This window comes from Lygodium microphyllum, chromosome 30 (genome assembly GCF_053477565.2).
Source record: "Lygodium microphyllum isolate KBCC chromosome 30, Lygodium_microphyllum_v1.1.10, whole genome shotgun sequence".
Lineage (NCBI taxonomy): Eukaryota > Viridiplantae > Streptophyta > Polypodiopsida > Schizaeales > Lygodiaceae > Lygodium > Lygodium microphyllum.
In genome coordinates, this window is record NC_141164.1 from 95,083,392 (window position 1) to 95,155,480 (window position 72,089).

Genomic DNA, 72,089 nt, shown 5'->3' on the forward strand with positions numbered 1-72,089 from the left:
CAAATTCCCAAAATACTCCATCTCATCCACAACCGTGTTCGGATCCGTTGCTCGTCGCCGGCTCTCTTGCTCAAACCTTGCCATGACACCACAGTCCATTGTGGAGCGCATTTTCTCAATACGCTCCACCCGAAAATGCCGTCCGCGCGACCACGCTGCACTATATATTTTGTACTGCACATTGAAACACTCAAATTAGATGTAGCAAGCAAATTTAGATACGACACATTCTAAACCCCTCATTACCTTTGGACTACATCCCCTCGAGAACTCCCACTCCTCCATTGAGACCTCTGTCCCTTCGCTGGATGCTGCGGTCAAGGCTCCATGCAACCATCATGTTGACATAAACCGCGGCATCTCCTCCATGCCTTCGGGATATCGAATCGGTCGGTGACGCGTATTGTGTCGGAATTCAGCTCGCGCTTCCTCTCGATCTTGCCTTGCAATCTGGTACTTGGCGAGCCACGTCTCCATGGAGGCATGGTGCAACATGCAAAAGCGATTCACCTTCTCTTCCATTGAGGCATCCATTCTTTTTTCTACCCCATTTCCAACCACCAATCTCCAGTCAGCCTGTCATCGTCCTTCAGTGTCCATAGCATTTCATTGTCTGGTTCCACCGTTGGTAGCCATTGTGAGATATGCACTAACGCCTCTGACACCAACCAACCTTCCGCCATGCTACCTTCCAGACGAGCTCGTTGTCGCACAAAGCCTTTCAGGGTTTTCATGAAGCGCTCCAGGAAGAACATCCATCGCGTATGGACAGGTCCAGCAATCTCCAGTTCATCCACAAGATGCACAAGAAGGTGAACTTGTATCGTGAACATGCTAGTGGGCAGGTATTTCTCAAAGAGACAGACCGTCTCAACTGCTCCCCGCCTTGCGGATTCAATAGAGGACGTCTTAATCTCTTTTTGTGAGATCCATTGCACCAAAGTCGACAGCTTGTAAATGGCCCCGCGAATTTCTGGAGTTAGGCATCCCGCGATCGCGATCGGTAGGACAAACTGCCACAAATGGTCACTTTTCAAATTTCAAAATGTCCACGCTAATTAAAATCCATTCTGTTCACAAACCTGACATATCTTATGCCAATCATGGGATTTTAGCCCAGAAATCTGGTCATCTTTAGAAAATGCGGATCTGAGAGAACGCATCATACCCGTCGGAGTGCGGATAGACTTGATTACTTGCTTCACAATGCGCTCTTCTTTGGTAGACAAAACCCAGGGAGCGCGAGGAAGCTGCACTCCCCCTTCAGCACTCGATTGTGGCCAAAGCGCCTCCATCTTACCTACCTCCTTTAAATCCATTCGTGACCCTGTAGTGTCTCTCTTTCCTGTGATGTGGTCCCATAGCAAGCTACCCACATTTTTGAAAATATGCATGGGATCCAACAAGTGGTTGACCTGTAAGTGGGTCCAATATGGCAACTCGTAGAAAACTGAGAACCGTCGCATTCCATTAGGATGTGAATTCGGGTTTACCATTTTCAGCTCGTACCAGCTTACAACGTTCATACGTGCTGGAGGTCGTCCAAGAAAACCTTCCCTGAGTTCATGATCCTCCGGCAAGAAAGCGGCGTGTCCTTGATATACCATCTTCTTCATGGTTCGTGACCTTCGGGAGTCTAACTGTGGCCCACACAATGGACATGCATGATAACCTGAGGTAACGAGACCTGCAAGGCGATCCACGACCTAGTGAATACTTGATTGAATGAAATAAAATATAGATATTACCGGTGAGAACAAAGGTCTGCTCACTTGAGCACTCTCCCAATCCCGGAAAGTCATGCATCGTCCACATGAGAATAGCTCGAATGTTGGCTGACCGCCGACCATCGCGCCTGCTCATATCTTGCACCGTGACCCCCTCCTCCCACAAAATCTTAAGCTCATCGACTAATGGATGAAGATACATGTCCATACTTTTTACTTTGTAGCGGCCCGGGACGAGCAAGCTAAGGATGAGATGTCCTTTCTTCGTAGAAAGCCATGGAGGAATGTTGTAGTTGACAAGCACTATAGGCCATACACTGTAAGAAGTCGAGCGCAGACCGAATGGGTTCACACCATCCATGGCGAGACCGAGCCGAAGATTCCTTGGCTCTCGCGCAAAGCCTGGGAAGGTAGAGTCAATGTGGCTCCATGCACGCGAATCTGCTGATACTCGTTGCACTCCATCCGTGGACCTATTCTGCACATGCCACATTGTCAAGCTTGCCATGGCAGACGTGCGAAACATGTGGTTTATGCGGGGGATGAGCGGAAAGTGTCTGAGGACTTTTTGAGGGATGGTCTGCCCTTGCAAGTCCTGTCGATACCTGTGAGCACCACACTTTGGACATGTCTCCATAGTCTCGTATTCATCTCGAAACAATATGCAGTCATTGATACATGCATGGATGTTATTGTAGTCCATGCCAAGCTTTCGTAAAACATGCCGTGCATCATCACGAGACTCAGGCATGGTGTTTGCAGGTGGCAATATATGATATTTCAATAACTTGAAAAAATCATAAAACACCTTGAAAAATCCATCCATGTTTGCAATAATACAGTTTTAAAAAAAAACAATGAAGTCTGTGTGCAAGGTACCTGAATAACTCAGTCACACTCGTATCGCTCCAACCGTATTTTGCCTGCACACTTAAGAGTACAAGCAATGTCTTCAACCGAGATACTCGGCACCCATCATATAATGGTATGGATGCTTCCTCTCTAAGCGGGTCAGATGTCTCAACATCCATGGGAATCAATGCATCGATCATTGCCTCCATCTCAGGCTCCAAGATTGTAGGCAAGTCGGGAAGGTTGTCTGTCTCCTCTGGCATTGATGGTATAGATGGGCCTTGCGAGTGGTCGATTGGCTCCTGCAATCCATCCATCGCACATCCATGAACTCTTCTAATTGGCCACAAAGGGTGCACTCCCCCTTGGGTCGAGACATCACCCCCCTGGATACAAAATTTGCCAACAAGACCCAATCTTATTGTGTATGGTTTTCAATTAGCTTGAGAGTACAATTCATGAAAAATGTTAACTTCAAATTACCGTTTGCTGAAAGTCTGCAATCGCCTGATCAATGATCTCAGATTGAAACTCGCCAAATCGTCGTACGTGTTCTATAGACAATCGGCGTTTTCGTCTAATTGCCAACTTGCATTGAGAGCAAGGACATGGGACACGCTGATTAAGATACGACTCACGGTCTTGAACAATAGGACCTTCTTCGTTTGCCATCTTATCTACATTACAGCAAACGAGGCTTAAATGGATAGCTTTATGGAGATGTACGTCAAGTTGCAAGTTGACTATAAACCTTGCATTGTATATAGTAGTCGAGAGATTTTCCGATGTTATATCTCGGCCTTGTATCATGCTCAACAATTTTTTTGTCCCGGTAGATAATTTTTTGTTATATCTCGGCTTTGAGTATAAGTAATCCATTTTAAAAAATCTATGAAATTTTATAACTATAGTAATAAAATTTATTTCAATCAATTCTACTCATAGTCATAAGACCTGAGAGAAATTATCCTATACTCAATTTAAGGGTTTCTTCTTCTATAACAATAATTTTGGGTTCATTTTGATGAAGTACGTGGCCGTATGCAAAGCACATTGCATACCATTATCAATACGTATATTATCTTAAATTTCCTTCCCTTCCCTCTCCCTCTCCCTCTCCCTCTCTTCCTCTATTTCTCTCACCCTCTCCCTCTCCCTCTCGTTCTCTTTCTCTCCCTCTCTCATTTTCTCCCTCCCCCTCCCTCTCCCTCCCCCTCCCTCTTTCTCCCTCTCCCTCTCCCTCGCTCCCTCTCCCTCCCCCTCCCTCTTTCTCTCCCTCTCTCATTTCCTTCCCCTCCCCCTTCCTCTCCCTCTCCCTCTCCCTCTCCCTCTCCCTCTCTTTCTCTTTTTCTCCCTCTCCCTCTCTATCTCTCTTTCTCTCTCATTTCCTAAACAAGCAAAAAATAAAGTGATTTAAACATCTTCCAAGCAAAAGGGAGAGGGAGAGATACAATGCACTCTCCCTCTCTTTCTCTTTCTATCCCTCTCTCATTTCCTTCCCCTTCCTCTCCCTCTGACTCTCTTTCTCTCTCATTTCCTCTCCTAAACAAGCAAAAAATAAAGTGATTCAAACATTAAACAAGTAAAAGGGAGAGGGAGGGAGAGAGAGAATGCACTCTCCCTCCTTCTCTCTCTCTTTCTCTTTCTCTCCCTCTCCTATTTCCTCCCCCTCCCTCTCCCTCTCCCTCTATTTCTCTTTCTCTTTCTTTCCCTCTCCCTCTCCCTCTCCCTCTCCCTCTTTCTCTCTTATTCTCTCGTTTCCTCTCCTAAACAAGCAAAGAAGAAAGTAATTTAAACATTAAACAAGCAAAAGGGAGAGAGAGAGAGAGAGAATGCACTCTCCCTCTCTTTCTCTCCCTCTCCCTCTCTTTCTCTCCCTCTCTCTCCCTCTCCCTCTCCTTCTCTTTCATTTCCTCTCCTAAACAAACAAAAGAGAACGATTTAAACCTTCAACAAGTAAAAGAAAGAGAGAGGGAGACTCACCAATGAGATATGGTGAGCGTGGGCGGCTTCTCTTTGCAACGAGGGCTCCTCCTCTCCTTCGCGAACAACGACGGTGGCGGTGGCGGCGGCGGCAGCAAGTCTCTTCCTCCTCTTCTCTCACAAAGCCTTGGCTCTCTCCCTCGCTCTCGCTCTCAAAAGGTGAAGAAAAGAAAATGAAAACGGCGCTCTGGTTTCGGCCGCGCTTTTTTTCCCTGCGGCGTCGCTATTTGCGACGCAAATAGCGACCCATATAGCGACGCCAATTGCGACGCCTATAGCGACGCCGATATCCGCCGTCGCTAATCGGCGTCGCTATTGGCCCATTCCCTTGTAGTGTATAGAGAAGAGAGGGAAAGTAGGTTGCTCAAATTTTGGGTCAAACTGATTTCGTGAGAGGAAAAAAAAATCGAAATTGAAAATTCTCCAAAAAAAGGGGGGAGATACGAGGTGAAAGAAACTCAAATTTTGTGTATTATTCATTCTTCCTTTTTTTAATCCCCCACTACCCCTTTTTTTAATAGAAAACCCAAGATTTGGAGAGAGAAGATTCACCCTCCATGGATGCCAACATCTAGCCTTCCTATTGAACAATCCAAAAGGCCCACATCTTAAACTATATTATTTTAGGGGCCCATTTGTGAGTTCATTTTTTTCCTAATGAATCTGTTGCTTCCATTGTTGGCTCTGAAAGGGGATAAAATACCAAGACACTTGGTCAAAATTTTCCTAGATCACTCATTCTTCTCCCAGTTTGGAGTGCCGTTTTTGCCTGTAAACTGCAATCATGTGTCATGTGATTCAATCCTTCTTTTTGCATAAAATCCCCCCAAAATGGTTGAAAGCCACTTGCCTTTTTTTGCATATCATCCTATTCTAGAAGTTGTCTACAACTTTTGGATGTTTACAAAATAATATCAAAATATAAAATAGGCTAAACTTGTCCAAAAATCTAGTATTTTTGAACCATCCACACTATGGACACTGACACTAATGACTACTATGGCATTGACTCTCTATATCAATAAGAAAGCCAAATGACGATGCACTCTAGATTTTTTTCACACTGTATCTGTGTAGCTGCATGACATCCACCCCCTCTTAACCTCACATCCTTCGGCATGTGCCAAAGTCTTATGGATATGTAGTGTCAGAAGAAGTATCCTCTGCCATGTCAATGTCTTCATCTTCTACCTCTTCTCCTTCCATATTTACATGTTCATCTGAGCATCCAACTCCTTCAACTCATGTGCTGAAGACTCCCTACGTTTAAAGAGCTTGATACGTTTTCCAGCATTGGAATCCTTAGATTTGTCCCATCCATCTCATTTAATGCATAGATAGCATTTTCAAAAACAAACCTTACCACATATGGACCAAACCACCACTTTGCCATCTTCCAACTGGCACTATGTTGATTTTTCCAAGCTGCTATCATAAACTAGCACCTAGTCCCCTTCCTATATAGCTTGTGGTCAAAGTCTATGTCGTTTGTCAACCCCTTCTTGTTCTTGATCCTTGCAGTCTTTAGCTTTTTCATGGCTGTCTCAATGTCTTCAGGCCTTCTTTCTAACTGTCTAAGGTGTAGGACCAGCAACTCTTCTCTATTCAAACCCTCTTCCCATGGTAGAACACTACAAGTAGCAATAGTCTTCTCAATAGGGATGATTGGCTGTTGTCCATACATTAATTTAGCAGTTATATACCCTGTAACTGCACTATGAGTGGTCCTATCAGCCCATAAAGCAAAGGGTAACATTCTTGGCCACTCTTTCATCCTGCCCTTGCATGGCTCTACTAAGGCCTTAATGATAGGCTGATGACCTCTTTCACTTTTGCTTTGCCATTTGCTTCAAGATTGTAGGCTAAAGTTAAAGCCAGCTTGATACCCAATCGTGAAAAGAAGTCACAAGCCTCATCGCATCCAATTCTCCTTTATCGGCAACCACTTTAACAACACAACCATACTTGCAAAAAACTTATTCCAATAAGAACTTGCAAACTGCTTGATTAGTCTTTGTACTAAGAGCTCGACCTTCCACTCGATTTGTCAAGTCTTCTCATGCAAGCACAAGATATCTCATATTCCATAAACCTGTAGGCATGGTAACCAAATCAATTACCCATTTATAATGCATAAACAATGGATAGGTCGGATGCAACCCATCTCTATGCTTTACCATGGAATACATCTGATAGTCACTGCATGATTCCACATAATGCTCCGCATCTTTATACATGTTCTACCACCAATACTTCTCTTTGATCTTGGCAAATGTGCCCCAAACTCCTCTATGTCCAATCCATAAAATTTCATGAAACTCTTGCATCACCTGTTGTTGAGAAGCCCTATCTCCTAATACATGTACTAGAGTTCCTCTCTTTTTCTTTGCATGCTTCCATAAATATTAGTCTTTCAAAAAAACCCATAAGCTTTTCTTTTAATCCTTTTGAATTCAACTTCAGATCACTCAACCTTATTTGTTATGAGGCTGAGATATTGGTCTATTTTTAGCCAATCATCCTCATACAACTGTTTCAAAAATTGTGTTCTCATTGAAGCATAACACTGATGATGCTTTATCTCTACTGCCCATCTCTTCTTCATGGCTATAAGTTCTTTTCTTATTACTGAAATCCCTGTTACAATAGTTCTACCTACATAACAACAGCTATATACTCATCCCCTGCTGTTATAAAGTCATTTTCAGCACCTATCACATCATTATCTTCATCTTCCATCAGCTCCTCTTCATCTTCAAACCTTGCTCATGAAAGCATGTCAGCCAACAGGGTTTTCTCTACCTGCAATATGCTAAAAATCAGGGTTAAGTGACTTTATATACGCAATCCACCATCACATGGCAATATCAAGAGTTGAGCAATTTACTATCATGCCCAATAGAGGTAGACAATCAGTCTCTACCACTACATGAGCTCCCATAAAATACTCCCTATCACACTTAAGGGCTATCACTACACCCCAAAGCTCTCTTTTGACTTGAGAATACCGCCATTGTCATTCATTGAGGACCTTTGCTACAAAATGAATGGCATACATATTCCCATCAGCATCATTGTGACCCACCGCCCAACCAATGCCAATTGGGCTTGTATCCACACTGAGAATAATAGGCTGCCCATTCTCATAATTTGCTCTCTTTAGTGTTGGGGACTGAAATCAATAAGCTATTTAACTTCTGAAATGCCTTCATATGATGTTTATACCACCAAAACTTTTTCCCTTTTCTCAAGAACTGATATAAACTTTTAGCCACATGAGCAAAATGCGGAATCCATGTCAAGTAAAAGACACATGCACCCAAAAATCTTCTTACCTTGGATACATTCGAACATGTTTGCTATGTCCTGCTTATGGCATCAATCTTTACCGGTGAGGGCTTTATTCCATATGGTCCTCATATGTGCCCAATAACTAATACTTCATCCACTCCAAAAATCGACTTTTCTCCTGACATAGTCAAATGCACTTCTTCAAGATGGCTCAAAATCCTGTCACAATCAACAATATGATCAGCCACAAACATTCTATATCCCTTCTCATTCAGCTCTTCATTCTTCTCATGGATATCACACCTTTTTATCAACACATTATCAAGAAAGTGTAAGGTCAAATGAGGGATACATTCCCACAAAACTTTATACATCATATGCGCCATTGAATTGGTTGCTCCATGTGGAAGTGTACACATCCTAACCAATCCAAGCAGTGTCTTCATGGTAGTCATATCCCGACTTTCTAATGCAAGTTGGAACTGATCATATCCTGAATATAAATCTCCCATAGAGTAAATTGTCTTGCTTGCAAATGCTTTTGCAAATTCATCCACTATCGGGCCTGATCCAACATTGCTTATGGTGACCTTATTAACTGGTTGTAAATCCTATATAAACCTCAAAGAACCATTCTTCTTTGGAACAATAAATCAATGATTCAAATACGGAGCTCAAAAGGGCTCCAAAATATGCATCCGGATCTTCTCGTTCAAAAGCTGCGATAGCTTAGGCAAATGTGCTCGAGGTACTGGATTATGATTTAAATTCCATGGCACATGAGGTATTGTAAAGATCACCATAGGTGCAACTATGGTCGGATCAACACATCCAATTTCATATGGCTGAAACGCAAAGGTTTTCCCATGCCTTGCCAACATTTGCAAGAAATAAGATCTTTTTGCAGACAAAAGAAATCTTGTGTCACCAATTTTCAACTTTTGTAAAGTTTCAGCTGTAAATGTATATCCTACTCCATGTGGATCCCGCAAACTAGGCTGTTGAGACACTTTTTTAGCCAACCCATCACTTTCAGGTGGTAAAGGCAAAGCCACAGGCTTAACCTTCTTTGCAACTATTTTGTACTTTTTATCCACCCTTGCTTCAGCCCTGTTTTGCAACCGATATTGCAGCCCATAACATTCATGCTCAAGAAACTCTTGAATGACTTCATACATCTCTAAAGTGTCAACATAAATAACCTCTTTTTTTGCCATGTTTTTAGCATTAATTACTATAGAAATTTTAGCCATTATATCAACATGAACCAGCCCTAAAAACAACCCTGAAATACCTTCATTTGTAGCCATCAAATCTTATGTCTTTAATTCTTTTTCAGCCCATCCTACATATTTCTTTTCAACCCTGCACATGGTTGAAATATTCTTAAAATTGCCAAGACTATATGCTATCCATTCTTGCAATCCAAACACAAGCACAAATTTCCCCTTTCTTGGAGGCATAATTATCTTCCTAGAGGCACTGCCATAACCTCCACTTACAGCAATGCTATCTAAAAACCCTTAAACTCTCATGCATTCAATGGCATGGGATTATCCCGTAGCCTATCCCGATTTCAGGGATGATTCACAAAAACAGTGAGAAATTGTACCACATTTGTATTGTCTTTACTCCGAACCTGAGCATATGAAGAACCATCATCCAAGGCTTTTGTTTCCAACCTTGATTCCAAAATATAGGGCTGCCCCAAAATCACCAACTACATGAATCCTGCATAAAAAAATGATATTCATCCATGTTGGAAGAGAGGGAGAGAGACAGAGTGGAGCAGAAGATGAGCCTCAGCTCATTGTTGTTCTTCTTCCATTATTCTTCCATCATACTCACTGAAAGAAACTTACACACATAGGTATGACTAACCAAGAATAACTATGGTTAAGTCACTGTCTACATCGACTTATTGAATGTCACACATGTGTACAGTTGTATCCAACTAATGTCGGCGGTCACACACATAAAGATAGAATGATTGAAGAGTAGTGGGAGCTTGATATTTTAACACTCCCCCTCAAGCTCAAACCATCTGATAAACTCCAAGTAGCTATCTGAAGTATAAAAATTTTTCTTTACCAAGAAACTTGGTAAATATATCTGCTACTACCTGGTCTTCAATCTTCACATGAATCAATTCAATCTATCCTATAAGAACCATTTCTCAAATGAAATAGTAGTGAACCTCAATATGTTTGGACCTAGCATGGTAGAAAGGATATAGCCAACATAACACTATTGAGGTTATCACAATGCAATCTCTCTCTGCTTTCCAACTATATTCCCAATTCTTTCAATAGTTTCATCAACCAAACTGCTTTGCAAGCCGCTACGACAACTCCTTTGTACTCAGCTTCTGTACTAGACAATGCAACAGTAGGCTGTTTCTTACTCTACCAAACTGATCATACTGTTGTCCAATCCAAATGCATAACCACTGGTTGACCTCCTTTCATCGGCACAACCAGCCCAATCAGCATCAATAAATCTTGTCAAGTCAAGGGATTTTCCATATGCATAAAACAACCCATAATTTGTAGTACCCTTTACATATCTCATGATCCTCTTGACTGCATCTAAATGTGGTTTATGAGGCTTCTGCATGAAGTGACTAATCATCCCCACTGAATAACATAAGTAAGGATGAGTAATAGTCAAGTATATCAAGATGCCTACCATCTATCGATACATGGTCACATTCTCAATGTCATTCCCAACGTCAATCTACAGCTTGACATTCTGATCAAGAGGTGTCTCCATAGGCTTGCATTCAGCCATACCATACTTTTGTAACATGTCATGAGCATACTGCTTCTGTAGTAGCCATATACCTTGAGGCGTAGAGACTACCTCAATCCCAAGAAAATACTTTAGTTCACCAAGGTCTTTGAATCTGAATTCAGCTTGTAGACATGATTTAATTTCAGCAATGCCCTCTTCATCATCTCCAGTGATGATAAGATCATCTACATAAACCACTAGAAACACATATCCATGATCTGTCTTCTTCATGAATAGACTGTGATCTGCATCACCCAATTTAAATCCATGTTACTATAAATAACTGTTGATCCGAGCATTCCATGCTCTAGGTGCCTCTGTTTCAGTCCATATAAAGCCTTTTTCAACTTACATACATGTGTAGGAAAGTCCGGATGAACATAGCCTTCCGGTTGCTCCATATATACTTCCTCAACCAAATCACCATTCAAGAAAGCATTCTTGACATCCATTTTCCATAATTTTCAGCCTTTGCATGCTGCCAAAGCAATGATAGTTCTGACTATTGCCATTTTAGCCACCGGATTGAAAATCTCCTCACGGTCATGGCCATACTACTACGCATACCCTTTTGCAACCAGCCTGGCCTTATAGCCTTCTAACGAACCATCTGACTTGCACTTAACCTTGTACAACCATTTGCAACCAATGGGGACTTTGCCTTCAAGCAGCTCAACCAATTCCTATGTCTCATTTTTAGCCAGGGCTACATACTCCTCATCCATGGCAGCACACCAGTTATCATCTGTAATTGCATCATCAAACTTTGTAGGTTCTTTGTAACCTTTCACACTAGCCGTATATGCATAATGGCGGGCTGAATAACCAGTGTATGTAAACTTGTTAATTGGTTTTCTGACTCTCTCAGATCTCTGTAACTGTGGCTCACTCTGAGCTTGCCTCTCATATGAGGAGGTACATAACGACTCTGCCTTGCTCTAGGTGTCGTAACATACGGAATGCCCAACTCATTATCCAAATTGTTTTTGTTAGATGACTCATAACCTGTTGTAAAACTGGACCTGTCACATCCTCAAGCATCTTTTCTTTTCCCTTATCCAATCTCCCCCTCCATGTCAGTGGACGTAGGAGTACAACTCCGCAAGTGTCATGACCAAGGAATTACTGTAGGTGACCTATCACCTGTAGGACCACTCATAGATGTACTCACTATAGGTGTATTTTCAGCATTACTAGTACTGGTTGATCCATCAGTAGCCATTGCAACAGGATTACCATACCACGATGCCAGCTCATAAAAAACATCTCTGCTAATCAATATCTCATGTGTAGACGATACATAACACTTGTAAGCTTTTCGATCTTGTACATAACTAAGGAACATAGTCTTGATAGCTTTAGGATCCAATTTCTTCCTCTTTTCATCAGGAACATGCACATATGCAATGCTACCAAATACTTTCAAGTGTGAAATGTCAAGCTTATGACCATACGACCTCTCATATGGAGTTACATCATGAATCCTTGCTATAGGGGTTCTATTCAGCACATAGACAACAACCACTATTGCTTCAGCCTAATAACCATTAGTTAAACTCTTCGCATTCAGTATAGCTCTTGCCGATTCCATCAGTACCTTGTTTTTCCTTTCTACTACACCATTTTGTTGCAGTGTATACCTACAAGTTAATTGTCTTTTGATTCCATATTTAGCAAGGTACATGTCAAAGTAATTAGAGACATAACTGCCACCTCCATCAGATCTAAGACATGAAATTTTGCAACTCAACTCATTTTCAGCATGCTTCTTGAAATCCTTGAATGCATCAAACACATCATCCTTATGTTTTAGTATGTAAAGTCAGGTGTACCTACTGAAATCATCAATGAAGGATACACAGTAACAAGCACCACCAAAAGAAGCATTATGAGATGAACCCCATACATCTAAATGTACCAACTGCAAGAGTTGTGAGCTATTCCATACATGTCTCATAAATGAAAATTGTGTTTTCTTTCCAAACTGACATGCATCGCATACAAGTCCAAACATGACAGTGGTGCTGTACGTAAACATGACGGTCATGTGTATTAAAAGTAGCCATGTGTAAACATGGCTGCTTTTAATTCTGGAATTGACGCACCAAGAGTAAACATTCTACCATCTCTTTAGCCTCTAGCAATCAATTTGCAGCCATTACCATATTCTTCAACAAAGTATCCATCTCTATTGAATCTCACCTATGGATTTTGTTCTGCCATTTGTCCAACTGACAAAAGATTCTTGATCATTATAGGCACATGTAGTACATCATGCAGGCTCCTTTATGCTGTATAATGTGATGGGTGTCATCCCTAGTACAAACATGTCCATGCGAACCTGCAACCATCTCATCAAACCATTCTTCATGGGGTGTCATATGATTTGAAGCCCCTACATCAATGTATTATCTCTCATCTCTATTATTATGCCTAGATGCATTCTTAGACACATGCTGCATGGCAAACAACCTGTCACCTTGATCATCAAGAACTCCGCTAGATGAAGCATAATTTCCATGCTATCTACCCTTGGCTTTCATATCAACCTACTTCTTACGACAATCTTTGAGTATATGCCCATATCTACCATGATAATGATAGTCCTTGTGCCTATTGGACTGATCATTTGATTGCAAGGATCCTCCTCTGCCACTAGGGAATCTCCCCCTGCCTCAAAAATTGCTGGCCCTATATATTCGTGCGATGCCAGGCATTCTACTGTTGCTGTCCACAAGCATTTCGAGTGTCTTGACCTTGAAAAGAGCCAAGGCCTTTGTCACCTCTACCACGCTGGCTAGAGTAAAGAACAATGCCTCTGCTTTGAGACGTACTAGAACCTATATTCATCCCAAGCTTAACTTCCTCATGCAGTAGAAAGCAATCAGCTCATCCCAATCAGGGGATCTAGCTCTCATAGAAATAGACGTATCAAATGCTTTATACTCTTTTCCAAGTCCATTCAATGTCACTACAATCATATCATCCTCAGAAACTAAAGATCCAATGGTGGCAAGCTGATCTGCTATGTTCTTAATATGTGTAGTGTAGGCCTTAATACTTCTGCCATTCCTAGACATGTTAATGAAGTGTTGCCTTAGCTAAATCTTTCTTGTATGTGTTACATTTTCATAAGTCTTCATGAGTATGCCCCTTGCATCCTTTGGGGAACTACATCCCAGTAATCTGTATAACCATAGCATTTGATATACATAAGGAAAACCAATGTAACACCTTGCATGCTCTCTCAGTCCATAGCTTATGATCCCTTTTCTAATGTAACACCCTGCATGCTCTCTCAGTCCATAGCTTATGATCCCTTTTCTAATCATTTGTTGGATTCCTTTCATGCATTTCAAGTTCAGCCTCATCACCTATACATAAGTCCCAATAACCTCTGCCACAACAAAAAAATTCTTCATACGAAACTTCCATAAAGTAAAATTTTTGTTGTCCAGCTTTTCTCCCACAATTTGAGTGATATTATCAGTGCCTTGAGCATTTGCCATAGTTGCAGCTTAGGTATTCAATGATGTATACAATCTGTAAGTATCAGACTCCTTTTCCTATAGCTCAGGACTAGTTTCTTGTAATTCAGGACAGTTTCATGCAATTCAAGACAGTTTTTCTGTAATTCAAGACAATTTCCTACAGATCAGGATAGTTTCCTACAATTCAAAATAGTTTTCCTGTAGTTCAAGAGCAATTTTCCTATAGTTCAGGAACACTTTTCCTGCAGTTCATGAACAGTTTTTTGCACCAAAGAACCAGGGTATTTTAGCCCTTTACAACCTAAAAAATATCCATAAGCATGTGGAATAACCCGTAGGTATTTTAGTCAATACATAGAGTCTGCAAGCAATGTATCTCTGTCTCATGTATTCTTATTGCAGTGAAGAGGATATGCAGTCTAAAACCTGCAATTTGACATTCGGGCGCCTTCTTGACATTCAGAAAATCAACTCCTTTGAAATCTTGATGAGTGATAAATGATGATATTTTCTTCAAGAGTGTAGAGAGGCAATGTCATATACTGCATTTACTGTAAATGACCTGTCAAGTAGATATCAAGGCATTTGTTTCATCTCCAAATTTCAATCCTCAGTTGTATCCAATGCTCTCTTTAGTCTTCCAAGCATTCAACATACATATGTCAACTCATACAAATGACATGAGCTCCAAAATGGCATGTAATGCTTCAGTAAGAGACAATGCTTGTTGCCTACATTTAGTAACAGTTTCCAGCCATTAAAAAATTCCAAATCTGAATATTTTTCAGTATAAAATTCCAAATCCAATGAATGACATCAAGTCCATATGACTTCCCAACATATACCTATGCTTTAATGTTAATCCTGAACAAGTTTGAGAGCTCCAAGCTCATATTAGAGGTGCATACATGCTGTAGGTTGTTTGTATACAACAGACCACTATTATTTCAGATCTATAATCAGTTCTTCAAGCTCCCAGATGAGCTCTCAGTCAAGCTCTTAGTCAATCACTGTTGTTTATTGCAATTAAATAGGCAGTCTATACAGCTGTGTGAGTGCTGAATATCTCAAAATCTGTGAGGAATTTGAAAAAAGTTTTTATGCAAAGTTGTAGACCACGTTGAAACGGTCAAGGTGAGTGGGCCGTTTCTCTAAAAACCATTTCTGTAGCAAGATATAGCTTCTACAAAAAACAGGCTACAGGCATAGTCTTCTTTGTTGATGTTTTCTTCAAATATGATGTCTAGATATCAAATGGCCATTGCCAAGCCTTCAGGCTTCAGGTGTTCAAGCTTTGATACGATGTTGGAAGAGAGGGAGAGAGACAAAGTGGAGTAGAAGATGAGCCTCAACTCATTTTATTGTCCTTCTTCCATTATTCTTCCATCATACTCACTGAAAGAGACTTACACACATAGGTATGACTAACCAAGACTAACTATGGGGTTAATTCACTGAGTGTACCGACTTTTTGAATGTCACACACGTGTACAATTGTATCCAGCTAATGTCGGTCACACACATAAAGACAGTCTGACTAAAGAGTAGTGGAAGCTTGATATTCTAACAATCCCTAATATCTCCAATAGTCACAGGTACATTCGGACAAGCCACATAAAGATCCCCTAATGAATTGCTTGTTTCCCACATGTGCCATCCTGGATCTACATCAATTAGCTAACCTCCATTCTCATACATGCTGTGTGCCATAACATTAATTTTAGAACTATGATCCAAGAGAGCTATGCAAGGCGTCTCCCTTTCTCCCACTTTAACAATTGTCTTTGCTATAGCACGAGCCCAATGCATTCGTGAATAATGACTGCTTAGAATAAATGAGCATTTTCTTCTTCTTGTACTTGTAGATGGACATTCCCATTATACATAGCCTTCTCTCTATGCTTACTACTGCCCATAAGACCAATTTTAGCTACAAACTTGTTGTCTATACTCCCATTTAACCCATTTTCAACATTAGCCTGCTCCAAATCAACATTACATGCATCATCATATTCCCTTTGAATTTGTTTCTCTATGTCTTTGTCAACTTGCATCAATGTTTGCAAAACTTCACCATCAAACTGCCTTTTCATTTTAGCATATAAATGATTGTATCATGAAATTTACGCGTCGCGATTCCAAGAGCTTCGCTAAGTGTGAATTCCACTCTACTACAAATTATGTAATCTTCCAATACCTTTTTAAGGTTTGTGGTAGTCTCAAGATCCGATTGTAACCTGTAAATCGGGATGCTTGCGCCTTTTCTTCCCTTCTTGTTTCTTCTCTTGAGACGCATCCTCTATAACATGCTCAAGTATGGATTTTTCAGCCTTTTTCTGCTGCTCCATTTTACTTTGTGTTATGTGTTTAGATGGGCTTGAAGAGGAAGGACCAACATTGTCCTCATCTCTTCTTCTCTTTTCTTCCATAAGAGCTTCTTGATTATGAACCTTAGGCAAATAAGCATAGGCTGAAAATGAATCCACTAGTGTACTCCATCCTGTTCTCCCTCATATACTCTGACTTACATCAGTCAATTCAGACTTTGTTGTTTTTTCTTTTTCCATGCAATCTAATGCATGCATCCAAACACGAGATTTTGCTTCAGTCGTGTCTCCTTTATGAGCTTATTTGGTCCTTTCAATTCTGAACCCATATGTGGCTGCATCTATGGCAACAAATGTTGTCCTTGCTACAATGTCTTCCAACCTCTCCTACATGCCACCATTTCCAAATTTTGGCTCTATTGTAAGACTAGTTTCTATTGCATGTATTTTGCCATCTTTCCAAAAGACTAAGGGTCTCACTTTTCATTCTATAAACTATCACACCAAATGCATCACCTCTTGTATCTTTCTTTATATGGTCTTTGGAAACAGACCCTTCTCTTCTACCTTAACATCCAAATTTTCAACCTTTGCATAGATTTCTGTCAAATTTAGCCTCAAATCATGCATGCATCTAATTAATTTAACAATAGCATCACCTTTAAGAGCCGGGGGACCAACAGGTATAGTCCGTTGTTCTACCATAGCCACAGGTGCCTTGGCTACAATTTCAGCCCCCTTCTGAGCACTGACAGGTGTAGTGCATGTATCCCATCTTAATTTCATCTGATCTCTCTTTACCAATATATGCAATGCCTCTGTTACATTAGCCCAAACTGATTTCAATCATGTTTTAGAAGAGGCATCTTCTAAATAATTACTCAGATTCTCCTAAAGACATGATCTGTAGCCTTTAGAAACAAATTAATTTTCTAGCTCTCCAATGATTACTGCTCATCGACGTCCAATACTGCACATACGGACTTTCAAATCCACAAAGCAAAGCTGTAGCAACCAACCCTTGATTAGGATTTTCAATCCAATCTATAAATGTTTTTTAGTTACCAATCTTGCATCTTCCAAGAAAAACTCTTCTCTCAAAGATTTCTTAAAAGCTACCCAATCAACGTCTCTTCTATATAACTCATCAATCCGATCATGCAATGCATGTATGGCCAAACGGGATAAATGTTGACTCCATGCATACTTATGGTACCCCATGAAACAACATCTTTTCTTTATACAACCGGATAGAGGCCAAAATATTTTGACCCTTAAACTACTTCAATTCCCATTCCACTGCTTGCAATGCATTCATAGCTAAGGAATAAATTCTTTCTGCTTCCTGCCGAGTTTGCATCTGCTGTTGTAACAACAATTTTTGTTGTTGTTGATGATGCAACAAAGCAATCATCTATTGTAAATCATCACCACCACTTGAACATGCAGAATCCCCCATCTTTACACACCTGCTCCCAACTTTCACATCGAGACCACCACTGTCGGAGCATTTGGGGTGTCGAAAGTCTACCACAAGGGTAAGAGATAGTAGGGTGAAGCGAGATTCAAGGAGAGCAATTGATGGAAGAGAAGGGGTTCAAAGAAATAGAAGATGTAGAAGAACACTCATAGAGGTGAAGCCTATTAATTTATTTTTGCATCCTGAGAAGATAAATCCCTTGTAGACCAAAAATGTGCATCAAATAGTAGCTTCTTCTCTGCTACTCATCAGACCACCAATCTGCTACTTTCGTTGGCTCCGAAAAGGGAGTAAAATACCAGGACACCTGATTAGAAGTCTCCCAGATCACTCCTTCTTCTCCTAGTTCTTCAAAGTGCTGTTTGCTGCGTGTAAACAACGATTGCGTGATTTCACCAATCCTTCTTTTTGCATAAAATCCCCCAAAGTGGCTAAAAGCCACTTGCTTTTTTTTACATGTCATCCTATTCTAGAAGTTATCCAACTTTTTGATATTTTCAATAAATAATATCAAAATATCAAAAATAGGCTAAACTTGTCCAAAAATCTAGTATTTTTGAACCATCCACGCTACGGACACTAACACTAATGACTAATATGGCATTGACTCTCTATATCAATAAGAAAACAGAATGACGATGCACTCTAGAGTTTTTCACACTGTGTCCCTATTTTTAATTCTATGTGTGTGTGTGTGTGTGTGTGTGTGCGTATGTGTGCTATTTTTAGATTTTGTGAGTTGGTCTCTCTCATGATTACTAAATAGATCAATATGTAGCGTGAATTTTCAGAAAGTAGTAGTGAGTCTCAAATAAGTGGTGCATAGGTCTAAGCATTCTAAAGTTCAAGAATGGAACATGGTAGACCCTCTTCAAGAGATCATGGTATGGGATATGTTAGTGGTAACCAACAAAATAGATAATAGAGGCAAGGAGAGCTCTAGAGGAAAAGGTGGATATTAGAATAGAGGTTTTAGTAATGCTGGTATTTTTTGTCATTATTATTGAAGAATGGACCATATTGCAATCTAGTGTTATAATAAGAAGGATGATCTTCATGGTAATAAATTGCAGTGTGAAAATTATGCATTGTCTTTAAGATAGAATGATGATAGAAGAGTGTCTCTTTGTCATGCAACATATGAAAATGTTGTTATGGTATGTTGATTCAGGTGCACCTAATCGTATGATTAGCCATGCTAAATGGTTTAGAGAGATGTAGGATTTATAGTTTGGGTTATGTAAAGGTAGGTAATGATTTGTGGTGTTTCCCGATTTCACACATTGAAAAATATCATTTGTCCTTGCTTGATGGTCAAACAAAATATTTGTTAGACATATTACATGTGCTATCTATCATAAAGAATTTGGTGTCTATTGGTCAGATTGTAGAGCAAGGGCTACACATTAGATTAGTCAAAGGGTAGAGCAAGGTCTAGAAGTTAGATTTAGCATGAAAATTTGTTATGTGGAGGACTTTGAAAAGTTCAAGTTAGTTATAAGAGGAAGTTGAATTGGACATATGTTTACCTTGGATAATACTGTAATTCTTGCCATAAATGTTACATATATGCTAAAGGCAAAGGTGTAGCTGCAAACATTGAAATTTGATACAAACATGCTAATCATGCAAATATGCAAAGGCTAAAATTAGTGCAATCCAAAAAGTTTGTTACAAGTTTGAGAGGAGATTTTAAAGACCAAAATCGGTGTAATTTTATGGCATCGAGAGCGGTTTTTGAATATTTAAAGCCCAAAAATGAAGATCCAAGACTCTGGTGCATTTCAAAGGCAAAAGTATAACTAAGTGAAAAGTCAATGTTGTGGGAAGCATATAAATGGATGGACTTGTGTATCACACTAAAACAATGTAGTTGCAGTTAAAAAATATGACAAAACACCTTAATTGATGTGATTTTGATTCATACACTCTGCAACTCCATTTTAGGGTGGATTATGAGGGGCAGTGAGCTCCCTCTTTATCCGCTTTGCTGTCACAAAATGCCTCAAAGGATTTGGACACATACTCCCCACCGTTGTTAGAGTGAAGACATTTAAGTGTTTTATCAGTCTGGTTCTCAACCAATGCCAAGAATTTTTGAAACTTGTCAAGCACTTCGTCCTAAAAAAGTCAAGCACTTCGTCCTTACTATGAATAGGGTAAACCCATACCTTCCGTGTAGCATCATTGACAAATGTAACAAAGTATTTCTTTCCTCTTAGAGATAACCTTGGCATATGGCATACATCGGAATGTACTAACTCTAGAGGTAAAGATTTCAATGAAAGAGACGTTTTATGAGATTTCTATGCATGCTTGCCATAAACACAATGATCACAATGCTCAAAATTAGCATAACGAAGAGAAGGCAAGTAACTCAAATGAGAAAGTCCTTTCATTCTTGTTTGACTCATCTATCCCAATCAGCCATGCCACAAGGAAACACTTGGCTGCTCGGTCATGGGGACAATATGGTCATGCACACTAGATAGACGAAGTGGATACAAAGTATCACTCTTGCAACCCTTGGCAATAACCCTAGATCCCTTATAGATCTTCCATTTTCCATCACCAAAGGTGGTATGAAAACCATCATCATCTAGCTAACTAGTACTAATCAAGCTCTTCTTGAGCTGCGGTACATGCCTTACATTCTGAAGAGTGAAGATAGATCCATGTTGAAACTGCAGTTGCATATTGCCAATGCCTGCAATGTCACATGGATAATTGTCCCCAAGATGGACAACACCATGTCGACCTCCTGTATGGTATGTAAACCACTCATGGTGAGGGGTGACATGAAAAGAGGCACCTGAATCCAAAATCCAAGTGTGCATGTCATCATTCGTATTGGCTATCAAAGCATGTGCACTGAAACATGAAGAGACAAAGAGTACATCATTCCCATGGTCGCTCTCATTGTTGACTACATTCACCTCTTCGATCTTTACACTTCTCTTCTTAGCATGTTGACTCTCTTTCTTCTCTTCCTTACTATCATCTCTCTTCCTTTCCTTTCTCTTTCTTCCATTTATAGCAATCACGTTGAAGTGACCCTTCTTGCCACAATGATGGCATTCAACATTCTTACCACATGATTTACTGCATCCCTTGCTATCATATTTACCTTTTTGATGTGATCTGCCTCTAGTATGCAAAGCACTGGAAGCTTATTGGATGCATTGTTCTACTGATTCATTTCTTCCATGAGTAGAGCACTCTCTACATTAGCATACAAAATAATAGCATTCGAATTGCTCATAGCAATCCTGAAGGTATCCCAGCTCTTTGGCAGAGTGCAAAGAAAGAACATTGCTTTGAACTCATCATCAGTATTGAACTTCAAAGCAGAAAGCTGGCTAAAAATGGAGTTAAACTCACTAAGGTGAGTAGACATTGCTATACCCTCTTTCATACTCAAATCCATGAGTTTGTTTAGCCAATAAACTTTGCTTGCAACACTCTTTTGGGCATAGAATTCTTCTAGTCGCTTCTAAATGTCATAAGCAGAATCCAACCGTTCAATGTTAAATAATAAGGCATAAAAATTTGATAGCTCAATGGTCAAGCATGCAAGCTCCTTCAGTTCATCCCAACCATCTTGCTCTACATCAGCTAGTTTTGTTCCCTTTACTTTAATCGGATTTTCTTGCTTCTTTTGCAACAAGATATTATAGCACTGCTTTTTCCAAACTGCAAAGTTGTGTGCTCCTTCAAGCTTCTTGATATGCATAAGATGATTGTCACTAATGCTAGCCATGATTCACAACCAAATAACTGTATGATAGTAAATGATAGCTAATGCCGAGCAATGAAAGCTCCAAAATCCACTCAATAGTATGTTAGGAATATCCCCAAGTATGTATAGTAAGAACATACATCAGTTCATTGCCCAAAATGCCTCAAAAGCATTCAATGACAGTAAACATACCAATTTTCTGAAAAAAAACAGAGTGTAGTCCTGAAGTTCCTGACAATATAGGTAGGTGTCTCGCAATTCAGGAGTGTAGTCCAGAAATTCCTGAAAGTGGCTATCTTGCAATTCAAGAGTGCCATCCTAAAATTCTTGATAATACAGGTGGCTGTCCTACAATTCAGGAGTGCAGTCCTGAAATTCCTAACAATATAGGTGGCTGTCTTGCAATTCAAAAAACTATCCTAAATGTACAATAGTAGAAGTATAAGTAAAGTTGATCCAAAAATGAGCTCTAATCACTGCTCAAATGCATTTCAGAATCAAATCCAAGCATGTGACATCAACCATAAGCATGAATACATGGTATAGATGCCCGAGAATAAGTCTAGAAGTAAGACATAATGCATACACATTCAAAATGTCATTCAACCCTACTATTCCAGTAGCCAAATCTCCATCAAAATTGAGTGAAATCTCAATCAAAATTATCCCAAATTAATTCAATACATATGCATACATTCCCTGACATATAGGCATCATTCGGGGATAATCAGTCATCAAATGACCATCACATGTACCTGAAAAGATCAATGACAAGGTGCTCCCCTATTTATGACAGTCCTAGGACTATTCAAATAGTCCATGACTGAGCTAAATCAGCTCCAAGTTCAATGCCAACCATAAATATCAGTGCCCAAACCCAAAGTCAAGTGTCAGGAGGCTTCAACAAGCCATAACCAAGTGCCAGATAAAGTAAATGAGCTGGGGCTACTGTAAATGACTGGGATAGGCCTGTTATTTTTTATACAGTAAAGAGGAGCTCAAGACCAAAACCTCAAGTCATGTGCAAGATTCAATATGTGTCATAGACCATTGCCATGGTCCAAGGTGCTCTAGACATCAAGCATGATGATCATCTTGTGAAAGAGCTGCTGCCCATTCAAGTTGTGAACCTGGAGCAAATCATGATGCTAGTACAACAACATGTGGTTGAGAAAAACAGGGTGGGGAGGCCTTAATCCAAGTGCCAATGATGGCATACACTAGCCCCAAACAAGCCTACAAAGGCTTAAGCCAAGGGAAAGTAGAAACAAGCTCTAACCAAGTGAAGCTATGGCTACCTCTTCTTGAAACCTTGTTGCCTTGCCTATAGACTTCACAGTGCACTCTTCTTCAACTTCAAGCTCTTGAACCTAAAGAAATGCCAAGCTCCTGGTTGCTGCCTGAACCAAGCTATGATACTAGTTTGTTGACTTAGCTACAATGGAGCTTCTGTGTAGAGATGCAGGTTGAGAGAGAGAGAGAGAAGAGATAGAGACACACGATTTGTGTTACTGAAGAGAGTACCTCAATAATTATTTTAGATAGGTATATGTACTATGTATAGCCTGGACCTTATGGGCGGACACGGACACTGCCCTTTATCCCAACAATATAATCTTCTGTAGACTCTTTCCTTGTTAGCACCCTATTTCTTCACATCTTTTTGTATTCTCAACAAGCATAAATTGTAACACTTTTGTAAAGTCTATTCACATTGCCTCTTACACCATCAATTAACTAACTATAATCCAATAAGCCGTAGAGGCAACCAAAAGCTTCAAATGACTTTGGAACGGGTCATAAAATTTCATGGTGTCGGAGGGGTTTTAGTCGAAAGGTCGTATCCATCAGGCATCAGAGATAGAATGAAGTAGAGATAGGAGACGAAAGAGAAGAAAAAGGATAGACAAGAGATAAACACAACAAAGACAAAGCACAATGAATCAAATCAATATGTATTGATAGAACCTAAAATCCCTTATCTGGCACCACTCAAACACAATCTCCAAGCATTATATCTCTTGGAGCTCCCTCATAGAATAAAAATGTGTATCAAACAACAGATTTCTCTCTACTGCTCGGAACCCAAATCTGATGCCTCCATTGGCTCCGAAAGGGGGGCAAAACTCTGAGACATATGTTCCAAAATCTTCCAGTTCACTCCTTCTTCTTCTTTCACTTCAAAGTGCTATTTGCTACTTGTCAACTGCAATCGCGACACGTGTGATTTCACCCATCTTTCTTTTTCATGAAAAATCCAAAACTGATTGAAAAAGTACCTTGCTTTTTGCATGCCACCCTAATCTAGAAGTTTCCCTAGTTTTTTAGGATATTTACAATAAATAATATCCAAAATATCAAAATAGGATAAAATTATCCAAAAATTTACTATTTTTGAACCATCAATGCCAGTGACACTAGCATTAATGACTCAGATGACATTGACTCTCTAGATCAATAAGAAAGTTAGATGATGATGCAATCCAAAGTTTTTCACATTGTGTCCGCGTAGCGGCATGACAATGGGAGTTGTTATAGCTCTGGTCTACCCTTAAAAAATAGTAGACTTGGATTTTAAAGATGATTTACATGTGTTCATGAATGAGGATCATATTTGAAAGATTGTTTTTATGGCCTTGAAGAGACATAGAGAGACTGATCAATAAGAAAGTCGAATGATGATGCACTCTAAAGTTTTTCACATTGTGTCCGCGTAGCAGCATGACAACGGGAGTTGTTATAGCTCTGGTCTACCCCTAAAAAATAGTAGACTTGGATTTTAAAGATGATTTACATGTGTTCATGAATGAGGATCATATTTGAAAGTCTGTTTTTATGCCTTGAAGAGACATAGAGAGACTGTACATGCTGCCATTAACAAGGAAGTGGTTGCTAAAGCTACAGCCCCAACCTAAAGCTAAGGTGCAACCTAAAGAAACTATAGAGCTTGCACAACCCAATGATATGATAGTTGCATGTAAACCCAAAGTTTTGGTCATCCCACATAACGATGGATGATAAGGGGATGACTAGGCGAAGATCTTGTAAAACTCTACAAAGTGAAGGTATTGTATCCTAGGCTAAATGAGAGTTGTCTTCTCTATGAAGAGATAGATCTTGTACCACTCTATAGAGTAATGATATTATATATAGATTTTATGAAATAAAGTATTGTTTTCCAAAGTGTTTGTTATGTACTAAAGGTTGTGTTAATGAGTCTTATTTAGTGGGATAATAAAAGGAAGATGCTTTTATATGCTCCAATAGTGTGATAGTATACTTTGCTAATTAGATAACTTTAAAAAATCTCGTTGAGAAAAGTGGGAGGCTTGAGTCTCGATGATTGATTGCCTATGGATGGGTGGACCTAATATGTTGAGTAGCTTTATTAACACTAGATAAAGTCGTTTTGTATGTGGCCCTCCACTATCGATAGGATAGTTATCAAGATTAACATCATTCTAAAGGGATGAAGCTAAGATTTTGCATTTATGGTTATATGGATTGAGTTGCGTTCTCCCTTGTCTCTCACTCTCTCTAAATCAAGTGTGGTGTTAGCCCTATCTTGCATTTGATTGTTTACAAAGTAATCTTTCTTAAGCAGGTGTTAGACTATTGCTAAGGGGTGACTTATCCATGCTTCTCAAGTAGAACTAGGATTCCCATGCTCAACTAAGTCCAACATTTCTCAAAGGGGGATTGGGTGGTGATTTGCATGGATATAGATTTTGGTCAACTACCAGAGGAACCCTCTAGGTTTATTGTAGGAGGAACCTCATAATTGGTGAAGGTCGTGCCAATGACAAACCAAATCATGTATCTTGTGTATTGGGAGAAAATGTGTGGTTGATAATTGTGGATATTTTTTAATTTTCCATGATGATTTACACACATGAGATACAAGTGAATGTTATTTTGACTATTTCCAATAGAATCTACGCAAGGTAAGCTCAATTATGTTAAATTTCTCTTTACTTCATATTTCCTTGTCCCATTCATCACTAGGGTTAGGGTTTTCTATCTACTCTCTTTCTCTTTACCTCTCATGAGTATTTTGGTCTCTACTCCTATTCTTTGGTGGTGGAGATGGGGGTACATATTATGATGGTAAGATTTCTTGTAAGGACACTTTTAGACTAATGGCCACAACATGGGTCAACACACTACCATAGTTGACAACATGCTATTTTTTATTTTTGTGTAGTTAAGCTTCATTGATGGATCCTTTAAGTGAAATCTTTGGGCTATTGTTAGGGATTTGGTAATGAATTCTAACCAAAGGACATTTAGGCCTTGCTCTGACTGGATTCCCTAATATGATGTCCTTTTACAATCATTTTGAGACTCTAGTGGGGATGGTCATAGTTTTATTGTAGGTAAATAGATGATCAGGGATAGCCTTCAAAAGGAATCCTTTATTGTTTACCACTCACTCATTCCATCTTTGTGAGACATGGGGTGTTCTTTTGCCATGTTATGCTTCCTTGTTCCTGTTTTGACCCCTATGTCTCCTCCACTAATATGTTTTAAACCTTCCATCTCACTCTTGAATTCGTTGGCCAACAAACTTTGAGTACGTGAACTAAGAGCTGATTTTAAAGCTAAACTTCAAGTGCAGAGTGACTTGAGAGCCTATAAAAGAGGTGGGGTTTGGTGAAAAATGAAATAGTCATGGATCAAGGAGTTTTGATGAATCAGCGATAGATCATATTTCGAAGTGTAATGGCATGTAGATTGGGTGATTTGGATGTATCGGTTGGAAAATAGTATCACCGGCTTCGCTTTCTTGAAATATGAGACATACGGAGTAAGCAACTCTTATTTAATTTTTATAATGAATCGTTAGCGCGTATAATGGAAAGATGATTGCAAATGGTTGTAATATGTTTGTTGATGTCTACAACTTCAAAAAATTCATTCATTTTCTTTTACATCTATTGAAAATAAAACTGCAAAATCTGAAGAAACTTGACAAAACATAGGACTTGCTACTCATATGGCACAATTCGGGGGGTTGGTGGTGCCACCAATCCCTCTAATTGCACCATATGGGCAAGCCCTATTTTTTGTGATTTTTAAACATTTTAAAACTTATTTTCCATCTTAAAATATTCAAAAAATGACAAGTGAGGTGAAAAATGTTGAAAATATTTTTAATTTCCTTTTCAAAGTATCTTAAGAATAATAAGGCATGTAATTTTTTGGGCTATTTTTTCTACTTATCATTATATAATTTGGATATAAAAGAGACTATATTTTTGAATAGGTATTGTATTAGCATGTCTTTACTATACAAATTCTATCTTCTTTAGGAGCTTCGAAAATATATAAGAGGTGTTGAATAGTTATATCTTTTTGGGTTGATGTATTCTTTTTGCCATTTATTTGCTAAGCATTTGATTAGCTCACAAAATTATTTTTATTTTAAAGATATTATCTTTTTGAAGAGTTAAAGAATATCATTTATGTTTGCTAAATAATATATTCTTTCATTTGGAGCTATACAAAAATTTTGAAGATATATTGAATAATTATATCTATTATCATGGATTTCTTATAAGAATTTGACTACTAATGACTTATTTATTCAACTCCATGATGTAGGCTACCCTCTCCAAGAAAAAATCCATGATTTTGACAAAGATAAATCATTTAATTCCATGACAGGAATTTAATACAGCAAGCTATATTCTGCAGGAAAATCCATCTTCTTCAGCCTTTCTCCCATATAAACCATGAAGAAACCATGAGAACAAAGTATCATTGAGTTTTGTATGCAGGATGCCTTGCTGCAAATGACTTTCTCTTAGTATAAGACCACCCGAGTCATATGGAATACCGAGATAATAACCATCAAGAGAAGTAGGATTGTCATGAACCATAAATGTCAAACCACCCGGGTCAAAAGGAAAGAGAGAATCATCTCCATCATGACTACCCGGATCATAGGGAAAAGATATCTCATCATCATCATAAGGCATGTCTTCATTGATACTCTCATCAAAAGTATATGCATCCCAAACATTTTTCTCATGTACATCTCCATATGCATTCCAATCAACATCTTCTTCTATTGGCTGTAGCATACCAAAATTGTCAATGGGCTGATAGAACCCATCATGTGTTTCCTCAATATCTTCATGTGATGCCTCAATATCTTCATGACATATATGATCAACATAATCCTCTTCAACATCATCATGAAATATGTATAAACCTTGAGTTTGCTCTTCTTGTTGTACACTAATGTACTCTTGATCAACTTTGTCATATGTATCCTCTTGCTCTTCATCTTCATCTTCATCTTCATCTTCATCTTCAGCTTTGTCTTCAACTTCATCTTCATCTTCATTTTCATTTTCATCTTCATCTTTATCTTCAACTTTATTTTCAACTTTGTCTTCAACTTCAACTCCATAAAACTCTTGTTGTTGAACTTGGTAATCCCCTTTTTCATATTCACTTGAATCCTCCAAAACAATGGTTGTAGCAAAATGTTTGTTTCTGCAGTAGTTGTCATGACTAGGAGTCCATCGTTCTTTACATTTATAGCATATGAATTGCCGACACATTTCCTTCAACTCTTGGTGAGGTATAAGCCTTCGTTGAATGCCATAGGGAGTAGGAAATTCTAGGACAACCGATACTTTAACATGCTTTGCCCTGCATGCCTTTATGTGACCACAAATATCCTTCTCACCGCATTTATAACAAAACCCTTTTGAAGTGATATCCTCAAACATGCGACTTGACACATAGGTGCCATGTACATTGTTGAATGAGAAAGGATGGATGGGTTCTTCTTCTTCAAAATGATTATCCATAACGTATGCTGGCTGACCTTGGTACTCTGCATAGTGTATTCCATAGGCATCATTTGCTCCCATATTTTCCTCATTTACATAAGGTTGATGCTGCCCATCAGTCTCATGAAAATAACCATGATTATGATCATATGAATGCTGCCCCATATGGTAATTCCATGCATACTCTTGCTGACCATAAGGAGAATACCTATGAGATCTATCATCATAAGAACAATGCCCTTCATGCACTTGATGTCTATAGGAATGCTGATGATTAGGTTGTTGCCTTTGATTGAGCATAGGTCTCACATTTACATGTCTGTACCCCCTATTATACATGCTGTCCATAGTGACCTACTAGTACAAAATCAGCTCTATCTTGAAAAATATAAGTCCAAATAAGGTGTATGATATCTTGACTTGAAGCTTAAGATGTATAGTATCAAGTGGAAATCCTGGTTTGAATTTAGGAGTAGCAATACCCCTCTCTATTTAAGAATTTCCAGAACTGTCCACAGTGAACTGCCGGTACTAAATAAGCTCTAGCTTGAGAAATATGTGTCCAAATGAAGCGTTTGATAGCTCCACTCGAAGCTTGTGATGTCTAGTATCAATTCCAATTGTTACTTTGTCATTAGAATGATGCTACTAATTTCTATGGCAACTTTCCCAAATCTGTCTGTTTGGACTGCACCCTGTTTGGCACTGTAATGACCCTATTTTGCCTCATAATCATTACCTTTCATCTAGGGAAAGTTGTAAGGCACTTAAGATCAGTAAGAACACTAATTAGACATGCACAAACCCTGCAAATACATCCTTGATACATCCAAGAATTACTCTACAAATAGCCCAACTGATCCTTACTACATACTCTCAACCACTTGATCAAGAAAAAACCGTAAGCATTGAGAACTCCAATAGCTTGCTTCAAGATTGAGCTAACCAAGAAACAAACTCCAATATAGCTTGAGTTGGTTGCAAGCTTCAAAGTACCCAATGAATTGAATCATACCAATTAGATTCAATAGTAAGAAGATACCCAATTACTTGAGCTTGCTTGACGAACTCCTCAAAGCCAATCTTGTAGTAAAATGCTAAAGAGACATTTATCTTTGCAAAATTTTTGTGATTTCTTGAACCAAAATAGTAGTATATCCCAGCATCATACTCTACTCAATAATGCTCCAATGGTTCTCCATGAACCATAGCTTGTTGAAGAAGAACCAAATGGCACAAGACTTTGTTGAATCTTCAAGAGAAGTGTTGATGAGCCTTCCAAGAAATGGTCTAATACCTTCAATGTCAATGAAGACCCTTCAAATATTGGTGACTCTTTCAACACATCTGTTTCCTACTTGCATTTCACTATCAAACTGGCAAATTCTCTCAAGGACTAGAGGCTTTCCCCAAGAAGGCTTCACACAACTTCTTTCCCACAAGACCTTCATCCAAGACAAAGCTCTCTCGGTGAGTCAAATACAACTTGCTAAGCACTCAGTTGCATTTGAAATTGTTGATGGACTGGACAGTTGATGCCTTTGCAGAGTTAAGCCTAAATGGTGGATTCAGATATAGCACATTAACAATTGATGGATGGCAGTGCAGCTTCCTGCAAGGATGTAGATGTTGCTTTATGTGTTGAGTAACAAGGTGTATGAAAACTTATGGTAGCAGCTATGGATGAAAAAGTTACTGAACTCAATTCTGCAGTTCCCAGTAGTCCAGATCAAGATTATACCGCAAGAGAGATGGATATGTCTAAAGATACACTGACTAGGCAAGTAATACAAGTGCGTGAAACTGGCTGGGGCATAAGTGGAACTGGTCTTGTACTGAACAATAAAGCTTTTGGACCTGCAATGGAGATTAGTTCATCTAGTGCTTGCCTGGCTATATCACTGGGCTTGTATGGTGCTGAAGGTGTTAATATTGATGGCTCTGGAATGAATCCTCTTGCGGGTTACCCAAGTTCTATTGATTTTTTTTTCTCTAGAGGAGAAAGAACACTTAAAGTCATTTGCATGGCATTCAGTAAGTCAAAGGCAGAGAAACTTTCCTCCCAAACAGCCCAACACCATCAAGTAGATCCCCTTGAGACTCCTAAAGAAGATCCTACACAGATGCCAGTACGGGTTGCACGGCCACCAGGGGAGGGTAGAGGCAAGAACCAATTGCTGCCATGCTACTGGCCTCAAATTACTGATCAGGAGCTTCAACAAATTACAGGAGGAGACTCAAACTGTACTATCACTCCATTGTCTGAGAAAATGTTGAGTGCAAGTGATGCAGGTCGAATAGGATGACTTGTTCTTCCTAAAGCATGTGCAGAAGCTTATTTTCCTCCGATTTCCCAACCTTCTATGTAGTCATTCTTTGGCAAGAATGGATTATCAGTGTTGCTGCCTCGGATGAAGGTGTCTGCTTCATGGAATCGCAAACAATACTAGAAGGAGGCTTTTTGTTTCAGGTCCGATGAGGTGCCTGTTGTTAGACAAGACTGAAGCAATGCAAACCACGCAGTACCACAGCAAAGCAGCTCGCAAGACCATGACAATCAACATTAAGGCAGCAACTCATAGCCTTCTGCAAGAGAACCAGATAGGATGAGAGATTCATCTCGTTGCTGAGGAAGCTCGACTGAGAAAGAGCATGTCGGCAAAAGCACAGGGCCAAAAATTGCAAAGGACTTGCGGCAATGCCATAGGTTGATCATGCCGTTGATCAACATCAAGTCCATGCACTGGTCCGGCGCCAAAATGAACGTCCAGCGGAAGATCCTCCCATCTTGGTCGAATATGCGTGCAAGGATTGAAAGACTTGTCTTCTTCTTCTTCAACCAAAAACCATCACTGTGAGATAGACTCTGTGTGTGTGTGAGAGAGAGAGCGAGAGACCCAGCAGCACCAGATCACTCCTGCCACAGCCGATGAGACACCCCAAGGGGCTACCACCTTACACCCCACCCCTCCTATTACAGATCCCAACCTTGAGAGTGGCAGGGAAAGCCCCCGTAGCAAGGCGAAATCTATCCTTGGGAAGATTAAGGATAAGTCCAAGAAGCTCAAGACGAAGATCAAGAAGCCTAAGTCACCTGGTGAAGCCGGTGAAGATGATGCCAGCAGTAGCCCCACCGGACCCAGTACAGTTTCGCCTTATGCTAGAGGAGCAGCTGGCTTTGACATGTACCAAGTTCCATTTGATGGCGGTCCTGGTTCCTTCCAGACATTTGATGATGACCGTCACTTGTTTGGAAATCTCTTGAATGACTGCTTACAGCTCTATGGGAGCTATCTAGCCTCAATTTTTGTATCATACGTGAGTATGTTCTTGAGCGCCATGGCAGCAGCACACACACTCTGAGATGCGCAAGAAAAAACGAGATGAACTAGCCATAAGGCTACTCCTCATGAAGCTCATGCTGAAGAGAGGCAAGATTTGAAGTCCTTGGATAGTGTAGAAGCCATAGATTGAAGATATGAGCAAGGATCCACCATGAAAGCTTGAGGGAAGCTTGAAGGAAAGAGGAAAGAGAAGCTTGTTCCAAAAAGTAATCAAGGTTTAACTCCTATAATCCCTGTTTAGACTCCAGTTAGGGCCAATCTCCCTCCAAAATGACCTATGAATTGACCACGAGCTATTATTTTCACCATAGAACCTCAAAGAACCTCAAAAATAGTGACAACTTGATGTAGATAGCCATGGCTAGTCACAGTTTAAACTATAACTAAGCCTGTGACCAAATCTTGTCCTCCCAGTTACCCTGTAACAAGTCTGTGACTAAAATTCACCATGAAAATGACCCTTCCCATGGATCAAAATCTATGCTCTGATACCAATGAAATGATACTTTGCCATATCCAAGAAAATACAAGAAAGCTAACAAGAAATGCTTCCAAGAAATACTAGAAACAAACCATAGCTTTCCATTCATATTCAATGTGAATAAGAAATACAAATGTTGAAGCCATGGTTGCTTGTTGAGAATACTATGATGATGGCTGCTACAAGGCACACACCCTTTGCAATGGTGGGGAAGGAAGAAACCTTCTAGCTCCAAGAAGTGGAGTTTCAAGAAATGAATTAAAAAGATGTGTTACATTGGCACTCTCTTGCCTTTTATACTCTAGCCTAAAATAGACTAAGTGGTTCCCACATTTGGCCATATTCCACTATTTATAGCTAACCCTAATTAATGTGTCTTGCTCCTAAGCCTAGGTTAAATTTGCTTGACATCAAGGGTTTCATGGGCAATAAGGCCCTCATAATCTACGTGACAAGATCATACTCACTAAGTACAATGGGCAATCTCCCTCACCATCCGACTTGGAGGAATACATGTACAAGTTGGAGTCCTATTTTAATATCTACCCCCACACTGATGATTAGAAAATAATATTTGCTTCTCTCCTCTTGGAAGTATTTTCCCACACATGGTGGTGCTGTATCAATAAAGAGAATCATTAGGTCATCGACTGGGAAGATTTTAAAATGCATATGGTCCAAGTATTTGTGTCCCCTGTGGAAAAAGAGCGGTTGGCAAGATAGTGGTACACTCTTGATCAACCTAACCTCATTGTACGTGAGTACAAAAATTAGTTTATGAACTTGACCATGTATGTGGAGAGCATTAGCAATGATGCTAAATTTCACAAGTAAGTGGTAGCACTCACACTTTTGTCAATAAATCAGCCATTGAATGGTTGAAATGCATCCCTATGGAATTACACCACCCCTTGAAAGTCCAAGTAGCAAATGGAGAAGAAGAAATCAGCACATGTGTATGTCCCGTAGTCCCCTTATGCTTGGTAGAAAATTATGTGGCATTGCTTGATCTAATTGCCCTAGATATGGCCCCCATTGATGTTGTCTTGGGTTGTGATTGACTAAAACAATCGAGAAAATTTGCTATGGGCTTCTCTCAGCTATGCATAGAGTTTATGATACATGGACAGTACATCCGCCTAAAGGGAGTTCAAGATTATGCTGATTGTCAGCTCATTACAGCAAAGAAACTCAAAATGGAGTTTAAGAAATGCTCACAAATCTTTGTCTTGCAATTGAATATGGACAATTCAGATTAGCAAACCTTCGCAGTATCCAATGATTTAGCCTTGCAAGCCCTAATTGAGGACTATAGTGATCTATTTCAAATACCTATAGCCCTTCCCCCTAAGAGGCAAGTGGACCATCCACTTGATTTAGAGCCCCATTCCAAGCCAGTATACAAGCCACCTTACAAACTCTCCATATGTGAACATGAAGAGGTTGCAAAGCAAGTGAAGGAACTATTGGAGATGGATTTCATTGAATTGAGTTCTTCCCCTTATGCATCTCCTATTTTATTAGTCAAGAAGAAAGATGGATCTTTCTGCATGTGCATCGACTACAAAGACTTGAACAGAATCACGGTGAAGAACTGTTATCCCATCCCACAGATTGATGACTTGCTAGATGAGTTGAAAGGGGCATGCTTTTTCACTAAGATTGACATATGCTGGCTACCATCAGATTCGTATGAGGGAGGGAGATGAGATCAAAACGACCTTTACGATTGATCGTGGGCTTTATCATTTTCTAGTGATGCCTTTTGGATTGACTAATGTCTCTCCCATATTTCAAAGCCTCATGAACAAAATCCTTAAACCCTTTCTATTCAAGTTTGTGCTTTTTTACTTTGATGACATCCTCATTTATAGCAAGTCACCAAAGGAGCACTTGGCACATGCTAGAAGGGTGCTTGACATATTGAGAGAGCATTGACTTTTTGCCAAGGAGAGCAAATGTACCTTCATGCAGACATCTATGGAGTATTTGGGACACATTATGAGCAAAAATGGCATATAGGCTGACCCGAAGAATGTACAATGTGTTAGGGACTAGCCCACTCCATCCACTGCCACTTCATTGCATGGCTTCCTTGGTCTCTCTTCATTCTATAGACACTTCAATAAACACTATGCTACCATTGCAAAGCCTTTGACTGATCAATTAAAAAAGGAGTCATTCTTTTGGGATGCAAGTGCTGATCATAGCTTCAAGCAATTAAAGAACGTGCTTACTTCCGCTCCCATCCTTGTTTTCCCTGACTTCTCTAAGTTGTTTACCATTCATTGTGATGCCAATGGTAGGGGTATTGATGCAGTATTGTTGCAAGAGCATGGTGTGATTCCATTTGAGAGCCACAAGCTTGATAAGAAGGAGATGCAAATGAATATATATGACTAGCATATATTGGCCATCCTCCATGCTATCAAGAAATAGCACCACTAGTTGTATAGCAGCCACTTAAAAGTGAAAAGTAACCACAATGTCCTCCAGTACTTCTTGAATCAATCCACTTTGACTCCTAAGCAAAGGCGATGGGTGGCAACATTACAAAACTATGACTTTGACATTTCTCACACTCAAGGAAAAAATAATATCGTGGATGATTCACTCTCTCAGATGTGGGCATGCAGAGTATCCTCTATTTCAAAGTTGCATAATGATTGGATTGAAGAGCTTCAAGAAGCTTACTTGTTAGATGATCACTTCAGCCACATCTTCCAGAAATTACAGCATGGGGTTACGACTGAAAACTCCCAATATCAGCTCAAGCATGGCCTTATTTGGTCCCATGGCAAGATTGTCATCCCACACACTTCCCCCTTCACGTAGAAGATCATGGAAGAGATGCATTCTTGCTCCATTTCTGGTCACTTGGGTGTTTTCAAAACATATGATAGGATTGCCAAGAGCTTTCATTGGAAAGGCTTATGGAGGGATTTCAAGGACTTTGTGACCAAATGTGTTCCATGCCAATAGAACAAGGAAAATACACTCAGGCCCGCTGGCCTCTTGTAGCCCCTCTCTATTCCTGAAGGGAAATGGACTCATATCCCAATGGACTTCATCATTGGCCTCCCCGTGACCAAGAAAGGTGGAACAATATCTATGTGGAAGTTGATCACCTCACCAAAGCTGCCCACTTTATCCCCACTAAGACCCAATACACTGCCTCTCATGTGGCCACTCAGTTTATGGAATATGTCTTCAGATTGCATGGCTTACCACAAGTCATAGTACATGATTGGGATGCTAAGTTTATGAGCAACTTTTGGCACACAGTTTTTACATCCATGGGTACCAAGCTTGCCCGATCCACTGCATACCACCCTCAAACTAATGGCTAGACTGAAAGACTGAACAAATGGCTTGAGACATATTTGAGGCACTTTTTCCATGATGTACAACACAATTGGGATACAGTTGGCATAGGTGGCTCCACTTGGATGAGTTTGCCTATAATAACTCCACCCACTCTAGCATTGGATTTTCCCCTTTTGAGACCCTATATGGGTATAAGGTTCCCCTCCCTATAGTCTTATTTAATGATAAGATAAACCCTCAGAGTCAGGCTAAGTTGGATTGCATGCAAGGCCTACTTGAGCAATGCAAAGTGAATCTTCAAAAGGTACAAACACACATGAAACTCTATGCTTATGAGAAAAGAATGCATTTGGAATTCCAAGAAGGGGAATTGGTCCACTTGAAAGTGCCTAAGTCCCACTATTCCACTCTCAAAGAGTGTAGCAGTAACACGCTAGCCCACCACTTCTATGGCCCTACCAAATCCCGAAGAGACTTAATGACTTCGCCTATTGATTAGAACTTTCCCTACCTCCAAAATCCACAATGTGTTTCATGTCAGCCAGCTGAAACCCTTCATGGGCACCTCAATGGACTATGTGGAAGAACTTCCCCCCATAGAGATGAAGAAGGTATCACTCAGTATCTCCCTGAGGCAATCATTGGGCAACGAGATAAGCACTTAAGGTCTTGATCCATTAAGAAATACCTCATCAAATGGCAAGGCCTACCCCTGGAAGAAACCTCTTGGCGCCTAGCCACCATTGTCAAAGAATTTTCCCACCTCCAAGAGGCCCAATGGACTAAAGAATGGCCAGTTATGCCCTCGTTTGACAACCCTCTGCCTGCAGACTGCACACTATTTTAGAATAGATTTGTAGTTACCCAAATCTTAGGCACGTGCATCCTACCTAGGCTGAAATTACTCGTCATAAGCTCCATTTCAACATGTAGAGCACACCATTTGGAGCCAAAAGTTATGGCAATTTTACCTTAGCAGGCCAGTCATGGTCAATATATTGTCCCTAGTCTTTACCCACCAATTTTCATTGTAATATGGCTTAGAGTAGTACTCTATACCCCTCCCTACACCCACCCATCACTCCCCTCCGGTTCTCTTTATTTTTTAGGGAAAACCCTTTAGGATGGGGATGGATTATAACAAGCGGGATACATAGAAACTAGGGGTTAGACACCCAGTCACATTGACTAGGGTATATAAGGCATAAGAGTCCCAGATTAGGGTAACCAATTATTATCAAGAACATACTCTTCACCTTCATCTTTCGCTTCCATGGCTTCCTCCTTGCTTCTCTCCTCTTTTCTTTCTTTCTCTTTGCTCTTCTAGTCTTCTTTTCTCTTCTTCTTGTTCTCTTTTTCTCTCTTCAGCTCTTCTCTTCTCTCCTCTCAGCTTCATTCATTATAGAAGTATATTTACTTTGTATGATGTATACCATGTTTTGGCTTTGACTAAAAGCCTGTTGTCTATTGGACAATTGGATGATGCAATTTACGTTGTATGCTTTGGGGATTCCTCATGGATGATTACTAGTGGGAATCTTTTCATGGCATGAGGTAGCAATTCTAGTACTCTTTATCCCTTACTTATATGTGAGTCGATAAACCATGTTTTGTCTATGGCTGTAGTATCACATGTATTGCTATAGCATCATTACCTTGGGAAATGTCATTAAAGAGAATGAAAATACTTACCTGTTCATGATATCTACTACCCCTTGATTATAATTTTTTTTATTCTTGTGATTATTGTCTTTATGACAAACATGTAGTTTCCATAAGAAGTCTGATATTACATACATTGGTGAGCCTCTCGCTCTTGTTCATGTTGATATTTGTAGATCTATGCCTTGCAAGTCATTAGGTGACATGAAGTATTTTATTACTTTCATTGATGATTACTCACATAAGGTATGGGAATACCTTATAAAGTAGAAGTTAGAAGTATTAGCTACATTTTAACATTGGCTTGATTTTGTTGAGAACCAATCTAGGTATGGGTTGAAATGCCCATGATCTAACAATAGGGGTGAGTATGCATCTAAAGCCTTTGAGAAATTTTGTGATGAAAGTAATATTAAGCGTAAGTTTATTGCTCCATATACCCCACCCCAAAAATGGTATAGCTAAGCACATGAATAGGATGATCCAAGAATAAGTACATAGAATGCTTAGCCAAGCAGGCCTACCATAACACTTTTGGAATTGAGATAGTTACTATTGTTGTACATTTGATTAATCGATTTTCATGCACTGCTCTTGACTCTATTGGGTTGCAAAGGAGGTAATATGCTCATTTGTGTATCTTTAGTTGTGAGGCTTTTTGCCATGTTCCTAAGCACAATTGTAATAAACTAGATTCTAAGTTTGTGAAATGCATCTTTTTTAGTTATGAAGATGCAAGTGAGATAGGCTATCTCTTATAATAGGATCCACATGCTCAAAAGGTCATTCATAGCCATGATGCTATTTTCCATGAGGAGAAAATGCATAAGCAACCTAAGCATTTTGTTGAGGTACACATGGTGATATTTTAGGAGGACCCTCTTGTTATGGTATAGCTAGCTAGATAGCATGTAGCAACTGATACTCTAGTGGCCCAATACCATGATTCTAGACAAGATGTATAGGCCCCACAATCTATTTTGAGGCAATCTACTAGAGATAAATGTTAGCCCGATCTATTTGCACCCTCCATGGATCATGTTACAGTGACATATACTGGTGAGTCTTTTACCTATGATGAGGCCATGTGTAGGGGTGATAGCCACTTTTAGGAGAGGGTCATGAATTAGAGTATGACTCAATGTAGAAAAATCATACGTGGGGCTTGATTCCTTTGCCTAGTGAAAAGTATGCTTTGTTATGGAAGTGGATGTACAAGTTGAAGAGAATCCATACATGGCCCAAGCTAGCCTATAAGGCCGGATTGATTACTAAGGGTTTTAAGCAGGAGCATGGTATTGACTTTGATAAAGTCTTGTCTCTTGTATCAAGATGTCTATACAATGATTTTATCATTACTTGCATAGCTAGAGCTAGGGACCTATATCACATGGATGTCAAGATGAATTTTTTACATGGGGACTTGTATGATGAGATTTATATATAGCAGCCTAAGGGCTTTGAGAAAAAAGACAAGGAACACCTAGTGTGTAAGTTAAAAAATTGCCTACAGTCCTAAGCAAGCACCTAGGGAATGGTACCATAAGTTTGATGCTTTTATGCATTCACAAGGATATACCCAAAATAATATGTATTTGTGTTTATACACGAAGAAGGCCCATGATTGCAACCTTATTATTTTGGTACTCTATATGGATGATATGTTGATTGCTAGGAGTACTCATGATAAGCTAGATACCCAAAAAGTCAGCTCAAGAAGAGCCTTGAGATGAACAACATGGGATAGGTCTTGCATATTCTTGGGATGCACATCATGCACAATTGCTCTAAGGGGCTCCTTTACTTGTCACAGAAGGATTACATTCAAAAGACCCTTGAGTGGTTTCATATGTAGGACATTAAACCGATTGGCTATCCTTTACCTTGTCATGTGAAGGTTAGTTAGATTGATTGTTCACAGTATAATGAGAAAAAGGACAAGATGGCCAAGATCCCTTATGCATTTGCAATAGGAAATTTGATGTACACCATAATTGCCACTTGTCCTAATATAGCATTTGCAATCGATGGTATACTATATGGCTACACCTGGCACGTGGCATTGGGACACCATGAAGGGTATCATTGGGCACCTTAAAGGCACTGAAAATATGTGCATATATGATGGTGGCTAGGATATACAAGTTCTAGGATGATATGCTGACTCTATTTAAACAAAACATGCACTTAGTGGGAAATCAACCTCTAGCTATGTCTTTACCTTTGTTGTGGAGATATTATTTCTTGGAATATAGGATGTAGAAATGCATATCCCTATCTAATACATAGGTAGAGTACGTTGTAGCCATTGAGACTTGCAAGAAGACTCTTTGGTTAGGCGAGACCTTGGTATTATTCAAGTGTTCTCTACATTACATTTAGATTCCATGAGTGTTATTCAATTGGCCAAGAATCTGGTCTTCTATGTGAAGGCAAAGCACATTGAGCTGCATTATAACTTTATCAAAGAGGTCATTGAGGGAAAATCCATTGAGCTTGTCAAGATCTCAACTAATCAAAATCCTACAAATCTACTCATTGAAAGTCTCTCAGTAGAGTGTTTTATCTTTCTTAGGAAGTTGATGAAAGTTCGATGAGATGACATCTTTTCTCATATTGTTGTACTTTATGTATATTTTTACTTTGTCACTTTTTCTTATTCTCTCCTCACTAGGGACACATTAACTTTTAAGTGGGAGGTTATTGGGGATAAAGGTACATGTGGCTATGCCACCTATGTATTCACTACAGTGACATTACCTACACACCTATTGTACACTATAGGTGTGGTGGCACCCTTCAAACACTATCACTTCATTCTTATTCTTTTAGAGATATTTGAATAAGGAAAGGCTAGTCACACATCATGACTATAGGAGTTCTCACATCTCAAGTCTCTCTCTCTTACTCTCTTCTCCATCTGCCATAGCTCATAGCTCTGGTGCTTCCACTTACTTGTGCTTTGACTCGAGCTTCTCCCTTCATACCTAGAAGTCACACAAGGATCTCTCCCTTTCTCTCTATCTTATCTCAATCATTCTCTCTCCCCCCTCTCTCTCTCTCTCTCTCTCTCTCTCTCTTTTCGTAAATCTCTCTCTCTCTCTCTCTCTCTCAATATTTCATCTTTCCTTAGGGGTTTCACTATACAATCCTCCATATCATGTGCATTCAAGGCCTATTTATAAATACCCTTATCTGTGAATTTTTCTTGAATAAAAGATGAAATTTTCTATTCAATCTATAAATAATGTCTTCATATGACACCCTTCTCTATGTCAAAATTGTATAAAAGTAGTATTAAAAATTTTCTTATTTTGAACTTGTGTGATAGGTACATATGTTCATGAGTGACCCCTTGAGCCTCTTTCTCTCTTTATATTTTTCTCTCTCAATCTCACAGTATGTCTCTATTCCTATTAATTTTTATCTTTCTCTCACACTCTCTATCTATCACACATACTCTCTCTATCTCTCTCTTCTTCTCAATCCCCCTCTATCTCTTTTTTCTCCTCTCTCTCTCTCTCTATATATATCCTCTTCTTCTACCTCTCTCTTTCTTCTCTTCTTCTTCTTCCCTATCTCTTCTTATCTCCTCTTCTTCCTTCCCTTCTTCTCCTCATCTTATTTCCTTCTCCTCCTCATCTTCTTTGCTTCTCCTCCTCCTCTTTTTTCCCTCTTTCTCTCCCTCTCCCACTATTAAAGGCACTAGAAATTAGTGGCCTTCAAAGCTAGGGTTGCTAGTGGTGCATTAATGAGATAATGGATATAAGAGCAGTGAAGATCATCTAGCATGATACATGTACATAGAGAATGTCATAGCAGGTAGCAAGATATATAATAAAGGGAGAGAGGAGATCAAGGGTTAAAGAGAGAGAGAGAGAGAGAGAGAGAGAGAGAGAGAGAGAGAGAGTATCCAAAGGAAATTAGAAATTGAAGGTTCAAGGGCTCCCATGCTCGATTATTAGATCTTCGGTGTGTCCCTCTGACGAGTCCTTTGACTAGCATTCTAAGTGATATCAAGTAGTAGAGCTATCACTTGTATTGTCCTTAGCTATAACATTTGGTAGTAGTACTACCATCGTCTTTGTGTTCATCGATTGTCTTGAGATCATGAAGGTTGTGTGATCCCTCATCGATTTTTCTCGATTATTGTGTTGTCATAACTTCTATCTTTGTTGAGATAGTTGTATTGTTTTTATATAGCAATATACATTGGAGATTATTATGTTGTTGAGTACATTTGGTATTTGTTTTCATTATTGTGACTATGTTGAGCTCTGCACATTGGATGTTGATTGTAGAGTAGGATGTCAGTGTCCACCTATGTTGGCTTTGAGTATGATCACACTCCACTCTATGGTGGTAGTGCTCGAACCCAATTACACATGGCAACCACTATCATCATTCCCCTGCATGCTAAACTGAACGCATACGTATTTGCATGGTCCACTTGATGTATTTCTTGCTCTTGGCCAAGTTTAGTAGTCTAGGTCTGAGAAGCACCAAATGATACCATCTTCTGAGGCTCCATCTATCCTCATCGATGATGTATTCCAAGCACAACAACCTTCTCCACAATTGTAAAGGTACTATTCTCATTCCAGTCCCTCTATTGGTAGTGAATTTTCCCTTCCTCCAATTTCTTCCACTACTCCACTAAACCTAACAAGTCATTTTTTGGATTCTGTTAAACTGCCGATTGTTGTCCCCTCAATACTCCCAACTCTATCCTCGCTTTTGATTCGAATGGTCCACCCACCCCATATTTCATTTCCAAAGTTCTCTAGATCTTTCAATGAGGATCCAAATGCCTTTATTCATTGGTTTGATGTGGCATACACTATTCCATATTCAAATCTTCGATGTAGAAAAAGGTTGCAACGTGGCTAGTGGAGAGCATGGCTAGCCAACATGGAATGATGTACTCATTGCATTTTGTATTAGTTTTCAACCTAATAGAACAGCTGTGCAGAAGCTTGAAAGGATCTGGAATCTTAAGCACGGAGATATATTAGTCCATGTGCATATCACTAAGTTCACTATTCTTAATAGTAGAATCGACCCAAATTCTCAAACAAAAGATGAGATGCTAATACAAAGCATTTGCTTTAAGACTTGTTGAGTAATAGCATATATCCATTCTATAAGAAAGCCCTTACAGGCGATTTATTTCCAAAAGAAAAGTAAAAAAATGGAAATAAATCCAATAAGTCAACTCAAAAGACCCACAATGATGATAATGATGATTTTGATTTTGATTATGACCTAGAAGCCGAATCTAGTAGTGATGATGAAACTAACTTTGAAGAGGAGGAGGAGAAAAAGCCCACCAAGAATAAGAGGAATAACAAGGGAAAGAAAACCTCAAAAAATACTAAGAAAAATGAGGTAAAAAATATCAGGTGCACACAGTGCAATAATCCTAGACATGTTCAAGCTAAATGCGGCCTAATCTAGAGATGTTGTAGTATGTGTAACATGCCCCCTCATAACATTGAGTGTTATCAGTACAATGGTAGGTACTAGATGGCTCGTCTAGGAGGATGGCAAGGTACCAAGAGCATCCCCCTCCAACGAATGGACCACCACTCTGGCCAATTAACCTCCTCCACAGTTTGTAAATTACATAAATCAGGAGTACCACCAACCCAAAAGCAGTGGCCCTAATATGTATGGTAGATGAGGAAGAGGCCAAGGTAATTTGCATCCATTCTCTAAACATTGTTTCTTCTACATGTAGGAAGGACACTAGAGACTAGAGTTTCCAAAAGCTCAAGCATATGATGCTAAAAAAAGACAAGGACAAGGCTTGGCACAAATGCTCGAAGGTAACATAGTTGAAATCAAGGAACTCACAAAACCAGATGTTGCTTTGATAACCCAGTCAGGCAAAACATACAAAGGAAGCCGCAATGCGGCCCACAAAAACTTCATGGGTAGAGTAAGAGAAAGCTCACCATTAGGTGGTATGATGGTCAGTTGGAGAGTTGATGGTGATGAAATATCTATCCCTGAGCTCTAATCTAGAGGTTAAACCTAAAAATTGGTTTGGTAGCTCACATATGAGAAAAAATCCGGAGTTTGATGTCCATACCCCACCAATTCAGGGAATACAACAAGGTGTGAAGATAAATCCACATCCACGATGGAGTCCCTTACACCCCAAATTAGCCATAGGCCCAAAGTTTGCAAAGTCAAAATCGCAGTAGGAATATATACGGGAAGCAAGAACCCCAAAATATGAGAAAAACAAGCAAGTTGCGAGAGAGAATCTCCAATCTAGTGGACTTAAGAATATAGATTCTCAACTAGGAATTCATAAATAGGAGTAGCTAGAAGTTTGTCTTGGCATGCAAAAGAGCCAATTACCAAATGATAACCTCCATAAAGATCACAAGAAGGATCTGGAAGATCACCCTAGATAAAGACATGGTAAAACCTCAAGCACTAATCTCGGAGAAAGTAGAAGCCAGTAGACTAATCCTAAGCTTGCAACATCCACAAAAGGGAATACACCAAGAATTTTAGCTATTCTAGAATCATTCAAAGTATCAAGCAAATGGGGACCAATGAACATTAAAATCCCACTAGGCGACCTCTTGAATCTTATACCAGCTTTCAAGGATCACCTATTGAAGACAATTTAGCTAGAGCAACCATTATTAACAGAAACTAAAGTAGCAGCTATGATTTTTAGTGCTCTGAAGGCAACAGTTCAAAAATCCAAGAAGTGCTAGTGCTAGCATCTTCCTTTTTTAATCTAACCATTCTAGATATTCTTGTTCAATACAAGGACTAGATCATCCACCAGAACATCCTCCTTGATACCGGATCCAGTATCAATATCATCACATTTGCAACTTGTCAAGAATTGGGATTAATGGATTAGGAACCAACCTCATTCCTAGTAAGAATGGCCAATCAAAAATGGGTAAGAGTTCTTGGTAATATACGCTTTGTGCTACTGGAAATTGCTACAATTTAATTCTTAGTTTCTTTGGTTGTGTTGAATACGGAGCATGCTGGCAAAGATATCACCTATTATTGAAAAGACGTTGGCTATGCCAACAAGTAAAAGTAGCCATAATTAACTGGGATAAATACAATCTTACAATCCATAGGAATCAACATAAAGTGACTATATTCTTGACTAATGTTACCCCTCTTGCACCACAATGGAGACCATCTGAATTAATCAATATGGTAGAAGGATTAAATGATAATGAGAAAGAGGAATTCCTAAAGTCAAATGCAGATTTATAGACTTAGTGTCTCATTAATGTGTTGCAACTCAATGAATAATACATGATACAGCCACAAAGTTTGTAGCCCAAAACCTCGAAGAAAGAGGATGACAAAGGAAATTCGGTATGGCAGCCTCTATACTATGCCAAACTCCCTTCTGCCACAAAGTGAATGAGGTAAGGACACCACCTAGTCATGGAAGAGTGGAATAGGATGCTATGCAAGAGGAAGAGGAGCTTGTGAGGGAGAAGAGAGGAAAAGAGAGAGAGAGAGAGAGAGAGAGAGAGAGAGAGAGAGAGAGAGAGAACTACAAAAAATAGATGAATCAATAAAACCCAAGAGGGCACAAGAGAGGGAGAACCCTCAAGACATAACCAATATACACAATATAGACACCAATAGCATGGGCTTATTACACTGTAGAGCATGCATAAGCTATAGTAAGGGAATGAACTGCATAAGCTCATGAGAGAGAATGGGGAAGGCTCAATAGGGCTGAAAAAGGCCTCTTGGCTCTCTCTTTTTGCAAATTACAAAGAAGAAGGCCTCTTTATATAGGCCTTGAGGTGTTTAGGGAGGAGATTAAGATAGAATAGGAATTAACACCATCAAAGCTACATTAAGGCGGTTCCACCAATGTGGAAGCTCCATCTAGATGTTTTGTTGACCAATTTTGTACTTAATCAAGTTCCATCATAGGTGAGTTGTCTCCATTCTCCCCCCCATAGCTTGAGTCCAAGAGCTCTCCTATAAAAAAATATAGAGAATCTTCATAAAATAAGATCATATCTAGCAATAATGGAGAGAGAGTAGTGAGAATTCATATATTACTACTACAATTAAGGATGATTTGAGGGTGATTTAGGAGGGGAATTCCAATGGTTTATTAGCTTGAGAGAGAGAAGAAGGGAGGGGAAATGGTTGGGAGTCTAATGAATGATGTTTTATGGAAGTATTAAGTGTGGGGAAGAAAGTGTGGGTGTGTATAAAATTGGGAGGTAGTCTCCACCGCAGTTGGAATAAGTTTGTGTTCACAATTTTGGCCATATCTCCCGACTCGTAGCTCCAAAAAATTATTAAAAAATACCAGCCAAAACTTCAACTCACGCACTACAACTTTCATGGTGAAAAGTTTTTTTGGATCGGAGTGGAAGTATTTTTAAAAAATATTACAAAATCATGTACGTAATTTTTCTTCCACTAATGCTTCCAAGAAGGGTCCAATTTGTTTGAATTATCATAAGGCTCCAAAGCCATGACATTATGAGCCTCACATGCCCTTCGGATGGCTCCGAATCCATTTCATGTCTTTTCTTTTCACATTACACATTTTTCCTTCACCTTCCTCCATTGATCTTTACTCTTCACCCCCCGTTGGTAAACTGGTCTATGAAATATTTCCATCCAGTGATTTCTTGGATTTCCCAAATGGTTGTTCCCACCCTCTTCTCTATTTCAAACCTCCAAGTGTACAAAAAATCAACAAAGTGTTAGACAAATATTTTTTTTGTGATTTTCTCGGATCGTATAGCCCCCCCAAACCTGGCTAGAGGTATTTATGCTGCTAGACACTCTTTGGTATCTTGAGTTGATCCCACCCTGACGTGATAGGGTTTTAAGCGCCATCCATTTACCCTGGTCTTGTGCACTTTTCCCTCAATGTCTTGAAGTTTGTAGGAGCCATTGTTGAATTTTTTTGTGACCCAAAACGGTCCCTCCCACCGGTAGAGAAACTTGCCATCCTTTCTTTTATCAAAGCGATTGTCATATCGATGCACTAAAGATCCCTCCTTGATGTTTTTATCTGTTAGCTTCTTGTTGAACCTTTCTCTACAGTTCTCAGCTTCCTGGGAGTAGTGGTTGATGGCTTCTTCACGATCCAATTGTAGCCTCTCTAGGTCCAATAATCTTTGATGTAACTTCTCCTTTTGAGAGCCTACTGTGCCACCTAATGGCTGAAGGTTAGCTAATTTCACCTCAATAGGAAAAAGAGCCTCTTGTACATAAAATAGATGAAAAGATATGAACCCTAACATGGTCTTGAAGGAGGTTCTGTAAGCCCATAGAGCTCCACTAAGGTGCTTGTCCCAATCTGGGGGCCTTGAATGTATCTTTTTGCTGATGATTTTACAAATAGAATTTTTAGACCTCACTCAAAGTTCACAGGTGTCTTCTTTGATGACATTCTAGTATTTTCACAATCTGAAGAAGAGCATAGAAAACATCTATCTATTGTTTTTCAAGAGCTTTGTAAGCATAGGCTACATGTCAATGCTAAGAAGAGTGAATTTTTCATTTCAGAAATTCATTACTTGGGTCATATTATTTCTCACAATCTAGTGAGAATGGATCCTGAGAAGATTCAAGCCTACACCTACTTCTGTGCATAAAGTTAGAAGTTTCTTGGGCCTATGTTCATAGTACAGGAGGTTCATATGAGGTTTTGCATATGTTGCATCTCCTCTACATGACCTAACTAAGAAGTGGTCGCTGGGGATTAAGGAAACTACAAGCCTTTGAAATAATTAAGTTTCTTGTGACTCAAGAACCAGTTCTCATAGTTCCGAATCTTCAAAAACCTTTGGAAGTTCACTGCAATGCTTTTGGGGATTGCATTGGAGTTGTGCTTAACCAAGAGCATCATGGAGTAGAATTTGAGAGCCGACGCCTCAAGGATCAAGAGCTACATGCTCCAATATATGAGAAAGATCTTATGGCAGTGGTACATACTCTTCAAGTATGAAAACACTGTCAAGATTGTGGGAGAGAAGGAAGGAGTCTCGCTTGAAGCTTTCTTGCTTGCACAATGGGGGAAGACACACAAGGGTGGAGGCTGAAAACAATTTTCCTCTTCTTAGTTGTGTAAGCCAAAAGAACTCAAGTACAAAGAAATAGAAGAACCCTCTATATGGGTCTCAAACCAAACTCAACTAACTAAGGTGGCATACTAACTGAGCCATGAACTAGAGTAGATAAGGATAGCTATCATGTAGCTATTATTCATGGGCAGTGTACCAACCGCGTCTGCAACTGACAAGTCGGTGACATAAATACACAACGGTCACCCTGGCGTATCACAAGTGGAGCTCGATATCTCAACACTCCCCCTCGAGCTCAATCCCAATTCCTGCACACCAAGCAGGTCTCTGAACTTGCGCAGCTTCTCTGCGCCCAATGCCTTCGTGAATATGTCAGCTACCTGATCCTCTGTGCTGACATAAACTAGATCAATAAGACCTAGTAAAACCCTCTCTCGCACATAGTGATAATGCACCTCAATGTGCTTTGTTCTAGCATGATAGACTGGGTTATTTGCCAAGTGTATACTACTCATGTTGTCACAATAAATGACAACTGGTCCATCTGTAGACTGATGCATATCATAAAGTAGCTCATGCAACCAAGCTACCTCACATGCAACCATTGCTGCACCCCTGTACTCAGCCTCTGTGCTCGACAAGGCAACTGTAGGCTGTTTCTTGCTGCTCCAAGTGACTACAGCACTCCTAAAAGAGAACACATATCCACTGGTAGATCGTCTATCAGAAATACTACCAGCCCAATCAACATCAGTGTATCCATGCAACTGTATCTGAACCCCAGTCTCATAAAATAGTCCATAGTGCAATGTGGACTTCACATACCTGAGTATGCGTCTAGCCGCATCCAAATGTGGCTTCCTTGGAGCCTGCATAAACTGACTTACCAATCCAACAGCATAGCTCAAATCTGGCCTGGTAATAGTCATATAAATCAAACTTCCTACTATGCGTCTATACATAGTAGGGTCTTCTAGAAGCTCACCTGCATCTGTGCTCAGCTTCACATTCTGCTCCAAAGGAACTGAAATAGGCTTACAGCCTGTCATCCCATATTTGGACAGCATGCCCAATCCATACTGCCTCTACAAGAGCTGTATCCCACTTGGTGATCTAATCACCTCAATGCCCAAGAAATAATGCAGCTCTCCCAAATCCTTCATCTCAAACTTCTGCCTCAATAGCATTTTCACATGAAGGATATCTTCATCACTGTCACCTGTCATAATCAAATCATCAACATAAATGACAAGTAGCATAATACCTTTCTCTGTTTTTCTCACATAAAGTGAGAAATCTGCCTTGGAAATCTGAAAGCCAATAGTGACAAGATACTGTCCTATCTTGTCAGACCATGCTCTAGGTGCTTGCTTCAAGCCATACAAGGCTTTCTTCAACTTGCAAACAAACTCAGGATGAACAGCATGCACATAACCTGGTGGCTGCTCCATATAGACCTCTTCTTTCAAATCACCATGAAAGAAGGCATTCTTTATATCCATCTGATGTAAAGACCATCCCTTTGATGCAGCCATAACAATGACTGCTCTTACGGTTGCCATCCTTGCAACCGGACTGAATGTTTCTTCATAGTCAATAACATATGTTTGTGCATACCCCTTGACTACTAATCTTGCCTTGTATCTGTTCACAGAACCATCTGCATTGTGCTTCACCTTATAAACCCACTTACAGCCAATTGCATTTTTACCTTTAGGCAAATGTACCAATTCCCATGTAACATTAGCTTCCAAGGCATCCATTTCTTCATCCATGGCTTTCTCCCATTTTTCTTTTCCCATGGCTTCCTCAAAAGAAGTGGGTTCTGGTTCCTGTATCACTTTGACCATATATGCATAGTGAATGGCTGTAAATCCATCATATTTTAGCCTATCCACAAGATACCTAGCTCTCGTAGACCTGCGCAAAGTAGGTTCACTCCCAGGTGCTCTCAAAACATCCCTGGTCTTCCTTACTCCAGGTGTAACAATAGAAGGAATACCCAACTCATCATCAATGCTCTGTTCTGAGCCACTGGATTCACCATCCACATAAGAGTGACCTACATTCACATCAAACATGGGCTAATCAACCTTCTCTTTTCCTTTTCGTGATACATGCATACCACTATCTGCATTACTTTGAGAAGATTCTCCTGATCTCAATCTGCCTGTCCATGGCAAAGAATGTGAACCACTGCTAGAGGATGCTCCAGGTCCACTAATATTTTGTGACTGCTGCTGTGAATTCTGTGCAGCATTACCATTTTGTGCATCTACATCATCAATCACATTTACTGGTTTATACCAGCTACTCATCTCATCAAAAACAACATCTCTGCTCACTGTAAACTTACGAGTAGAAGGGTTATAGCATCTATACCCTTTTTGCTGCAGAGAGTAACCAATAAAGATGCACTTCTCAGCTTTTGGATCCAACTTGGATCTCAACTCATCTGGCACATGTACATAGGCAATGCAACCAAAAATTGTCAAATGAGAAATATCTGGTTTCCTACCAGTATACCTCTCCTCTGGAGTCATTCCATGTATTGCTGCAGTGGGAGTCCTGTTCATTATGTAGACTGCTGTAGCAACTGCTTCAGCCCAATAAAAATCTGGCAAGTCTTTTTCATTGAGCATGGCACGAGATACCTCTCCAATATGCATGTTTTTCCTTTCTGCAATTCCATTTTGTTGTGGGGTATGACTGCATGAGTATTGCTGCTTTATGCCATGCTCCTGCAGGAACCTTGCAAACTCATTTGAGAGGTACTCTCCCCCTCCATCTGACCTTAGGCATTTTATCTGCAGGCCTGTTTCTTTTTCAACCATCGCTTTAAGAGTTTTGAAATGCCCAAAAACTTCACTTTTCTTTTTCATAAAATACACCCAAACTTTTCTGCTATAGTCATCAATAAAACTGACAAAATAATGACAGCCTCCAAGAGATGCAGCTTTAGTTGTCCACACATCAGAGTGGATTAATTCCAATGGCTTCTTACTCTCTTGAACATGTCTAAGAAATGGTTTCCTTGCCTATTTTCCAAACTGACAGGCTTCACATACCTTATGCATTTCTGCAACCTTGAATTTTGGCAATCCTGCAACAATATTTTGGGCCTGCATTGATTTAAGTCGCTGTACATTAACATGACCAATGCATTTATGCCAGATATCAATATCCGCAACTACACCGGTCCCATGTGCAAACATTGTTGCACTCAATTCAGACATGTCTGCATCCAATGTAAACATTCTGCCCTTCTTCTTTCCTTTTGCTATCAAGCGACCTTTATTTTTCATATCCTCAACAAAGCATCCATGAGGATTAAATCTGACCTGCAAGCCCTGTTCAACCATTTGACCAACAGAAACCAGATTCTTGGTGATATTCGTGACATGAAATACATCGGACAAGTATTTCTTTTTTCCATCCTACATAGACAAGGGAATTTTTTCAATCTGCACAATAGGATGTGCAGTATCATCACCAGTCTCCACAAATCCTGGTTTTTCCATTTTCCTTGCATCCTCCATCCATTCTGCATGACCTGTCATGTGGTTTGATGCACCTGAGTCAACATACCATACATCGTTGCTTTCTTCTGCACTTGTCACAGAATTGTTCATGTGCTGCACCATAAACAGATGCTCATTTCTGTCATCACCCTGTCTACTAGAGGATACATAATTTCCTTGTTGCAGTTTTCCATTCATGATGTCATTCTGCTTTTTATAGCAGTCTTTAGCCATATGACCCATTTTACCACAATAGTAGCATTCAACATTACTGTTTGCATTTTGGCCTCTTTGCCATCCACCACGACCTCTTTGGCTCCCCCTGCCTCTAGAGTTACCACGTCCTCCTCCATAGGACTGGTTTTCTTGAGTTTGCTGCATATTCTGATTTCTACCACGGCCTCCATATCGGCCTCCTCTACCTCTGCCTCTACCTCTTCCAGCATTTGAGTAGAAGACAGCTTCTTTTGAAGTTCCTCCTGAAGAAGATGCACCACCATTTCTTTGCTCCTCAGAAATTAGAAGAGCAATCAGCTCCTCAAAATCAGGAAATCTTTCACGAACTGAAATGGATGTCCGAAACTGTGCATAATCCTTTCCTAGACCATTCAAGGTCACAGAAACTAAATCATCATCTTCCACTGGTGACCCAATGGAAGCAAGTGCATCTGCAATCTTCTTCACCTTCATGTGGTAGTCGTTGATGCTCATATTTTCTCTTTGCACATTGTGCAACTCTTGCTTGAGCTGCATTTTCCTGGCTTGCGTGTTTGTGCTATACATTTTTGACAAAGTATCCCATGCCTCCTTTGGCGTACTTGCATCCTGAATATGCACAATCATAGAGTCTGAAATGCTGATAGACAGCCAATACATAACTTTCCTGGCTCTTTCATGCCATGCTTTAAATGCCTGCATTTGTTGTTGATTGGGAACATCAGGAAGAACTGGTTCTTCTTCATTTCCTGCAACAAATTCCTAATATCCTTTTCCCATAAGGAAATTCGTCATTCTAAACTTCCATGCTTGGAAGTTGTTCTTGTCAAGCTTTTCAGTGACAATCTGTGAAAGAGAATCAGATGCCATTACAGAAGACTGCAAAAAATTATGTCACTGCAAAAACCACAGCTTCACCCTCACAAGGAAAAATCTGCAAAACTGGCGAAAGTGGTATTTGACCACACAGTCACTTCCTAGTGACGATTTTGCATCAACAGGCAACAGGGATGTTTCTGTAACTCCCAATGTCTCTGCGCACAAGCATACAATGCAATTTTTACAGTAACTATTCACCGACCTGTAGAACAGTGGCTGCACAGTATAAGACTGAGCCTTTTCCTGAATGCGTGCAGAAAACTTCCGCCTCCAAAACAGACCCCGAAATGGCCTCAAATAAAAAAAACAAGGTTGCCAAGGGCTAAAGCCCACTTCCGCAGCATATACTACCCTCTTGCTTCACCGCGAAGGGCGTCTCAACCCGAGACAATGCACTCCTGCACTTTCCGGCTGTGCTACCTGCAGAGATCTGCTCCCAAAACACAAGTTGAAAGCAACACTACTCCTCTTACTAGAACACCGCGAGCTTGACTTGCTTTCTTGAGCTCCTTACCACGAACAAGGCTCTGATACCATGTCAAGATTGTGGGAGAGAAGGAAGGAGTCTCGCTTGAAGCTTTCTTGCTTGCACAATGGGGGAAGACACACAAGGGTGGAGGCTAAAAACAGTTTTCCTCTTCTTAGTTGTGTAAGCCAAAAGAACTCAAGTACAAAGAAATAGAAGAACCCTCTATATGGGTCTCAAACCAAACTCAACTAACTAAGGTGGCATACTAACTGAGCCACAAACTAGAGTAGATAAGGATAGCTATCATGTAGCTATTATTCATGGGCGGTGTACCAACCGCATCTGCAACTGACAAGTCGGTGACATAAATACACAACGGTCACCCTGGCGTATCACGAGTGGAGCTCGATATCTCAACAAACACTATTTACTTGGTGCAAATTTTGTTATTAAAACAGATCACCAAAGTCTAAGATACTTCCTCACTCAGAAGAAGCTCTTAGAGAAATAGATGCGTTGGGAAAATTTCTTATCTATGTTTCACTTTCAAATCCTTCACACATTTGGAACTAGAAATGTGGTAACAGATGCTCTATTGCGGCAACCTTGAGTGAATGCAATCACAATTGTTTACCATAACGAGTTCATGGATTTACCCAAAATTTATGCAACTGATACTGACTTCTCAACCATATGGGATCAAGTCATTCGATTACACCTTAGTTGATTCAAGATGGTTATTTGTATCATCATCAAGCAATTTATGTAGCATTACCATTGCAAAACAAGGTAATAGATGAAGCACATGCATCTCCATATGCTGGACATAGGGGTATTTTACGCATACTCAAGCATTGGAAAGATATTTCTTTTGGCCCACTCTTAGAGCTGACATTGAAAGATATGTCCGTGAGTGCAAGATATGCCAAAAAGTAAAGTATGACGGGCATAAACCGCCTAGTCTACTGAAGCCATTACCTATTTCCAATGAGCCTTGGGAAAGTATAGCCATGGACTTTATCATGGAGTTTCCTCACACACAAGCATGCAACAATGCAATCTGAACTATCATTGATAGATTCAGTAAGCAAGCACACTTTATACGTGTGCAAAAGACAATCAAAGCCAATCATATGGCTATGCTATTCACTGCTCATATTTTCAAGCATCATGGCATGTCTAAGTCCATTATAAGTGATCGAGATCCCCACATGACCAGCCTCTTTTGGCAAGCTCTCTTCAAGAACCTCGGGACTCGGTTAAAGTTTTCATCCTCTTATCATCCTCAAACGGATGGGTAGAGTGAAAGTGCTAATTCTACTATTATGGACCTTTTGAAATCCTATTTCTTTGATAATAAAAAAGAATGAGAAAATTATTTTCCTTTAATAGATTTTGCATACAATAACATGGTGCACTCTAGTACTGGTAAGGCACCCTTTGAGATCATCTATGGTAAGCCTCATTTACCACCCATTCTTCTTAGGAAGGATAAGATCTTTGTGTAGATAAGTTTGTTAGAGACATTGATACAGCTTTCACTCAACTAAAAGATGCTATCCAAAGGACATAAGAGAATCATAAACGCAAAGCTGATAAACATCGTCGTAAGTTAGATCTCAAGTTGGGATAGTATGTTCTTCTTAAATTTGAGAAGGCTTGCTTGAAGAAGTAGAAAGATGAAAAGGGTAAAGTGGTTAAGATTTCTAATCGCTATTATGGCCCTCTTAAGATCATAGATAAGATAAACTATGTGACTTTTTGTTTGGATCTACCAGGTCATTGGAATATTCATATGCTTTCCATATAAGTTTGCTACATCCCTATATTGGAGAACCTCCAATGGAACCAATCAAGGAAAATTTATGTGATATAGAAGAAACATAAGAGTTCATTGTGTCTGAAAGAATTTTATACCATCATGAAAATACTCTAAGGTCAAGTAAGGTACTACAAAAGTATCTAGTAAGTTTATGAATTATTCCCCATTGGACGCTCAGTTTATGATTGAGAGAGAACTAAAAGACTTTCCAGATCTTCTTAAGGACTATAATCCTCTCTACAATTGAGGTCAACTATTTAGAAGCCAGAGTGATGTTACTAAATTGATTGCTTATTACACATTCTCTATTTAGTAAATTTATGTTAATAAATTAATGACTCACTTTTCTTTAAGTGTTGATGATGATCTAGCATAGCCATGAGACCATTTAGAAACTAGTATTCCTAGTGCATCACTTAATGGGGTGATCAGAGCACTGTGGCGGGGATATATGGTACAAGCAATACAAGTTATGAAGGGAGAAGGAAGTGTATGCCAAGTGTAAGAGTGTACACAAGATCCAAGGAGTTACACATAAATGAAGATGGATTGAGTTCTAAGAAGAGGAACTGCATTAGCATTGTGTATATGTATTTATGTGTGTATCCGGGGACGCTTGGGAATGTTTACTTGTGTGTAATGAGCATTGTATTCATTTGGGGTCATCCTCTCCCTTAAAAGTCAAGGTTTAATGTCTTTTCTCTCTTAATGAATTAAGGAGAGAAGTAATTATTTCACTAAGAAAAATGAGAGAGGTAATTCTCTCACTAAGAAAGACGAGAGATGTGATTCTTTAGAAGTGAGGAGAGAAGTGATTTTCTCTTTCTAAGGTCTAAGATGACACAAGCTTTTGTGTGGAAGTCAATCTTAAGGTTGATGCCCAAGGCAATCTAATGAACTACTCTTATCTATGGCTCAAGGTGGTTGCATGGACCATATGTTAAGAATAGAGTTTAAAAAGTTTCTTTTTTTAAAATAGACATGGTGAATCCATTTTTAAAATATCTCGTGATAGAAAGCCGATCTCTAGAAACGGCCTATGTGGGTTATCAAAAACGGAGAGATCTACAACTTTTGTATTGGGAATGTTTTTCCATCTGAGTAACGCACAAATAGATATTCCAAAATTGGTGCTACAGAGTAGGTCCTAGAACAACCACATCTTGCATGAAGATCAACCTTTCCAATCTTGGCACTCAAGTCCCTCTCCAAGAAGATAAGCTCTTGGAGCCTATAAAAGGGAAGCTCTCCTTGAGTGTGGAGGAGGTGAAGGAAGCATAACTTTGCATACATGCAAGAGGAGGAGAGAAGATGGTTTGAGTCTCACAAAGTGATGTGGAAGCTTTGTTGAAATCAAGCACCAAGAAGAGAACCCTACACATATTGTGTAGGAGAGAAGAAGAGAAATCAAGAAGATCAAAGGAGCCAACTTTCGAGTTGTGCAAGTGCTCGCCGGTTGTATACCGTGCAAGGACCTATGTAAGTTCAAGCTTGCCAACCCTCGAGTTGTGCAAGTGCTATGGAAGCTCTGCTGAAATTAGGCTCCAAGAGGGGATCCCTACACATATTTTGTAGGAGAGAAGGAGAGACTCAAGAAGGATCAAAAGGTGCCAACTTCCAAGTTATGCAAGTGTTAGTTAGTTGTATACTGTGTAAGGAATCGTGATCTTGTTTCCAAGATCTACAAGTTAAGAACTAGTTAATGTGTAACAGAGGAGCTTGCTCCTTGCCAATAATATAACTCCACAAGGGGGGGGACTGGCCCATCCTCTAGTCCCTAGTGTGTTGTCAATCTCTCTATCTCTCTCTCTTTCTCTCTACATATTTCTTTTCTCTCATATGTTCTCTCTCTGTGCCAGCATAATATTCATCATATATATTTTAAGTATATAAGAAGGTCGAGCGTGTATCTCAGATCTCATAACACACACACACACACACACTCTCTCTCTCTCTCTCTAGCTCCTTCTCGCAACCTCTTTGAGGGGTATCCTTCTACCTCCCTTTTGTAGTCTTTGGGGGTCTCCTTCTGCCTCTCTAAAGTGCTCCCCATGCCTCTTATTTATAACTAAATTAGAGAAGGATGGTTGTGGCAAAGAAGAAGAGCTCTTAATGGAGGGAATCTTGGAAAAATAAGCAATCTGAAGCATTGAAGATGAAATCTGATGCTCAAATCACAAATTTGATGGTTTTATTGGCTCCGAAAGGGAAGGTGAAACCTCAGTATGCTTGGTCATAAATCTTCCAAATCACTCCTTCTTTTTCTCCCTGTTCCAAGTGTTGTTTGCTCCTTGTAAACTGCGATCATGACATGCACAATTTCACCAATCCTTCTTTTTGTATTAAATCTCCAAAACTAGTTGAAAAAGCCACTTCCTTTTTTTACATGACACCTTATTCTAGAAGTTTCCATAGATTTTTAGGATATTTACAATAAATAATATCCATAATATAAAAAATATGCTAGTTTTGTCCAAAAATCTAGTATTTTTGGACCATCCATCCTATGCACACTAACAATAATGACTAATATGGTTCATAACTCTCATCCACGTGGTAACTTCCGTGATGGGTGGCTACAATCCTTGTTAATCCGAAAAAATATCAGGTTACGATCTTCAATATTTTTTTAAAATTGTTAGTTAGTTAGTTATTAATGTTAGTTAGTCTTTAACTATTAGTCTTTAGCTAACTTACTACTTGAATAACTAACTTTCAAACTAGCCAACTAACTTTTAATTGCATGGAAGTATTACATTCTCCTTCCCTTAGAGAAATTGAGATGTCCTCATCTCGAGAGAAACCATGGATATTGTTGATAAAGAACATTCTCATCTATCTATGTCACATCTTCTTCAAGATAATAAGGGTTCTACTCCTCAATTTTCTCTCCCTTACATCAATTACTCTTTTAGGTTGTAGCTCAAGGACTCCTTGGTTAGGTATCACAACTTGTCGATCATCAAGGATATGGTTAGGGTTAGCTACGTATGCTTTCAATAAGCTAACATGAATGTATATGCTTTCAATAAGCTAACATAAAATACATTGTGGATTTTTATATTCTTAGGGAGTTGTATCTTGTAAGCGCTTGGTCCTAAGCACTTGAGAACTTTATAGGGTCAACAATATCTTGGACTGAGCTTCTTGAATTCTCCTAAAGACAAAGAACTCTTCTTTGGATGGACACAAATGAAGACCATGTCTCATTCTTTGAAGATTCGTTCTTGCCTTTTTAGATTAGCACACGCCTTTTGTTGGTACTTGGCAGCTTGAATATCTTGTTTGATAATCTTGATTTGATCATCCATTAATTCTAACATTTTTCTCAAAGCTTCTACCCTTAGAGTAGGATTGGAAAAATTAAGTGGCATATGACAATCTTGACCATATAATGCTTGAAATGGAGTCATCTAAACACTTCGATAATAGGAGCCAATATAAGAAAATTCCACTAAGGATAGATATTGAATCCACCTTTTAGGTTCCTTTTGCAATATACACATAGAATATCCTCAATCACTTGATTAACTCGTTCTATTTGCCCATTAGTTTGCGGATGATAAGCACTACTAAAACATTGGGTCAATGGCTTCAAATAAACTCTTCCAGAAATGTGATGTGAAAAGAGAATCACAATCACTGATGATCCTTTTAGGTAAACCATGTAACCTAAAAATCTCTTTTACAAAAATTCTTGCAATATTTGAAGCTTTGTAATTGGTTTTTGTTGGAATAAGATGAGTAACTTTTGCTAGCATGTCTACTATTACCATTATTGAGTTATATCCTCCTTGCACAGAAGGTAACCCAACTACAAAGTCCATGCTAATAAACTCCCATTTCATCTGGGGAATGTCAAGTGGCTGGAGTTTTCCTGGTAACTTAACACGTTCAGATTTTACCCTTTGGCAATTTAGACATTCAGTGACATAAGTACATCATCCTTGAGTCTTTGCCAAATAATAGCTTTTCCTGACAACATTAAGAGTTTTTACATACCTCGAGTGTCCTAAAAAAGAAGAGTCATATGTTTCCCAAAGTATCCTCCTCTTGAGAGTCTAACTTGAAGGAATGCATAGTCTCATTCTAAAAAAAAAATTGTCATTCATCTTCATCTATAGAGAATTCTTAATACTTAGTCATGGGTTTGGGATTTTGTTCTTTATTCTGAACTTCCCGAAACAATTGTTGATAGTCTTGGTCCTTATTTGCTTCATCCTTAGTCAATTCCATGATAGGATTAGTTGGCATTGATACCATTGTAACTAGAGTTTTTGCCCTAGATGGTTCTTCAACGTGATAAGAGCATTAAGGAAGGATTTATGACTAAGGGCATCTACTACTACATTTTCTTTACCAAGTTTGAAATTAACTCCTGCAAAATTTCGATCCACCATTGTTGCCTCATATTAAGATCAACCCGAGTAAAAATCCACTTAAGACTTTTATGATCTATGACTAAGAAAAACTTATTTTTAAGAAAGTAACGTCTTCATAATTTGAAAGCATGAATCACAGCTAACAACTCCAGGTCATGAGTAGCATATCTCTTTTCGTGGGCTTTCAATTTTCTCAAAGAGTAAGCTATAGGATGACCTTCCTGCATTAGTACACATCCCAATGCAAGAGAGATGGCATTTGTGACAACTTCAAATTCCTTACTTAAGTCAAGTAGCCTTAAAATAGGAGCAGCTACCAAACTATGCTTTAGTTGCTCAAAGCTAGATTGTTCAATTGGCGTCTAGTTAATGCCAACTTGCTTTCTGAGTAGGTCTATAAGAGGTGTTGCAATTTGGACATAGTTTCTAATAAATATCCTATACCACCCTGTTGGACCTAGAAAACTTCTCACTTCCTTGATAGTGGTTGGGGATGGCCAATCTTGAACATCTTTGACCTTGGTAGGATCTACTAATATACCTTTAACAAACACTATGGATCCCAAGTATTCAATTTTTCTTTTGAAGAAGGCGCACTTCTTCTTCTTGGCATACAACTTGTGTGCTCTCATTGTCTCTAGGACAATGCCAAGATGTAGTTCATGATCTTCTTCTTGCTTAGAATAAGTTAGGATTTCATCAACGAATTCAAGAACAAAATCATCGATGAGGCGTGAAAATGTCTTGCATTAGCTTGTTGAAGGTAGCTGGGGAGTTTGTCAACCCAAATGACATCACGATGAATTCGAAATGACCATATCTTGTGTTGAAGACGGTTTTAGGAATATATTCATCCTTGATTTTGATCTGATAATATCTTGACCAAAGATTGAGATCTTAGAAAAGATCCTTGCTCCTTTTAGACAATCCTCGGGATCAAGAAGCTTGTCTATCCTCGAGATTGGATAGCTATTCTTCATTGTTACCTAGTTTAGCCCTTTGTAGTCTATACAAAGATGGAGAGTTCCATCTTTCTTCTTTTGGAATAATACTGGGGCTCCCCATGGTGAACTACTTGGCCAAATATAACCTTGTTCTAGCAGTTGTTTGAATTGTTCTTTTAGTTTGATGGCTTTAGGAATAGACATTTTGTAAGGTCTTTTTGCGACTGGAGCGGCTCCTGGAACAAGTTTGATCTCATGATGAACTTCTCTTCCCAAAGATAACTCGGTTAGCTCTTCAAGAAATACGTAAGTGTATTCTTTCAATCAGGATGGTCCTTCTTCTGTCTGACTATCTTGATTTACCTTGTTAAGCTTGTTCAAGTAAATGGGTAATCCTTTCTTCAAGCCTTTCACAATTTGAGAAGCTTTTGCTAATTGAACTTTAGGTTTCCTTGTTTCACCTTGTGTAGTTGCTATTTCACTGTTAAAATCTTGAAATGTGACTTGACATTTTCCACAATGGATATGAGCATCATTGGGAATTAGCCAATCCATTCCTAGTAAACATTCATAAGCTTCTAAGTTGATTACTCTAAACCTCATACTTAAAAGGTTTTCTCCTAGGTTAAACTCTACCTTGGTAGTTTGTTGTGTAGAAAGTACTTCATTTCCATTTGCTAATTCCACAAGTAGTTTTGATACATTTATTGTATCTATTCCTAACTTCTTAGCACACTTGGGTGAAATAAATGAGTGTGTACTTCCACAATCAATCAAAACTTTAAATTATTTACCTTGGTGACTAGGTGGTGTTTGTATTATCAAATATTGATGATTTGGGCCCTTCTTGTGGAATGCAGCATGAATAGTTGCTTTTTCAATATCTTCTGCCATAGTAGGGTCTTCCTCTTTATTAATCTCTTTAAGAGTAATATTTGACGTTCTTCCTCTTGCCATAGCTACTTGACCATGGCCTTGGGCAGCTTTACCTTGACCTCGAAATTGGCCTTGGCGATGGTTTTTACTAAGCTTTGGACAATCTCTCTTGAAATATCCTGGCTCATTACATTGAAAGCACCTCATACCATCCTTGTTTCCCTAGGTAGGAACAAAATTTCCAACTACATTGGATTTTTCCTTTTTCTTTTGACCTTAGTAAAATTGGCCTTGGGTTCTTTTTACTTGACCTCTGAATTCTCCTTTGCTCTGGTTATTGTAGCTCTAGAACTTATTATTTTGAGGCTTTGATTGTTCTTCCCGCACAATAGTAGCAGCTCGAATCAAAGCATCTTGGAGATCTATTGGACATATTGATTCCAAACGAGTGTTCAAAGGAGAATTTATCCCATTGCAGAACTTAGACACTTATTAAGCAATATCCATGGAGGGTGCATAAGTGAAACAAACTTGGAGTAATATGCCCCCAGGGTCAATCCCATTTGCTTCAAATTAAAGAACTCATTCATCTTTTGGGTGAGATAAGCTGGAGGTAAATATCTTCCTCTTACAGCTTCTTTCAATAAATCCTAAGTAATGGTATTTTTAGGGACACCTTGATCTCGGCACCATTGTTTCCACCAGAGTCGAGGAGCTTTGCTAATTAATTGTAGCTTAGCTATCATGGCCTGGTTAGTTGGGACAGTTCCAATAGCAGTAAAATAATCTTCCATGGATTTGAACCAAAATTATGCATCGGCTTCCACATTCTCGCCTTTCCAGTCAAATTTTGGAGGTTTGACTTGCTTCAAAACATTCATTTTCTCTTGGGCTTCGTTTGGGAATTATTGTGGGTGTGTGAAATTCTGGGAAATTTTTACCAATTCCCAAGTTAAATTTTACGAAATTTATAGCGAGTTGTCAAGCTCTCCAAGCTTACCAATAATGGCTTTGAAAACTATCTGTAAGGTGATTGGATCCCAAGCTTTCAATAGAATTGATCGCTTCAATAATCATGAGAAAGACCAGCTCATCAAAATTTGAAAATAACTTTTGTACATATACAGAAGTGACAAATGATTTCCATGCCTTCTCATTATTAAGGCCACTCAAAGTGGATAAAACCAAATCATAATCATCATGCATTGCATCAATTGGTGCTAAAGCATCTGCAATGCTCCTCACCTTCAAAACATACTCATTGATAGACATTTTCCCTTTCTTCAAGGTATTCAACTCTTTCTTGAGTTGAATCTTTCATGCCTTTGTATAATTTATTGAAAATACAGATCTGGTTACCTTAGGTTATCATGCATGTCCATTGTGCGGGCCACAGTTAGACTCTCAAAGGTCACGAACCATGAAGAAGATGGTATATCAAGGACACACCACTTTCTTGCTAGAGGGTCATGAACTCAGGGAAGGTTTTCTTGGATGACATCCAGCACGTATAAATGCCCAAATCTGGTACGAGTTAAATGTTCCACACAGAGTCACATCCAAACGGAATGTGACGGTTCTCAGTTTTCTATGAGTTGCCATATTGGACCCACTTACAGATCAACCACTTGTTGGATTCCATGCATATTTTCAAGTACTGATGATCACTTGCAGCTAGCTACCTTGCTATCGGAGTGCTGATGGTCGCTTTGTCCACTAAAGAAGAGAGCATTATGAAGCAAATAGTCAAGTCTATTCGCACTCCGATGGGTATGATGCATTCTCTTAGGTTTACGTTTTCTAAAGACGACCAATTATCAGGGATAAAATCCCATGGTTGGCATAAGATATGTCAGGTTTGTACTACGAATGGATTGTAAGTGGCCTGCGTATTTTGCTATTTGGAGTGTAGTCATTGTTCATAATTCTTTCTCGTTTTAGAGGAACATGGAATAGGATAGGCAAACTTTTAGTTTTAATAGTTACAAGGATTTTGCACTTCCCTATAAGTGCTTGTGGATGTCCCCCATAAGGACTAAGAATTGCATTAGTCAGTGTGAGATTTGGTTGGTCTAATAGGATCCGCGCTTCATAGGTCAAGATATTTAAATTAGCTTCTTCATTGATGAGAGCATCAACACTGTGCTCTTTTTTTGGGGTGAGTTTGACCCTAAGATAAGCAGGCCGTACTATGTCTTCATCTTTCGGGTCTTGGCTTATAAATTGAAGCCTTCTGATACATGCCTTTGAATCCCCAACTGCATAGCCAGATGTGGATTAGTCCAAATGCAACACATACGTGTTTTTGCAATGTGGCATTTTTGCTCTTGTTGGCTAGATTGGCCCATTAAGGTTCTAGGGTCTCTATTTGTCTTTGTTCGGATATGGGCTTTTAGTTGTTGTTTTGCAAGTGAGAATCCATGCTTATGCAGAGCCATTACTACACTAGGATCTAATTTGGAGGACATATCATGACACATGTTTTCTCTCTAGCCTACTTGGGGGAGGTGCGGAGGGGGAACTTGGGGGAGGTGCAAAGCTCCCTCTGCGAGAGTAGTCCCCCCCAGCCCGCAGGGCTGTCGCGCTAAATACTATGCTCGATTTGAAGGACCATTCATAGCCAAGTTTTGAACTACTTATTCTAGATTTCAACCCAGTGAAAGATCTATGATGTGCTTTTGGCTCTATATGGTCTCTGGGTCGCTTTCAAGGTCTACAGGTTAAAAATATGAAAAAATCAAAATTTGGCCCAGCAGGTCTGAATTGCATGGGTCGAATTATGGCCAAGGGCCGAATGAGAAAGGACCGAATGAAACTGGTCCGAATGTCAAATTCAAACATTCCGAATTTGGTTGTCTGAGGGCCAAATGGCCGGATGGTAGTGGGTCGAATCAATCGGACCGAGGGCTAGTGGTTTGTCTGAATGGGTTTGGGCCAAATGGCCGAGGGCCAAGTGAGGTGGGTTGAATGCAAAGTTGGTCCAAATGGTGAATTTGGCCGCGCTGAATGTCAGCTTGCCTGAGGCCGAGTTGGTCGGCCCAAGTCTTAAGCATTTGAATGGTGGTGAGCCGAATGGCCGAACACAAGAGAAGTCGAGGGCCGATTCTAGGACTCGGCCCAAAATCACCAACACTCGAACAGGCCGAATGCAGCACGATTTTGACTGATGCAACAATAAATCACACGATTTAGGTCGCGGTCTATTGCACGCACCTCCAGATCAAAGCTATGGATAGAGGGGAAGAGTTGTATACACCTGAAATAGCAAATAAACTCCAAAATGCAAATCGGCAAATGAATCAAACCCTCTTGCCATGTTATGACAACAAAAACCCTAATGCTTGTTTTTCTTTTTTTTTCTTTGTTTTTTCCTACCCTAATGCATCCAAATCACAAAGCAAATACCTACACTACTCCAATGCTTTTCCAAGTCCCAAAAAAAAAACTTGCTAAGGAGATCGAATACCTCTTCAAACTCCCTTTCTTCCTACCTATCTACCTCAAGAACCAGCTCAAGGAAAATCCTACTTCAATGCTCGATTCCGAGCATGTAAGCACTCAAGACTTGAATTCGTTGGTCTCGACAATAGAACCAAAATGTAGAGGTGAGCAACCGCCAAGACCCACAGGCTGCTTATTGTTTCAAGTGTTCCAAGCTGGGCACTAATGGCTACCTCTCACATAGTTGATGCACTATCTCTCTCTTAGAGTGTAGTGAGCTTATCTCCATGCCCGATCAAGTTGCCTCCTCTCTTGAGCACTCCGGCAGCTCCACAATCTAAGTGCAAGCTTCAAGCGAGCTCAATCCTCAAGCTCCACGCTCCAAGCTCCATTGCCACGAGCAAGAGAAGAGAAGAAGATAGGAGAAGATGGAGAGCTTCTCCACCACAGTCCCTCACCCTCACATACTCACTCCCTCACACTCTCACACTCCCTCTCTCAAGCACAAGCTCAAGAAAGCAATAAAAATAAGAAGAAAAAGAAAAGGAGAGCTACTTTTGGCTACACACAAGAATGAGCTTCTCATTCACTTTTCAACTTTATATACAAAACCCTAAATCCCTTTTGGGTAGTCATCCCCTTATCCCCTTTTTAACATGGCCATGGGTCCCTTTTCCCATTGTCCTCCTATCTTCTTAGCTTCCTTCCTACCACCCATCTACCTTTACAATTTGCACGGGTGAGAGCCCTGATGCTCTTAAAATAAATCATGGTGCGCCTTTGTGCTCTTTTACAAAAGTATTGACTTGCACTTTTTCTTATGCGCCTTTCTCCTTGATTTAGGACTTTTCTGCACTTCTTGTGTTTCCATATTCTTCTTGGCATGCCTTCGTCTTCTGTTTCACTTTTGCCTTGGCTTTGTCTTCTACTTTAGATTTTCAATATTTTTCACCTTGTTTGTCTAAGGGTTAACATCCCCTTATACAAGCCAAATAAACCCATTCCTTCCCTTGTATATATAATAAATTTTCCTAACACAAATTTGTAGCACACACTTGACCCCCTCTCCCAAGCTAGGAAGCTTGACTCACTTTTGTAGGAGGGAGGGAAAGTTGAGGTCGATGAACATGACCAAAGATCGATGCAAGCCAATGACTATGACTAGTTCCAATGGACGACCAACAAACAACTTACCAACCATGAATCACAAAACAAGTAATCCATTTTGTACTAAGATGGTAAGAAATGGGTAAGTTGCGGGGTTTAATCATACAACAAATTCACATGTATAAGGTACAATTTCAAACATCTGGTTATTGTAAGAAAATCATAAGGAAAAAATGACTCATGTGTACCGTCTTGATCTTTTTCAGGAAATGAAAGCCTACACACCAATCTTGATAAAAGACGTGCTTAATGAGAATAAAATCATCTTTACTACTCAATAACACATTGAATTCAGCATTAAAGTGGAGATGCACAAAGTAGGCCATCTGCATTACCGCACAACAAGCTACGTGGAGGGAGTGATAGCCCGATATCCCTAGCTTGTTATCTCCTAACTAAATGTGGGCTAAAGCAATACCTTAGATGTGCTACAACCCCAGTGTAGTACATAGTATGTGTGTTAGCCATCTACCATTATCAGCTAGAAAAAAGAAAAGCTTTCACACTGAAGTATCATTGGCAAATGGCGACCATTGGAAGGAGGAAGAGGTGCTCATTTAAATCACTCTTGAAGTGGTCGAGAAGACGCTAGGAATCTAAGAAAAATCAGGAAGATACATCAAAAGTGAAAGATTAAGAGTCTTCAAAAATCTAGTTAACATTTGCCCCCCTCCTAGAGGAGTGCCAATCCCATGGCACTATTAGTTGGATGTTGCTAATGAGAAGTGCTGGACTAGTTCAGGAGAACATATTTGGGGATGCAAGGTGTCACAACATAGTCGTGGAGAGTGCACTGCTAGTTGTTGATGACAAAGAAAAAATCATGAAGCTAGATGGGGTCATTGACATTGTTGGGTCTTGAGCACGTCCGGTACTTGTGATGGTGCTCTCCCTAAGGGTGTGACTATTGATCCGTGTGGTGCAAAGTGCTCGTGCAGTGGAATTGGGAGGTGGGTCAAGTTCCAAGTAAACTTGAAACATTGTCCCACACTTGAGGACCTAATTCATGAAATGTTAGGGTGATGTGCTAATTCCAAGGAGACACGTCTATCGAGCGAGCTTGAATTGTCCTACCCTTGAGGTGCCCTAAAGTTGTGGTATGGGAAAAGGGGCTAGAGGAAGATCTCTAGGTGCAGTGTAGTGCATGATGTGCTTATCTCTCTCCCTTTTTTTTAATAAATAAATTAATTAAGTACATATGCTTTTCTTTACTCAAGGACTGCCGGCCTAAGTGAATAGAGTAGGCACCCTTTGGTGCTATTGTGCTGACTAGATACTCGTTCCAGGATGCACAAAGAGATAGGTTAGGACTCTAGGTAGAAGGGGCATGTGCAGAGGGAAAATCTTATTTCAACCATGTTACATAGGAGCTTAATGCAGTAGGGAGTAGTAGTAGGGCCCTCATGTGAAGCCATATCATAGCCACTATGTCAATACCTACATTCACATCAAAGAATAATGGTGAAAGCCTCTTCTCACAGGGTGTAATGAGCTGTTTTAGCAATATAATGAGGAGGTGAAGGTAATTGTAGGTGGTGATGAAGGATGGATCTTGGCAAGTTTTTGACAGAGTGGCCAAAGGAGCGTATGAGGTCATTGGGCTGGAATAGGTAGGCCTTCTTAGCATTTGTGGTCCTAATGTTGGGAATCTTAGGGAAATTATACCTACCATGTTCGTGTTCATTACAGTTCTTGCCATGCCGATGAAGATAAGGACATCGAAGTGGGTTCATAGTATGGGCATGATCACTAGCATAAATGAAGGCTTCCTAGGCCATCTAATTATTGAGATAGTGGCTTTTGATTTGAATGGGGTGATAAGATTCTCCAAACATGTCCATATCTAACTGCACTTCCCACTTTTTTGTATGCCAATAGCTGCTCGAATGAGAATTCTTACAGTTCATGGTGGCAGCGGCTTCTTGAACCTGGCTTGTTCACTTATTTTAAAATCAAACACCACTGGAGGAGGCTAATCTTCCACTCTTTGAGGTTGTGCTTTCAACTGCTCAATCATGGCTTCATAGGCTCCTATATACTCAAGGGTCTTGTCTATAGCTTTCTGGGGAGGATCACCCAAGTCAAAGTCCTCCAAATCTAGAAATTTTGTGGGTGGAATCATGGCTGAGGGTGGTTCCAAGGCCACTAGAGATGGAAGGGGAGGTCCTCTTGTATGAGGCCTACGACACAAAAATCTCATTCTTCATAGCCTTTTTGCTGGAGCTGGTGTATGAGATCCTTTTGAGTGGGCCCAGTGCTTATTGGACTAACTTCCTTAGCTTGCTCCATGCGTTCTATCATGCTCAAAGAAACCCCAAGTTGAATCTTAAGGTCAATTAGATTGTGTGTTTGTGCCACTCGGATTTGGAGGATTGCTTCCTTCTTGTATAATTCCTACTACTTTTACTAAAGGCAATTTTCTGGGCATCCAGCTTGAGTCAAGGTTCCAGCTTCTCATATAATGCAATCACTAGGTTGATGAATATTTTTATCAAGGTGGACCGTTGCACTCTTTGTGCATTCCTTGTACTGAGGCAACTTCTTGGTTCATCTTGGTAGCCATAGTCTCATGTAGCTCTTCGGTCCTCCATCATTCTTTCTCTTGCAGGAGTTCATTGCTCTCTCTCTCTCTCTCTCTCTCTCTCTCTCTCTCAATTGCAAATTTCCTTTTTCTTGAGAGAGATCCAACTTAAGTGCTAGCACTCTGCTATTCAGGTGAGCCAGTTATTGCCCCAAACTACTTATTATTTCGTCATCTTTTTGGTGGGTTTCCTTGTGCACCTCAATTTCTTTTGCTTAGGCTTGTAGGGTAGCATCCTTCTCTTGTATTTGCTATTGCAACTCCTCCCATAAAAGTATGTCTTTCTTGCTCATATCTTGAAGAGATTCCTTCCTCTTTTGCAATTGTTTCTTGAAATCTTTTTCCCTCTCCTAGAGAGCTTGCTCCTTCTCTTGTAGGTGTCCTTGGAGGTCCAGCTTCTATTTTTTGACATGGAGAATGAAACTCTTATAGCTCTCATTGACCTCTTCGAGCTTGGCTTGTGCTTTTTTCTTCTCTTCTAGTGCCATGTTTTCTACTGCTCTTGTGTTCAACACACATCCTTTCCACGGTTTCTATGCCACCACAGAGCAACCTAGTTGTGTGGAGAGTGCTTGTACATCCTCAGATTAGCATTCTTGCTACTATGGTGTGGGTCTCTATTCCACCAACCTAATCAATTGCGCTTGCAAGTTCTATAGTTGTTTCCCTTGATGTTCCATTGCATTTTGCAAGTTGAGGAGGAGAATTGAATCAATTGAGTTGACTTCATCAAGCTTCTCCTTTCCTTTCTTGGAACTACCTTCTACTATTAGCTCATCAAAGTGCATGCAAAAGGAATATTCTATGGAGTTCTGCACCATCTGTTGGTAGTCTTCCATATACTTCTTATGCTCCTCTTGCCTCTCTTGCTCTTTCCTTTCACATTCTTCCTGTGTGATTCTAAGAACATTTTCTATTAGTGCATTATCATCATCACTATCTTCTAGTCTTTGCCACTTTCTCTGTTTTGTTTCCCCATCTTTGTCTCGGTCTTCTCTTTCAAGCTATAGTATCCTAGAAGATGGAATAGATTTAACCACCCTTCCATCATGGATTCCGATTTAATGCCCAATAAGCCATGGCAATGCACCACTCCAATCTATGATGGTTTTTTTTACTTCTACATGATGCGCCTTCAGAGAGTAGTCCTTTTGAACCCTAGTAAGTAACTCTGTGATGCATCCAATCCATAATTCATTCAAGACACGTTTGACAAAATTATTGGTCATTATGCTCCTAACTTTTCAAGACATTGGGAGATTGAAGGGACCTTGGAAGATTTTTGGGAATTGTAATGATTTATTTTGGCTTTGTGATACTACCCTAAGAGCCAAGCTCCCTCCCGTGCAAGTTGTAACACATGAATGTGGCTTATGAATATGGTTTAATGTGTGAAAGGATGAGAAGGATGGGAGGGTACCCAAGGGAAAAGGGAAAACCATAACCCTAAAAAATTGTATAAAATGGATGAAAATGAATAGAAGAGGCTATTCTTGTATGTGCCAACTTCTTGTTTTACCTTCTTGCCTTTTGTGAGCTAAGGGGAGAGAGAAAGGAAGTGGGGGACTTACTTGAATCGTGGAGCCAACTAGTGCTATCTTCATGCTTGAGGGAAGGCCTAGGGGGCTCACTACAAAGGTAGGATTCCTTACCACATGCAGGAGGCTAGGTGAGAACTAGACCAATGTATCATGTTTTCAACCTCTTGAAATAACAAGAGGGTGCCCAAGGTTCCCATCCTTGGGTATGGAAGCCTAACACTATCGCATCATGTGAGGTGGTATGGCTATAAAAGGTATTACTTGATTTGGATCTTCAAGTAGATGGTTCATTTTTCATTCATTGTGACTTCATATATGCCTCTTCTTACAAATCACTATGCATTTTCTACAGACTCCAACCTTTGGTCATTACCAAAGCAACCACACATTTGACAATTGCTATCCTAGCAAGTAGACTAAATGTCTCTTTATAGTCTACACCATATGTCTATGCATAGTTTTTTGATACTTATACCTTCTAATGGAGCCATATGCATTCTGCTTTATTTTATAAACTTTCTTACAACTAATATCTTTCTTGCCCTTGGGTAATAGTACTAGATCCAAAGTCTTATTGGCCTCTAATATAGCCATCTCCTCATCCATTGTTGCATCCCAATTTGCATGACCAATAGTCTTCTCAAAATAAATGGGCCCAACATCCTCAACTACCTTTACCATATAAGCATAATGGTGAGCTTTATAGTCCTCAAAACCAAATATTCTAACATCGTATCTCACCCTGCTAGACTTGTGCATTAGTGGATTACTCAATGGATCCTTTAGGTTACCATGTACTCTCTACATACTTGGTGTCCTAACTAAAGGAATACAAAGCTTATTATCTAAACACTATGATCCACTAGACTCTCCATCAAGAACCTAATGAATAATAGATGCATCATCACCATTAGACACTTTCTTCTTTCATTTGTCATCATCTACAACACTAGTAGATGCACCCAAAGATGTGGGGCTTCTCCCTTAATCCCCATGACTATAGATCTACTATTAAATAATGTCTTTGGTCTAGTAAGGGTCCTAGTACTTGTTGATTTTCTGCCTACACATGACAATCACATCATTGACATTATCCAATGCATCTTCAATAGATGCATAGCAATTTCTTATCTCTAAAAGATAACATCCTTGCCCACTCTAAACTCACCATCCACTGATAGGATTATCACAACATATCCTTTTTACTCGGTATAATATCCAATAAGATATACTTTTTAGTCTTTGGATCCAATTTCTTCGTCAACTCATTAAGAACATGAACATATGCAATACAACCAATATTTGAAGGTTACTTGAAATTTAATTAATGGCCTCTTTTGTTAAGAAAGTTAGTAAGTTATGGTTCTTGAGGTCAAAACAAGGTGGTCAAGCAATGAGATCTTAAATGTAAGAGCACAATGAGATAAAGAAAATGGAGGGCCTTGTGGGTATACCCTTGAGGTTTGTGCTTATCCAATATCTTGAGGATTCAAATTCAAGCATTCTAAGCCACAAGAAGTCTAGATATCCTCACACCTAGCCTTAAAGTGAGATGGTTTCTAATGGTCTAAAGCCCCAATTGTGAAGGCTTTGAAGAGTGCAAGAATGAAGTAAGTAGAACCTAAAAGTATTCACTATCTCAATACCTCGTGGGGACACCTTCATGTGTAGAGGTGGGTTCTACAAATCCAATCCACTATAAAGTGATAGTGTGTAATAAAATTAGATACAAAAGATAAATAAAGCTTTAAAAACAAAAGAGCTCCCATAGTTTTGTCTATCATTTCATCATCCTCATCATCAACCAATACCGTGTCATCACCAATGTTCAGAGCAACTACATCATCATCAATAATATCCTCATTAACATCATCGTGTTGAGCATGAAAAGAGTAGAGATGAATCACAAATATCATTAGGATCATTAGATCAGACTAGCTCCACAAATAACAAACAAAGAATGAACATGTTGTCATACACACACATGGAGAGAGAGGGAGAAGGAAGTTAGAGAAGGGAAGTGTGAGAGATAGATAGAGAGGGAGAGTGAGAGAGAGACAGGTAGAGAAAGTGTATGTACACTATTGCTTATAGGCTACTAAAGTATAAAGGTACTAGATTATACGTGAGAAATTCTCTACAAGCAAGAAATAAAAATGATTAGGTATGAATACGCATTAATCATAAAAACATAGATGCATGAAAATCCCATGAAAAGAATAGCATATACGACAATAATATTTAAGAAAATATATAAGATAAAGCTTTAACATCCTTTCAAAGAATCAAAATGATGGAGTGCCTACCCTTGTTTTAGACAAGATTCCAATCATCTTTTATATTGTTGAAAATTTCCCAAGAAAAGATGGATAGCAATGAATCTAATTCACTCCAATCTTTCTTTGATATCTAATATTTCTCATCCCTTCCTACTCTACCCTACTTTAATTTCGTGTGTGGCTTAGCTTGGAAATGCCTTATCTAAGGAAGAGAAAAAGACTAAGTATTGCCTCTCAAGCTATCATGACCTCTTATTTCAAGACAAGAGTAACAGCATGAGCACCAAGGAAACTAAAATATGTATTGGTCTAAACAAAAACTCTATGATAACTCAACACAATTGATTTAAGAAAACTTATTCTTTGGATTACTTCCACCCTATAAGCTCAAGACATCTTTCCTATACTTGGCTTGTTCTCTAGTTCCAAGCTCTCTATACTCTTTCTATTCCATCTCTTGCATATAGAAGGCTCAAGAGATGGTTGTAGTAGACTAGATGGTTCTCTCCTCTTTCCTTATAGTCCAGTCTATAGAAAGGAAGTTCCAATATTCGCACAATTCTATCGTATGTTCCCTTAAAATCCGCAAGCCACCCCTTCCACT